Source organism: Mytilus edulis, chromosome 3 (genome assembly GCF_963676685.1).
Source record: "Mytilus edulis chromosome 3, xbMytEdul2.2, whole genome shotgun sequence".
NCBI lineage: Eukaryota > Metazoa > Mollusca > Bivalvia > Mytilida > Mytilidae > Mytilus > Mytilus edulis.
The window spans coordinates 30,899,644-30,971,732 of NC_092346.1; the positions used below are offsets into that span (position 1 = coordinate 30,899,644).

The 72,089-nt window shown below is 33.3% G+C and overlaps 4 protein-coding genes across 6 annotated transcripts in view; 3 read left to right on the forward strand and 1 right to left on the reverse strand.

Moving 5' to 3' along the window:
- Positions 1 to 264: 264 nt before the first annotated feature.
- On the forward strand, positions 265 to 20,321 carry LOC139516217 (small ribosomal subunit protein uS5m-like). Its single transcript, XM_071306177.1, has 11 exons — positions 265 to 387; positions 2,398 to 2,481; positions 3,601 to 3,720; positions 4,084 to 4,311; positions 5,063 to 5,097; positions 5,904 to 5,994; positions 6,586 to 6,632; positions 17,749 to 17,806; positions 18,262 to 18,324; positions 18,714 to 18,853; positions 19,946 to 20,321. Exons 1-11 carry the CDS (start codon positions 327 to 329, stop codon positions 20,279 to 20,281), a joined length of 1,263 nt encoding a protein of 420 aa, XP_071162278.1. The 5' UTR covers positions 265 to 326; the 3' UTR covers positions 20,282 to 20,321.
- A 4,660-nt stretch (positions 20,322 to 24,981) lies between these two features.
- LOC139516216 (fibroin heavy chain-like) lies at positions 24,982 to 37,722 on the reverse strand. 3 transcript variants are annotated; one of them, XM_071306175.1, is made up of 6 exons: positions 37,625 to 37,722; positions 35,216 to 35,278; positions 32,602 to 34,002; positions 31,651 to 32,532; positions 26,242 to 28,110; positions 24,982 to 25,093 (listed from the first exon to the last, which is right to left on the reverse strand). In XM_071306175.1, the coding sequence occupies exons 1-5, from the start codon at positions 37,671 to 37,673 to the stop codon at positions 26,264 to 26,266; spliced, it is 4,242 nt and encodes a 1,413-aa protein (XP_071162276.1). In that variant the 5' UTR covers positions 37,674 to 37,722; the 3' UTR covers positions 24,982 to 25,093; positions 26,242 to 26,263. The 3 variants fall into 3 exon arrangements, with proteins under 3 accessions (XP_071162276.1, XP_071162277.1, XP_071162275.1); XM_071306176.1 differs by having other exon boundaries at positions 26,242 to 26,519; positions 26,595 to 28,110; positions 31,651 to 34,002; XM_071306174.1 differs by having other exon boundaries at positions 31,651 to 34,002.
- A 21,052-nt stretch (positions 37,723 to 58,774) lies between these two features.
- On the forward strand, positions 58,775 to 64,318 carry LOC139516218 (probable serine/threonine-protein kinase clkA). The gene is made up of 3 exons (XM_071306178.1): positions 58,775 to 58,838; positions 59,954 to 62,442; positions 64,254 to 64,318. Exons 1-2 carry the CDS (start codon positions 58,790 to 58,792, stop codon positions 62,428 to 62,430), a joined length of 2,526 nt encoding a protein of 841 aa, XP_071162279.1. The 5' UTR covers positions 58,775 to 58,789; the 3' UTR covers positions 62,431 to 62,442; positions 64,254 to 64,318.
- Positions 64,319 to 71,724: 7,406 nt separating this feature from the next.
- The window catches only part of LOC139516219 (uncharacterized), a 5,077-nt gene continuing 4,712 nt past the window's right edge, over positions 71,725 to 72,089 (forward strand). The window contains exon 1 of the mRNA XM_071306179.1: positions 71,725 to 71,779. Within this exon, the coding sequence (XP_071162280.1) occupies positions 71,731 to 71,779 (49 nt within the window). The 5' untranslated portion in view covers positions 71,725 to 71,730. The remainder of the gene's footprint in view (positions 71,780 to 72,089) is intronic.

Here is a 72,089-nt window from a genome sequence, read left to right on the forward strand (position 1 = left end):
CCTCTGTATTCTTATTACATCGTTATGTATTTGGCCGTCTATCTGAGTTGTCCATGTTTGTTAAAAAAAAATCTTTTTTTTTCTTTTAAAGTAGAAAAATCATTGTCCAATTGTGTAATTCGTTAGTGGAAATATAAGAATTTACATTCCCACTCCAAATTATTTTCGAAATTAGAAGATTCATTGAAAAGTACCATCTATCTGATTTTGTTTATCTTCATTTAGGACAGCGGTACGGGTGAGGAGCTGTTGGACATATTTTAGACTGTTTCAAATTTTGCTCTTCGAAGTTCTTCGGTGTTTACTTTAAATTAGCCAGAAGGAGAATGTCTGTCGCACGATACACTGTTTCTTTAGCATTGCGGCAAATCAATGGTCATTCAAAAGGTACAAATAATGCAAAGACAAGCATACATGTCGTGAATTGAATACTGATCTTTTAAATGCATAGTAAAAATGATGAAATGAAAGATATACGTCAATTTGAGAGCAGGAACCCAACGACAAAATCACATAATTTTAGAGGGCACCTATAGCATTAGCATGCCACAGTCTTCTAATAATTTAAGGTGTATATGCAAAGTGTCAAGCTGTATATTTTATTAGGCTTACAGGAGGCAGGTGCTAGTCCAGACAAGATTAGCTCCAGAAATGATTATTTGTTCTGTTGTTTCTAACATGTCATTGGCATAAATTTGCAATTTCAGTCACAGAAAAGCTAGCTCATACTAGTGATCTGGCAAAAGTTTTAGCTGACTTCTTTAAAGATTAAAGCTTTATATTCCAGAAGGTGGTAGACATGGGTGCTTGATACTTTGAGTATAGATGCCTTATGTTATGAAGTTTCTGTCTGTAATATGTCCATTGCATGATTGTCCTTGACCTCATTTTCATGGTTCAGTGACTACTTAAATTTATTTTTTAGCTATTTATAAATGTTAATTTCTTCCTTATGAGTAAATATGATAACTATTTTTAGTATGTGAGTACCTTGCAAGGTCCTCATGCCCATCAGCCAGTAGTCCATGTAGTCAGTTTTAATCTGACCTTGGCCTCATTTCATGGATCAGTGAACCAGGAAGTCCATATAAATCAGATACTGTAAGCATTTATAGGTCTACTATATTTGATGTGTGGAATGATTGTAAGGAGTACATGTACAACTGGCAAGTGTCATCTTACCTTGACCTTTTATAGTTCAGTGGTCAAAGTTGAATTTTTGTGTTATGGTCTGTTTTTCTAATACTGTTTGTACAAATGTATTTGCAATAAGTCAACTCTGTTTGGTGTATGGAAATATTTTATGATGTACATGTCAGTCTCACAGGTTTTATTTGACCTCAGCCTCATTTTCACAGTTCATTGTTCAGTGAACAAATCAGTGTTAAGTTTTTGTGTTTACATGTAGGTCTTTTTTTGTAAGCTATAAGCAATAGTTCAACTATATTCTTTGTATGGAATGATAATTTTAATTACAGATTATTCCTTTGTTTAGGGTCTCTGTTTTTTCCATTAAACATTATATATATATTCCTATAGTTTTATATCCAATTATGTCTGCCAACTTGAATAGTCCATGGATGTGTAAAGCACCAGTCACCATGGCCAGTGTATATAAGTAGACAACCCCATTGTACTAAAACAAGCAGCAAGTATTCATCACAGAAAAGAAATTATATGGTGTATCAATTCATCATACAAAATCACTACACTCACACAAGGAAAAAATGTAAAAGAAGGACACTTTTATAGCTGTTCTTCATCTCAAAGTTACAAGTATATTATAGTGAGGTTCAAAGTCTTCAAACATGGAGCAAAACATTTCACCTCACTGCCAGTTTTAGAGCAGGATTGCCCCTAGCCATCTGTGTATTGAAAAAAACAGCTGTCTTCATGCTAGGCATGCACCCATTAGACAAGATGTCAATGAACCCTTTCCTCCATAATAACGCCTTTTGACGCCACCCCCTTTACTCCATAATGACGCCTGTGTAGTACCTCAGTTGAAATGCTTTGACTACAAACTGTCTGCATCAGACTTAAAAAAAATTGTATCCAATATGAAAAGGATATTCATGAGAATTATCTGACTTGAATTTCATTGATGAAATATTGGTTTTCACAATGCATTAACACTTTACAACTGATGATTTTTTTAACTGAAAAAAATCCTATGCGAATCAAGTATATTAAAAAAAAAAATCCATTGCGGAAAGGGTTAAGTCAACTTACACTACATGTAAGTCAATAATACATTTATATATTATATACATTTGTACTTGCATGTTGTACCTCAATCTCATATTCCCTTATCATTATGCACAAAAGTAAGACACAACCATATCATGTACATTGTATTTTTTTTTCATTGATAACAATCAAATTTGTTTTTTGTAGGTGCATCCCATTTATTGACATCATGTAGAGTGTTACCTACAGTTAGTATATATCCAGCCAGGAACAATAGTTTTTTCAGACATGGTAAATATTGAAGAAATTAATTAAATTTTAACAGGATAAAAGGAGTCGGTTGTTGGTTCATTTATTTGTATATTAGATTAGAAAATATTTGTAGGTAGATATCTGGTATAAGTTAATCAACCCTAATATTCTAAAATAATAAATACACATTAAATATATATGTACCATATTTTTTTAGTAATAACACTGATTCTATGGCTTCAAAGGTAGTCAGATGTAAATCAAATGTATTTTCTTAATTCACACAGAATTTCTTCCTGAATCTTTACATTTACCTGAGATCTATATAACAGATATATATATGTTGTTCTCATGCTTAGGATGCAGATAGACAGGGTTATTTTTTACTACAGACAACATCATGCGTCTCAGACTTTATTTGCTAAATATACACCAACAAGAAACCAACAATACAACACAAAAATACAAAAGACGTCTTTCTTTTCTTATAAATGTACATTATTTTTATGCCCACCTACGATAGTAGAGGGGCATTATGTTTTCTGGTCTGTGCGTCCGTCCATCTGTCTGTTCGTTTGTTCGTCCATCTGTCTGTCCCGCTTCAGGTTAAAGTTTTTGGTCGAGGTAGTTTTTGATGAAGTTGAAGTCCAATCAACTTGAAACTGAGTACACATGTTCCCTATGGTATGATCTTTCTAATTATAATGCCAAATTAGATTTTACCCAATTTAACGGTACATTGAACATAGAAAATGATAGTGCGAGTGGGGCATCCATGTACTTTGGACACATTCTTGTTTATTAATTTTTGAACATGAAGAATTTTTTATAGCTGCTACATACCTGCCAACTGTCACTATTTGTGGGGGGATTTCCCCCATGTAGGCTCCAAAATTGAAATTTTGAAAGAGCAATTTTGTCCACAATATAAAAAAAATTAAAAATTTTTTACAATGACTTATGGCTTATCAAAATATGAAGAGGCCAAAAACAACATTAAAATGTATTTGCAGGACCCTTGAAGGTTTTTAAGGACTATAACAGCCATCTTGCACGCAAAACCCCCATGGGCATTTTCAAAAGTTGGCAGGTATGCTGCTAATGATTGGAATCCCTGATTTGATTGGCTGCTAATATTAGAATGATAACTATTTTTAGAGGACAATGACAGACTCTGGGCCAGTGTGACTGGTGTAAGTAATACTGGAAAAAAGAAAGGAAGAGGAAAAAAACAAAGAAGCATTATCAACCTCCATAGAGGTCAAATAATAGGAGAAGGTAAATACATATATCATATTTATTTGTCATGTGTATAATTTTAATTTTTACGATATATTGATATTGAGAAAAATTCTGTAATAATAAAAACATCCCAATGATTTCTGAATTTACAATATTTTGCCCATATGTCATGTATGTGCCTTTCCTATAAAAAAAGAAAATAATTCCAATGATATAACAGTTATTAGTATAGATATCTGTTTGATTAACAGGGAGAGCTGGTATGGTCATCCCAATGATTTCTGAATTTACAATATTTTGCCAGTATGTCATGTATGTGTATGTGACTTTCCTATAAAAAAAAGAAAATAATTCCAATGATATAACAGTTATTAGTATAGATATCTGTTTGATTAACAGGAAGAGCTGGTATGGTATGGCCAGGTCTGACATCAGAAACAAAAAGAGGAGATGAAATAGTAAAAAGGAGTCAACATGGACCTAAACAGGAATACTTTGACAACATAATCAAACAGAGAGGTGCTAAACAGACATTCCGTTCTGTCAAACTAATGCCTCTACAGAGAGGATGGACAGGAACAACAAGGGCAGGAACCAGGTCATACCCACCTGATCCTGTTGGGGATTGTAAGTTATTAACTCAGAAACAAGCTCTTGTGATTCTTAGTTATATACCTCTATAGAAGCTTTTGGTGGTTGTAAGTTACCGTTATCAGAATCAAGCTTCTTTTGTTAGTAAGTTGTTAGATTGTTTGTTACTAAGAAACAAACATCTTGTCATTGTAGGTTGCACTTTGTAAATACAGCTGTTTCTCAAACCACGCCTCTTTTGGGTAGATTTAGAATATTCATAGAAAATTAATTTTGTTTACATACTGGTTCCCAGTTATGCTCTCTGTGTTCCATCTCATAGAGACATAACTTGGGAATGTTACCAGTAAATATACATGTGCATATTGTTTACATTGAAATCTGTAGTAACCCTTCATTCGAGGTAGGGTTAGTTATGAAAATTAGTGTTAGTTTAAACTCTGAAAAGTTCAGAGCATATAAATGTTGAAAATATGCTGCACAGCCCTTTATTTTGACCTTTGAAAAAAACTGTAGTGCATATGAACTTTCAATTCTAGGATAAGATTTTTTTTCAAAACTTCATAGTAAAAGTGGTACAGTTTTAGTCGTAAGAGGAGTTCCCATTGAAAATTGCATTGTCAATATTTCCATTACACTCATTACACAATACCAACTAACAACCACACTAATATAGGAGAAAAATTAGTCATATGATAAATCATGTTCAAAGTAAAATGTACATCTCATTGCAGGTTTATGAAACATACAAGTACAATATTATTGATGAATTTTTGTATTCTTTCAGATGATTTTGAAGGATTTGAAACCAGAATTTTACAGGTACAGTTTATAATACTTTAATTATTACATTGTTTAATTATTTGATTATCATTAATGATGCACTTACAATATAATAATAATACTTAGGCCAAATACAAATATATGTGTGGTTCCAGTGACCCTACCTTCCCTACTTTTTCGTCTTGAAATTAGCCTACCCTAAAGATTTTATTGTCATTTTTCATCAAGCACTGTTAAAGTCAGAACGATGCTCCCATAGACTCAATGTAAAAAAAAAAACATAAAATAAAAAAAAATCCCTACCTACCTACCCTAACTTTTTTTCAGATGTAACTGGAACCACACATACTATTTTATTTGGCCTTATATTATTGCATAATGACAGAAGGCTTTAATATACTTGACAACCCACACTGATAGTAATTTTTATGGCAGGTGTTTTTGTAATTTTTAAACATATAAATGCACAATTCAAATCAATGGGATGTAGTACACTGGAGATTGATAAGAGTATATATTTTCAAAACATACGATCTTCCAGTTAAAAAAACATAAGGAATAATAACATTTTTAAGAGTTCACTGGTGTGTATGATAGACCAATTCACTCATTAACTTTACATGCAGAATTAGTTCTGACTGATCTTTGGACTCGTTTTTTATGCAGTTGTATGATAAAAAGTTGCATTTATTTTTGCATTTTCTTGGAGTAACTCATTTCAGCAAAAGACAATTCTGGAACTTTTAAAACAATCATTCAATTTACTCCTGGAAGGTTTGACATTAGCAATGGTTTTCTTTGACTTGGCAAAAAGAAATGAAATATTTTCCCTTTGTTAATTTCAGTTGAAAAAAGTGACCAATACAAGTGGAACTGTAAAAGCTGTGTTTAGATTTTCAGCCATGGTTGTCGTTGGCAACAAAAATGGTATTGGAGGTAAGGGAATAGTATCCTTCTTTTCATTTAGGTTAGATTATATAAAAGTGAGAAGATGAGGTATGATTGCCAATGATACCGCTCAGGGACCAATGACATAGGAGTGAACTACTATAAATCATAGTAATGCCGTTAAGAATGAGTAAATTCCTTACCCAGATTATGTATATTTTTATATTTTGCTGCAGGTTGTGCAAAAAGTGAAAGAAAAAGATTGTCATAGGTTCATTTTAAGCATTCATGTCTTTTCAAAGGTTATAAGACAACACAACTGCACAGTGACAAGAAGATTTGAAAATCACATCAAATAGAAATCACATTTTCAAACTTATAGGACATTGTTTACAGTTATTCCAGAAATTGCATTTGTTTGATTTCACCTTTTTGTCTTATTTGTTTAACAATGAAATTATTAGTAATTTCTAGATTGATAATACAGTAATGCTGAATTTACCTGACTATTATATACGTCAGCTTCTCAATGTGTGCCACCTCCAAATTTCAAATGTAGGTTTAGTCTTAAAAAAAATTGAGCAGTTAAGAAAAACTTGTACTGTAATTGATTTCAAGAACTTATCTATTATTTTTTAGGTTATGCTGTAGCCAAAGCTAAAAAATGGGATGCTGCAGTAAGAAAGGTATGAAGAGTAGTGGTCTAACTTCTATATAAAATAAGGAGATGTGGTATGATTGCCAAAGAGACAACTATCCACCAAAGTTCGAATGAAGTAGATGTAAACAATTATAGGTCACTATTTAGTGTTATTGTTATCAGTCTGCACTGTTAGCCACTTGTCTGTTGCCCAAAACTAGTAAATATTGATTCGAACTAGAGAAAATGTTCAATTTATATATAGTCAAATAGGGACAAGTATTGATTTTTAGCTTTTGTTGTGTAGTTGTGAGGAAAAATAAAGAACTGAAGAAGGCCAATTGCTGAAACGTCTCAAAAAATTGGTTTATTGATACAATTATATTTAGCTTTTGGACAATTAGATGAACCAGTTTTAGCACAGATTGTTATTATAGGTTAAAGATGTTCATTCAAACAATGTGGCCAGGTTATTTTTGGCTTCAATCTTTTTAATTATTTTTTTTTAAATAAAAAAGCAAAAAATGTTTTTAATAGGTATATTTATCTATGTTCTGCAGAAACCATTTCCTTTTTGGTTAACACTGGTAGACCTATTTGGCAAATGACCGCGATTTTTGGCAAATCTCCGCGGAACGGATAATAAATAGAGGTTCATCGTAAATTTTCTGTTTTACAGAATATTTTGCGGTTCTCCGGAGATTTTCCGTGTCTCAGGGAATTATCCGTTTGTCCGATTAAACTGGTGTGTATTGAGTCAGTGATAGAACCAGTGATGCGTGAGCGACGGTTATTAATAGATCGTTGTATAATCCGTTATCTGTGAGCAACGGTTATTAATAGATCGTTGTGATTATATACAATGTTTACAGTCAGATAAAAATAACCGTCTTATTACCCTTTTCAGTCGAGAAACAAAAAGCGGTGGTTTTGATATTAAAGTTACTTGCAATTTAAATATCGAATTTAGTTCAATAAAGAATAATCTATTTAAATGTGATCAATGAACAGGAAAAGTGCACGTGGTAACTTTGCAATACTACAAATATGTTCACCTTACAAAATTCTTCTTTATTGTCATGTTAAGATAAATCAGTTCCTGTAAAAACAGTAAAAACAGAGTCTTAATTACTGCAGATGCCGTAATCCGACATAATGTCATACTGATTTGACACTTGTCTAGTGTGAGTAACACCTGCTGTGATATTTTTGCAATACAACATGGACAAGCGGAAGGTCGTAAATCAATCTGTTGATCCGAATTTAACTTTACCTGTACAGATATTTATTTATGGAGGATATCATAGATACATTTAATAAATTGTATTGTATTCAATGGAGATAATTTAAATACACAATATAATTTATTAAGACATATTTGCAGGTATACATTGAACATGTTTTCTCCAACCAAGAAGGTTTGATATTGAATGCTTTTTTTTTTTTTTTTTAACAAACTTCGATCTGATCAGTTTCGTAGATTATAAACGAGTAATTCGTTTATAGTTACACATTGTTACTCTTTTAACGTCTTTTTCTTTGTGCTATTAAAAAAAGCTCACAATTTTCCACATCAGATCGACATTTATATATATATGAATACTGGAAATCTTTTTTCCGTCCGACACCACGCTCCCCACAAGAGCCCCAAGATATAATCATACCTGTCAATCACTAGCCGCAAGTTGAACATTTTGGTCAGCCTTCCTCGTGCTTTCAATTATGACATCGTTGCGAATTTAATTTTTTTAAATTGACATGTGAAAAGAATAAAGTGATGGGAAGTTTATTTTACGACCTATCAGAACTTCTTGTGATTCTAATAAGATTTTTCTTAGGCCGCATTTCTTTCTAACAAGAATTTTGTAAACGTTGTGTCGCGTGTGTTACTGTTTTCTAAACGATACACGAGTAGAAACAAATACATCGTTTGATAAATCTTTAATGACCCTGTTTGAATTTTCAATAATGCATGCACATGTTGTTGGTAATCAAGACTTTTTTTACAAACGTAGAAACAAATACTTCGTTTAATCAGGTTGAAGTTAGAAACAAATGCAGCGTTTGTACTAACAAACGACAAACTGCAGACGCATTTTTAGCGTTTGCATAGTTTGTCAAAGTTTATGTAAACTTTGCAAACGTATGTGTTTGAAAGAAATGATCAAAACATGTGCGAGCTTAGCCGTTTGCATCGTTTGTGTTAGAAAGAAATGCATCTTTAATGAGTCTGAATCCGTAACCGTCAAAATAGCATGCTTTACAAAAAGATCAGCCAATTCAAACGTTTCTTTACACAAAGATGATTTTAAGTACGTCATACATTACATTGTAAATTAAACATTTATTTAAGTAATTTTTTTTCGTATCTATCTTTTTCGTATCTATCAATTTGGTTACAGGGTTTATGCAAGTAAGTTGTACCGTGTGGTGCGTTTTCAGATTCATTTCTCAACAACTTCCTGTGAACCGAAATATTTCGGCGGGGGTATCAACGGCGGCAAGCTTACAGTTTAACTTGCTTAAATTTTATTTAAGTCAGTTTATTGAAATAAAATTGAAAATGGAAATGGGGAATGTGTCAAAGAGATAGCAACCCGACCATAGAAAAACAGCAGCAGAAGGTCACCAACAGGTCTTCAATGTAGCGAGAAACTCCCGCACCCGAAGGCGTCCTTCAGCTGGCCCCTAAACAAATATATACTAGTTCAGTGATAATGAACGCCATACTAATTTTCCAAATTGTACACAAGAGACTAAAATCAAAATAATACAAGACTAACAAAGGCCAGAGGCTCCTGACTTGGGACAGGCGGGAAAATGCGGCGGGGTTAAACATGTTTATGAGATCTCAACCCTCCCCCTATACCTCTAGCCAATGTAGAAAAGTAAACGCAAAACAATACGCACATTTAAAATTCAGTTCTAAAGAAGTCCGAGTCTGATGTCAGAAGATTTAACCAGATAAAATAAACAAAATGACATTGTTTTTGCAGAAGATTAATCCAGACATTAACGTACTTTGGCTTCCCATTTGTTCCACTGTGTAGGATAACTTATTTACGCATTACATCATTAATAATTAGGCAGCAACCATTTGATTTTCTGGGGGGGGGGGGGGGGGCTATGGTTTTTTTTCTGTGCAAACTTTTTTTTTCGCCTGTGGCGAAAAAAACAATCTATTTTTTTCGCGACAAGTCGAAAACAATTTCTTTTCTTTCAATTTTAGCATTACATATAGTGGCAGCTGAGGGTGAAACAAACAAATTTTTTTTCTCAGAATCAAAAACAAATTATTTTTTTCTCCAAAAACTGGAAACAAACTTTTTTTTCCAAAAAAAACCATAGCCCCCCCCAGAAAATCAAATGGTTGCTGCCTTACCAATATTAAAATGCTGGAATGCAAGTTGTATACTTATTATTTTATTAATTTGCGTTTTGGTTCCGTTCAAATTTGCTGTTATAGCATGTATAGATTCCTTGATTTTCATAACTTATCTAGTTTCAGTTGTTAAATACTAGTCAGTAAAGAGCTAAATATTTTGCCTTCCAGCAGAGCCAACAATTAAGCATCAGACGTATACGTGATACATTAATCATATATATATGTAATATCAGTAATGGACTCCTAGACTTTTTCTCCTTTTATAGCCGACTATGCAGTATGGGCTGTGCTCATTGTTGAAGGCCTTACGGTGACCTACATGTATAGTTGTTAATTTCTGTGGCATATGGTCTCTTAACGAGAGTTTTCTCATTGGCAATCACACCACATCTTTTTTTTAAACGGACTCATTTAGCATTTGTTATATTCTCAACGGTTGAGAAAAACTCCATGGATGACAAGTCAACTGGGGTTTTGAGTTGAACATTTTGATTGTGTATGTTTATGTTTATAAGGGTTTGAATAGGATTTATATAGAAGAAGAGAGAATATGGACAAAAAGTGCACAACAAAGGGCCAAAAAAATAAATAAAATAGACACCAAGAAAACAAAGAATATAGAATAATGGGGGAAAATATGAAGACTACAGAAAAATTACTTGCAACTATAAGACAATATTCAAGACCCTCGTATGTGTTCAAATACAATCTGTATACACTATAGTATATATCTTGCTATAAAGTTCCGTTCTCAATGTTATTTGCTCGAGCATGACTGTCTGATTCTATTTAATTTTTAAATTGATGTCCAGTGGCAAACATTTCTAGAGTCGTGTCATTCAGGAAGTAAATACAAGAAAAAATGAATCTGTTCATGCGCGGGTTGGTTTAAAATAGAGCTCCCTACATATATCTTGTATAAAAAAATATTTATTTTACTCAGCTATCATCAAGTCACCATCTTCTTCTGTTACATGAAATTGTGATACTGTGAAATTGACTGATTAGATTTCATTTTAGATTGCCAAAGTTTGAAGTAGTAGAGACCATTTCCGTGACCTGTGTTTGTTGCACTCTGTGGGTAAAATCCAGTAGTTTTTTTTTAGCCTACTGAGATTTTCCATATCAAAATAATAAATTGAACACGGGTTTGACAGTCAGTAAACTGTCACACAAGAAATAGATTGAATGTTGCATGTACACTAGTCCAATTTGTAATGTTGTCTTTACGTCCTTCCACATTCTTTTTTTTTCAAAATCCGGGATCCGCTTTCGAATATATTATGGGAGTCTGTCAATGGAGCTAGAGATACATTTAACGACCTTGACTGGCTACACAACCCTTGCACGGCAGATAAATACATCATACACAGATACACTGGCTGGTTAAAGGGACAATAAACCAGAAGTGTAAATTGCCCCAGGTATTTTAAGTATATTGTGTGTAATGTGTCAACAGCCACGTGTTAGTGAATTCACAGTCGCTTGAATTTTAGTGATATATGTATGAAAAAAAAATTAAAAAAATACTGTTATATATATTATACATATAACACAGTATTTAAAAAAAAAATTCATACATATATCACTAAAATTCAAGCGACTGTGGTGAATTCAAAGATAATCAAAATGATCTAATTCACGTGGTAATCTACCATGCAGCTACGCATCATCGCAAACAACTAGCTTTGCATTGCAAGATGTTTAATTATACCCCCCCCCCCCCCCCCCCGCTTTGAAAAAAAGGGGGGTATACTGTTTTACCTCTGTCTGTCCTTCCGTCAGTCAATCAGTCCATCCGTCCGTCAGTCTGTCAGTCAGTCAGTCCGTCCGTCCCATGAATATTTTTCGTCACATTTTTTGTCAGGAACTACACTTCCAGGATTTCTGAAATTTGGTTTCAGGCTTGATATAAGTCAGCTATACTTGGAACTTGATGCGTTTTCAGATTCATCACTCAACAACTTCCTGTTAGTAAATTACCGAACACTTGTTTGATTTTACACATGATAGCCAAGTTGAAAATTTTTCGTCACATTTTTCTAAGGAACTACAATACAAGGATTTCTGAAATTTGGTTTCAGGGTTAATATAAGTCAGCTGATGCGTTTTCAGATTCATCATTCAACAACTTCCTGTTTACCGAACACTTGTTTGATTTTACACATGATAGCTAAGTTGAAAATTTTTCGTCACATTTTTCTCAGGAACTACAATACAAGGATTTCTGAAATTTGGCTTAAGAGTTAATATAAGTCAGCTATACCGTGGTAACCAAGGTATGTCGTTTTTAACTGTTTATATGGGAATTGGTGAAAAAGTCATAGTTCAAAGTCATAAATGAGCGTAAATAAGTGTTCCGTGAAAATTGTTTTCGAAAATCTAATTTGTTCATAATTCTTTTATGTAATAAACTTATTTAAATAAATGTGTACCTTCCCTTGTCTGATCACTAGCATGGCTAAAGGTATTACTCCCAAATGTATTGCGAGGTGACCCGTTCAGGTATTCAAGCGATTTCCTGTCGGACTTGCAAGTTCATGCATCGCTTCACTTCTAAGGGTATTGATCAGTGTATACGACCGATAACTTGAAACTTTCCATTTTGAACTATCAGGTGTATAGTATAAATCTCTGTCTTGCGTGTCCGATATACTAGTCATTACTAAACGCATAAGCTTGTTTATAAATTACATTTCTGTTGTAAAGAATATTATTTATAAAAATCTAAATAATTCCAAAAAAAAAAAGATTTGATAAAATAAAAATCTGTTTTCACATTTTTTCCAAGGGTAACTTGGGGAAATGTAAGTACTCGTTCTCAAAAGTGAAGGACAGTTTGAAACGTACAAGAAATATTGATTTAACAAAAATATACGCACTTATCGACCATTCGTTTATACGCCTGGATAGAAAGTTACGGAACTATAGATAGTTGCAATTCAAAATTGTATACATTTTTACATTGAACATAAGAATGAAACATACATTTTGTTTATTTGGGTTAAAAGTTTTGTAAATAAACTAGTCCTCGTATGACAACAGTATGTTATCATGGGATGTCGATGGACGAAGAAGAAGAAGAGAACTTATTTGAATTAAATACAGGTCGATATATAACATGCTTTGGGTTCATCGAAGTTATGGACATAGTAAAATCACAGATTTCTATTTCGACAAGATTGTTCTCGAACAAAGGAAGGAGTTGTCATCACAATTGTTGGCTATAATGTATAATGATGTGAACATGGTTCTGAAAGTACATTATGCAAAATTTCCTGTTCCGACATGCATGTTATATATGCCACTGGACAAACACTTATTATCCCCAAGGGATGTGAATATTTTGCTTGAAAACTATTGAGTATCAAAGTTTCAAATTAATTTCGGGATTTACTTTTCTTCTTGATATTCAATATTCAATAACAGAAAAAAGAATAAACTGCTTGTCCGCTAAATAGGGGTATTCTTGTTATAGTTATATTAAAAAATAGGGATATATGACATTAAATTGGTTCTGTCTTTTTTTTTAAACATCGTTAAAAAGATGTGTGTCTAAGGTGAACGACACAAGAACCCTGTAATACTAGTACGAGAGCATGTAAACATTCCTTCTCAATAATATGGTTGTATTGGAAATCTTTTCATACAGATTGACAACTCATGGTCCGATATGCATGTAATATTTGCCACATGACGCCCATAGTTCTTTCTACCATCATCATCTTATTCTTTGATATTGCTGTAAACATCGATGGTTCACACCCAAACAAAATGGGAGTAATGTACCTTCTGATAGCTTCTCCGTGTTATACACTTGTGAAACTTAATATATAGACGAAATTTCGGTATTGAAATGAATCTGCATCTCACAAACAGGATTTTTAAATAACGATTTTGAGCAATCGTTGTAGGTTCATGAATATTCATATGGTGCTTTTCTTTAGCGCCAATTGGAAAAAACGTATCTTTAAATAAAGTTTACATTATTAAACATATTCCTCAGAAATCAGTTATCATAAAACCATACGAGTCATGATAAACCTTGATAAAACACAGTTCTGTTATCATAAAACATAAAATAATGCACTATGTAAACTGGAGTAAAATTATGAGAGTTCTAAGCACTGTACATGTACTATAGTAAAGTTGTAAGCCTGTTCTGTCACAAAACTTGTAAGCGATGGTCCATGCAGTTATATTCATGTCTGGAAATGTCCTTGGCTGTTTATCCAAAAGATATAGTCTGGTTTTTTTCTGTTTCCCATCGGTTTTTGAGAAATGCATTTAATAGTGAATCGTTAACTGGGTAAAGACCAGTGGCAAATATCTCTCTGTTCGTTCTGTCGATTTGGGAAGATATTTTCTAATTCATTTGAAAATATCTATATGTGTTTGCAATGTTCAATGCTTGGACTTTGAAAAGGCGCTAATAAAGCTAACTAAATATTATTTTGATAAAAGAGGTAATACAACAAATTTAATTTTTCAAACAAATAATTCTGTAAACATCGCGTGTGAGGGTTTACACGGAGTTAAAAGAAAAGACAACAGGGCAAATCTGATGAAAAAAAAATCCCGAAACTTCGTAGTAACAGGAAATTAAACAGTAATTGAAACCCCCTCCTCAAACAAATGTACCTCATGACCTGTATTATGCTGAGGTACAATTTTTTTGGTGAAAAAAATATAGAATGCTGGAAGTGTTTCGATGTGCTATTGGAAAATCCTTTGAAAAAAATGGGTAGGGTTCACCAGGACACGGCTTAGGTAGCACTTCACAGAAAATATAGTTACAATTGAGCCACAGAATGTTGAATAACCTTCCAACCCTGGCCTTCTAATACGTTAGGCCAACTGTTAGTGTCATACATACAAAACTACAGACCTATCTACGGAGTGCTACCATACTCACATGCTCCCGATACTAGTATGTTGAAGAAGTAATGAAATTAATAGAACCAGAGCCGGATTTCAGTGGGGAATGGCGTTGATGGGAGTTTTTAATAGTCTTGATTTGATTGATTGATATACATGGAAGTTTTTAACGACACTGCCGACTCAATGACTGGCTATACAACACATAGAAGTTTTTGACGACATTGACTGCCTAAACAGCCCTTTGAGTTTCTCAGTCGGCTATAAAGGGGGAATGACACGGTGTCCGCCCCCTTTTGTTGAAAAATAAATATTGATTATATAGGGAATCACTTGAGAATGACTGGAGCTGGTCCTCTCATGACATTATCAGTTAGTCTCCCCTCTCCTTATATATAAAAAAAAATCTGGATCTGCCACTGAGAACAAGTTTAATAAATTAAAAAAAAGAATGTGTCACTAGTATACACGGATGCCCAATCCGCACTATCATTTTTACTTAGTATAGAAAGTCCCTGAGTGGACTGAGGAAATGAGGTAATTCTAATTTAGCATTAAATTTAGAAAGATCATATCATTGTGAACATGTGTACTAAGTTTAAAATTGATTGGATATCAACTTCATCAAACACTACCTCGACCAAAAACTTCAACCTGAAGCGGGACAGACGGACAAACGAACAAACGAACAGACAGACCAGAAACAATGCTGAGAATGGAACATCCAAAGTATATATTTTTAATCTTTATTGCAAAATGACACCCATAAGGGTCAAGCAATATAAACAAACATTGTAATATAAGGTAATCTTATACACTCCCACTCCTGAAACACAAACAAAATTAAAAGTCATCTGATTGCAATCTTATAACTGTTAATACTGATGAAGTCGCTTTATCATTGATTTATAAGATACAAGTTGTGACCTTCGAAATTGTTTTATATTATTTTATTTGTATATTTTCCTATAGACTTTTAAGGTACCTCCGTTGTCCTTAAAAAAAATCCCTTCCATAATATCCAAAACTTCATCGTTGATTTGAAAAAAAAAATGATTTTAGATTATCGATTATCAATTGAAATGAACCTACTAGAGCCTCAACATTAAAGCGCACAATCATTACACATCACTTTAACCCTGAGTTGACATTCCACAATCGGTCAGTAACATCACCTGTGTTTATAGTTACAGGGTATTTCCCGCCGTTGGACAATCCCGTGCAGTCGACACAATTGATTTTTAACATTCTCTATTATGAGCGAGGTCAAGTTTTAGATCAAGTTAATTACATATATTTTTAACGTTAATTATTTTAAAATTATTAAAAAAAAACGTATCATCATTTCTTTTCTCTTCTTTTTTTTTGATAGTATAGTAAATAAATCTCAATCCCGGGATGAAGATACACTTAACATTAGACCTGGAAGTGCCTTCTTATAAATGGAGAAACTGTCTTTCACATTAAAATTTAAAAGAATATTATCGCTCAGGCATATTTTAAATTTTGTAATAAGATGATTGATTGTTGGTTGTTTAACTTCCAGTGGCAAATATTCCATAAATGTCAGGACGAACTTAGTTTTAAGATCGAACTCTCAAAAAATAATTGAAAAACAGTAATGATGACAGAAGAACTTTGATACGTGTGAAATAACCATCCAATCTTTTAAATATAACTTATTTATATTTCAAAAAGTAACAGATTAGTTTACAAGACGTGCATTGACGTACTTTCATATCTTTAAAATGGAACTTCTTTGTCTAAAAGACAACCCACGAGTTGTCGAAATCCAGTTGCATGCATACTATATACATACATATGCATATTATGCATCGACGATCGTTGTATTACGTAACATACTGCTATACCAATTAACCCCTGATATCAACTAAGGTTAGAACTTCCTCCAGGCCGTTCATTATATTTTTGTTCCAATAAACGGTTCTTGAATCAATTATAATTTCTGAAGTATTTACGATGAAAGCATTATTCTCAAATCGTCTTACACAATGATAAAATTGTATTTATACCACAATTGAAAAGTAATTTAATAAAACAAATGACAGATGAACTGATTAATTATAAAGATGAATGTATGTCCATATGCTCATATATATACACATTCTGACTAAAATTCGCAACTTGTTATTATCTCATCGTAGCATATTGTTAATTTTGCTAATATATGCCTTCAACCCCAAGAGGTATAAATGTGCATTTCATTCTGAAAGATTAATGGATCAGCAGGTGATCAAGACCGTTTTAAAAATTCCTATTTGCCAATGAAGTTTAAATGATCTGCGGCCTCAGAAATACACATGTATTTTTCCATCATAAAAGTAAACCTTTCACCCCGAGAAATATATAATCTGTTTCTCTCTAAATTTACAGAAACATTATGTGATAAATTTTTGAAAATTCCTTATATCTCAATCGATTAATGATACTAGTAGTTCTGTAAACTTCTACATATATCACAATCTGTACCTCAATACAACCGTCCCTCACACTTAACGGATTATACAACGATCAATTAATGATTGAACGTCGCTCACGCATAACGGATTATACAACCGACCTTTTAATAACCGTCGCTCACGCATCACTGGTTCTATCAATGACTCAATACACACCCGTTTTATCGGACAAACGGATAATTCCCTGAGACACGGAAAATCTCCGGAGAACCGCAAAATATTCTGTAAAACGGAAAATTTACGATGAACCTCTATTTATTTTCCGTTCCGCGCAGATTGTCCAAAAAACACCGATTTTTTTACAAAAATCACGGTGATTTTCCAAATAGGTCTGCCAGTGTAAAGTGCAAATTATACTTTATGATTATTTGTAACATACTAGAATGAACTTGACATTTGCACATTTATATTATTTTTAGGCAACTAATCAAGCAGCTCAAAGATTACAGTATCTCCATAGATATGAAGGTCATACATGTAAGTCAAGGTTAAAAACTTCTAACTAGAAACCAAGAAAATTTATTGTAATGATTCCTCTAGCACATCAAAGTATAAGGGAACAGCTAAGCAATATTCATAAAAAATCAAATGAAAACCTATGAATTAAAGGATTTGTATGGTGTATATGAATTAGGAGACTAACTCATTTGCACAAAAAGACATCCAGAGAAACAAAAAGGTGTTTATACAAATGTGTCACACTGTAAGTTGACCTAAAAAATAAATTAAAAAAAAACAGTGTGATTAAGTTTAACAGACTATCATATAATTTGTTCATACATAAACAATAAAACAGAAAAATAAGCTGTAAGAGCTGTTTCAAATAAAGAAGCTAAGTTTTGTACTTATTTGTCAATTATTTCAGGACCATGTAATCATAAACTTGTTATCATAACAAATATCATGTAATTTTTACAATTTTTCTGTTGTAGTGAATCACAATTTTTTCTCCCAACAGACAGCAACAAAAGTGTATGCATTTAGGAAAGAAGAAGGTATGCTTAATAATTGATAACTGATCATAACAATTATTGTCTCTATCACTAATATAATTTACACGAGCTGTCCCAAATATTTTGTAAAACCAAATACAATAACACTATTTGAGCAAAGGTGATATGCACCAGTAGCATAGTTTTGGCAAGCAGTTGCCATGGCTTCTAGAAAATCTTTAATTTAATATGCTTTTTAACATCATGCAAGTTTAATACTATAGTAACACAAATAACTTTAAAATTTCCTTGAAAGATAATTGATATATTAATCCTGTATGGACATTTAATAGTCTAAAATATATGGACTTATAAAATTGCCAGAGAAAAGGCCTAATTTTTGGTCTGATTTGTTTGAGCTATCCTAAAATCTCTCACATATTTCATTCTAGGGTATGGTTTAGTGTGTCATCGATGTTTAAAGACAATCTGTGATACAATAGGAGTTCATAATATGTATGCCAAAGTTGAGGGGTCAACAAAAAATATTCAGAATTTGACAAAAGCTTTTTTCAATGGACTGAGAGAACAGGTATGTAAAGCTGTTTACATGTAACGGTTTCCTTGGTTACAATGTTTCTGTAGCATATGTGTTGGTCAGTATATATGGCATGTTAACTGTAGTGCATTTTCTTGAAAAGCAGAAATCCCAATAGTACCTGATACCTGTTGCGTAATCTGTACTTTCTGACTGCATGTCAGGTGCACCACCAAACGATTTTATTAGGATCCAAATCACACCTGAACTTTGTCATTATTCAGGGATTGACACTTTGACCCAAAATATATCTACAAGTTGTTTCCAGTTGTAGTAAGAAAAGCAGGATGGGTTTAAACAGAAAGATTTTAAAAATAAAGAAAACTGTGTGTCAATCAGCATGACTTTGTCAAATGAAAATATGAATACTAGATATCCAGAGTGAAAATAAGGTGAAGATCCTTAAATTTAGTCACAAACGTGTGTTCAAGTATTTTTAAAAAGCTAGGGTTAGAATTTCCAATCATCAAGCAAATGTAGAGCACTTTTAAAACTGAATAATTACATTGTTCATGTATAAATATACACTTGTATCAGAGATTGGCTATTTTTTTAAATTTAAAAACAATATGCAGATTGAATCAAATGGGGATTACATGTGCATTTTAATTATTTATGAGAATAATTCTAATATCAATATGAAAACAATGGTGATGGTATCCCTCAGAGCAAGCATGCTCTTTGATTTTATGTAACTTATGGACAGAGGGCATTTAGGGAGCTACCATTTGATTTTTATGGGGGGGCTAGGATGAAATTTGAAAAAAATAGGTAGGACAGGAGTTTTGAGTAAAAAAAAAGGCAGGATGAGACACTTGCAAAAAAAAAAGTCAGGACGACAATTTAGGTAAAAAAAATGCAGGATAAACTAAAAAAAAAGAAGGCAGGACCGAACAGGGTGAAAAATAAAAAGGCAGGACAGAGATTACAGCTAAAAAAAAATGCAGGACAAAATTTTTCATCCTAGCCCCCCCCATAAAATTCAAATGGTAGCTCCCTTACAGAACACTGTTCAATCAAATGAAGAACCACCATAATTTACATAATTTCTAACATAGAGATGACAGATTTGATATGTCTTTACAGGAAACCCATCAAGAACTATCGGATCGGTTAAAGCTTCACGTTGTGGAAATAAGAAAAGAACATGATTATCTTCCCGTTGTTGTAGCCTCCCCTAGTGATGGCGAAGTTACAAAAGAACCACCGCCAAAGGAAGAGCTTAATTTTGAAACATTGTACTTTGATGGCAAAATGTCATTGCAAAAAGGCAAAAAGAGACCATTTTATGCCGAAAATGAAGGTCATAAGCGTGCTGAAAGACACCGGAGAATGTTAAGAATTCAGCGTAAGGCACGTCACGAAAGAATGATATATGAACTTGAACCACCCATTATGCCCAAAGAAAGTGAAGATAGTTGAATGTGTTGTTGAAAAATAAAATAAAAATGTTTTAATTCCATATGTATTATAACTGTTATTGGTTACTTTGTGTTAGATGTTCGCCAGTATTCTTGAACTTAGATATTTTGAATTGAAAATAATTGTTATGGTTTTCTTGAATTGGCTCGTCCTGAATATACATGACATTTTGCCACATCACAAATACCAAGTCTAAAACTCGAACTAGGCAACTTATTAATATTTTATTACCCACTGATAACGGATAATATTTTTTTTCTAACTATGGCCTTTTCCCTGTTTGCCATACCAAACAAAGTATAATCATTGGTTGCCATCTTCTTCTTCTTCTTCTTAGTAATTCCCTCCTGTTTAGGAGCACTGGGATGAGACCGATAAATTATAACAGTAACTGTACATTTAAACACAATAAATCCTCTGTAAAATATGAATGAACAGTATCCTCAACCATAATATCCAGTGTATATACAACAAGTTGTGAGTTTATATATAAGCATTAATATAAGGACTTTAAAAGTAATGTTATGTTAAAATGGCAAAAGACAGAAATAACTTAAATGTTTGTTGGTCTTGGGAATCATAATTTTTAAAAGTAGGTGTTTTTAAATGCAATATTAAAATCAGAAGCCTGACTAACTTGATGTTTAGTGGTGTTATTTAAATAGGCTTAATGTTAGTTTAAAATGCCAAGAGATAGTTTAATTATCATGTTCATTTAGTGTGGGAATCATATTATCAAGGTAAATGTAATCTTGGTTGCTAGCCCAGAAAATAGCTAATTTGCCTTGAAAATGGAACTGGAGTTGATCTATCAGGCCACATATCATTTTACTTGTCCAAATGATGCCAAATCTATTGTTTATTGTTAAAAAGTAAAAGTACAAAGTATTTTGAGATTAAAAACAATATTTTAAGGCAAATGTTTAAACTGGAAAATTTATCTTGTATTTCTTTTTAAAAATAATATGTTCCAATTTATCTAAAGTAACCCTTTATTATTAAAACTTGCATGCCTATTTTCTGACAAACTGAAAAAAAAACTTAGAGTATGAGAGTACATGAACAAATGATATTATATTAAGCTTTAAAAATAATTTTATTATCATTTTAAAGCAAAGTTAAAAGTGGAATTAGCAACAATTTCGACCAAAATCTAAAAAACAAATTGTGTTTTCATTTTTTTTTTATAAAAAAAGAATTTTGAAATAATATTTCTTTATAAGCAGTTAGTTTTGCCCAAATATGTCAAAGTAAGTTCAAAATCTTCCTTTATGTATAATCCAACTGCAAGTAAATAATTTGCGCAATGTTGATACATATCTCAGATTTTCAATGTTCGGCTTTGAGTGTTCCTGATGAAGGTAAAGCCAGAAAAGCCCTTTGGACGCATTAAATTATTAAACGTGTTGTCATATAGCTCTTCAATGGTTTCTGTACTTATAGATTCTCGGATTTAACTGATGAAGGAAAATCCAGAAAAGTGCTTGGATGCATTAAATTTTTAAACGTGAGGGTTCTAATTTTTTTCTATCTATATTTTCCATTTTGTAATATGTGTTTAAAAGCATTGTTTAATTTTAAATATTTCAACGTGAAAAATAATATGTGTCACAATTCATTGAAGTTTAAAAGGATAACAGTCAAGACTAGGAAAAATGTGCATGAACATATTACAAGAACTGTCCTCCAGAATAGAAAAAATAAAGTGTTAGAAATTTGTATAACTGAACACCATGTTAGCCCTAAGCATAAATTTTGTCTCGATTGATGAAGAAGAAAAAAGCCAGACTGAGGTGCTCTGTTTCCAATGGAGTTTGCATCTGTGACATCAATAATGAATTAGTTTGTAAATAGGTCAGTTTATTAGGAATCCCTTGTTATAGAAAAGATCAATGATATTATGACTTGCATTAGCAAGGGTACATCTCATTTCCAAGGAGATTATTTCACACTTGTATTCAGTCATTTTGGTCATGAAGTGACAATGTTGTGTTTTAAATTGAACAAGGTTAATTGCATGTATTCAAACTCCTACTGTATGAATGCGATGATATTTTCAATTCTCAAGGCTAAATAACTATTTTAAGTCTATAATTCTATTCAAGATGGCAGCACAAAATGTAATTTGAATGGTATTGGTGACACAATGGTCTGTTAAAATCATCTGACTGGGTTTGTGTGTGAGGTATTGTAATCATTTTCACCAGTAAATTAGTTTTAGCCTTAAACGGTCATTTTGATCATCTTGAAAGTCTGAACAATGAATTATTCAGTTGTGTTCAGTCTTTCAGTTCATTTTCAAAATAAATTGCGACGGTAAATTCAGTACTGTTTAGACAATTCACTTGCAATCATTTTCCTAAATTGGGGTACCCAACAAGACGTTATTTTTGCCATATCTATTCAAATAAAGGTGACGAAGAATATGAATTTGTTAGTCATACTCACAGTTTTGGTAAATAAATATCCTTTTTGAAACAATGTTAAAAGGAGTAGGTCCGGTAAGGACCGATTTTGGCCTCAATTTCAGGTTCATCTGATTAAAGATTTTGACCACTTTTATAACACTTAAGTGTCTATTTCATTTGATTCAATTATTTAATGTGAAAGATTTTAACAAATTTAGTCATTAAAAACGATCCGATTCAAGCTCTAATATGAAAAATCTACCAAATATGCCGAAACATATCATTTTTCATATTGTTTTTGTCAAAAATGAAAGTGGCCGCATCCGTGTTCATCCTCAACCTTTATATATGTTATGTATTATCATGAAATACAACTTACATTTCAATATTAAGGATGAACACGAATGCGGTCACTTTCGTTTTACACTGAAACCGTCTAAAATTTAACCAAAATGCTACAATTGTGAAGATTTCAGTAATTTAGCATGACTTAATGGTGATAGTACCCGATATATGTGCATTGTATTATCAAAAACAGAACATATTTGTGTAGCAGAATAATTCTACTGTTCAATAAATAACTAAAAGTTTACATTTTAACAATTTTGTAAAACTGCTATATTTTTGGGCCAAAAAGTGGTCTTACTGGACGTACTCCTTTGTAAAATCTTTTAAAATCTATATTACCAAAGATGGACGATCTTTTTATAAAACCTTTTTTTTTAAAACAGCTATATCAGATGCTTTTTCTAGCGATTTTCCAATCAGAAAAGCTTAATATTTCTTGTTTATTCTCATATAATATTTGGGAGACAGAACAGTCCTTTCTTTACAATTTCATCGTACTTCTGACCAAATTTAATTGACATTTTTTTTACATTTTCACCTATTTTGTCGTGTTTGTTTAGTTCACACATGACATTAATTGAATTTTATGCGACTGTCATACAAGTGAGAGCTATGCAACCAAGTTTAATCCACGTTTTCTAGATGTTACACTATTGTTTCAGGTTACGGATGAAAGTTGACGTTTATTACGCACCTGTCTGAAGTCAGGAACCTAATGTTCAGTGGTTGTCGTTTGTTGATGTGATTCACAAGTGATTTTCGTTACACGTTTTATTTGTTATAAAGATAAGACCATTCAATGGTTTTCCATTTTGAATGGTTTAACATTAGTCATTTTGAGGGCACTTTATATCTAGCTGTTCGGTGTGATCCAAGTCTCCGTGTTGAAGGCCGTACTTTGACCTATAATGGTTTACTTTTACAAATTGTGACTTGGATGGAGAGTTGTCTCATTGGCACATATACCACGTGTTATATCTATATAAGAGCATGTCTGTATAAAGTCAGGAATAAGACAGTTATTATCCATTCGGTTGATGTGTTTGAGCTTTTCATTTTGCTCCTTTTGCTCAAGGACTTTTCGTTTAGAGTCGTCCCCCCCCCCCCCCCCCCAAGTTCAGTATTTTTTTTATTTTACTTTTTTGGTCTACTTTACATCGTTGTCCTTCATCAAAGAGCTAATTGATTACTTGTAAGGTAAACAGTTATCAAAGTTACCAGGATTATGATTACAATCCCCTTCCCTTTCATTAATGTGACCTACCGAATTAGACTATTTACCGGATTTGTTATAACATGAGCAACGGATCTGCTTACCCTTCCGGAGCACCTGAGATCACCCCTATTTTTTGGTGGGGTTCGTGATGCTTATTCTTCAGTTTTCTATGTTGTGTCATGTGTACTATTGTTTGTCTGTTGGTCTATTTCATTTTTTGAGTTGTCAGTTTATTTTCGATTTCTGAGTTTGACTGTCCCTCTGGTATCTTTCGTCCCTCTTTGAGTACGCCAGACGCGAGATTTTCCCCAATAGACCACCTTTAAATTACGAAAATCCATTTCAGAACCAACTAGGATTTTTTGTGCATCATCATCATATTTAAGTATAAAAATGTGTGTCCCCTTCTGCTCACATTAAACAGGGACTCTGTTTGCAATACAAGGACCAGTTCGCAAGATATTTTTTGAGATGTATTAAAACATTCATATTCTCTGGGAGGCTGTACAAATGGTTTTATTGTGAAACAGCAAGGTGTGCAACAAAATCAATTTGAGTGTATAAAGAATAATAATCTAAATCTTTTCAGACAAGTTTGAGTAGAACTGCACAAAAATCTAGATATGTAATAGAAAAGTAAACACTGTTCAGTGTCTTCCAACCAACAGATTTTCAAACCCTTGTTATGACAAAGAAGCTGATAATGGCTTAAATGACAAAGTCTCATAACATGTATTTATATTAATGCATTTTATTATTATATACCAATTATCGTTTAACGGATAATTAGGAGCGTCTGATAAAAATATTGTCTTTATCCTCTGTGCTATAAATATCCTTCTGAAAAAAAATCAACATTTTAATAATCTAATAAAATTTCTATCGAAGGCTCTATCTTACTATGCCTTTTATTAGTTTACAGTGTAGCTGTAATGACAATGAAATCAGTTTTGACAATTTTCAATGCAGATGTTCTTCAATTTACACTGCTGCAGGATTTTGTCTTTGTTCCTTTTCTAATAACATATTACACAGTTGGCATAACAGAACTTCCTGGGTATATATGAGCTCCCTTACTTTCTTTCTTGTCGCTCGACATTTACAAAATCTACTCTTCATTGATACAGTCTAAACAAATTAGTAAAACAAATGCAAATAGATTCCTTATAAAAGAAAAGCTACAACCCTGGTTATTTTCTGTTCTTGCTTGTGATTTCTTTTAAGTAATCACATGCTGAAAGCATGGGCGTACCTCGGTGCTTGATCGCCATTAAAAACTAATATGGCCTTTACATTTATATGTTATTGATCATATAACTTCATGGATAATTTCTCTGATATGGTTGTTTTCTTCGTCGTGACTGCTTAATGATAATTTTGTTTTATGAATATATTTGATGAGAAAATATCAGATATTTATTTATATTTTCCGGAAATAAACTTTTTGTGCTGACATGAATTATCATTGATATGGTGATATTTATAAATTATATGTTTACAAAATTTAGAATTTTTGAAATACTAAGGATTTTCTACCCCAGGCATAGATTACTTTAGCTGGATTTGGCAAAACTTTTTTGGAATTTTGGTCCTCAGTGCTCTTTAACTTCGTACTTTATTTGGTCTTTTTAACTTTTTTGGATTCGAGCGTCACTGATGAGTCTTTTGTAGACGAAACGCGCGTCTGGTGTATATACAAAATTTAGTCCTGGTATCTATGATGAGTTTATTTATACATCATGTCTCACATTTGTGGAGTGCTTTAATCTTTATTAATAGAACATAGTACCCATACTGTATAAATAAACAGACAGAAAATACCAGGGAACAATTAAAAACGGAAGAAATACTGACAAAAGCATTGAGGGTCGGAATGTTTCGGTTCTTAGACGTTTATTAGCAATAGTAGCTATTTTAGTTTCATTTGATGTTTCCTTAAAACAGGATTTCAGTCAACTACATAATTTTCAACGAAACAGTAAAATTACCGTGGCCATATTCGTCAACGGATCAATACCCCAAACCAGATCCATGGACACTTTTGATGACAACTTTCTTAGTACCACTGCCGTGTCCGTAACCATATCCTGACCCTGATCCTGATCCATGGAGAGATGTAACTACAACTTTCTTGTTACCGCTGCCGTGTCCGTAACCATAACCTGACCCTGATCCTGATCCATGTACAGATGTAACGACAACTTTCTTGTTACCACTGCCATATCCGATACTATGTCCTAACCCTGATCCATGGACAGATGTAACTACAACTTTCTTATTGCCACCGCCATATCCGATACCGTGTCCAAACCCTGATCCTGATCCATGTACAGATGTAACAACAACTTTCTTGTTACCACTGCCGTGTCCGTAACCATATCCTGACCCTGATCCTGATCCATGTACAGATGTAACTACAACTTTCTTGTTACCACTGCCGTGTCCGTAACCATAACCTGACCCTGATCCTGATCCATGGACAGATGTTACTACAACTTTCTTATTGCCACCGCCATATCCGATACCGTGTCCAAACCCTGATCCTGATCCATGGACAGATGTAACTACAACTTTTTTGTTACCACTGCCGTATCCAGTACTATAACCTGACCCTGATCCTGATCCATGTACAGATGTAACAACAACTTTCTTGTTACCACTGCCATATCCGATACCATGTCCTGATCCTGATCCTGATCCATGGACAGATGTAACTACAACTTTTTTGTTACCACTGCCGTATCCAGTACTATAACCTGACCCTGATCCTGATCCATGGACAGATGTAACAACAACTTTCTTATGACCACTGCCATATCCGATACCATGTCCTGATCCTGATCCATGGACAGATGTAACTACAACTTTCTTGTTACCACTGCCGTATCCGTCACCATAACCTGACCCTGATCCTGATCCATGGACCGATGTAACAACAACTTTCTTATGACCACTGCCATATCCGATACCATGTCCTGATCCTGATCCATGGACAGATGTAACTACAACTTTCTTGTTACTACTGCCGTGTCCGTAACCATATCCTGACCCTGATCCTGATCCATGGACAGATGTAACTACAACTTTCTTATTACCACTGCCGTATCCAGTACTATAACCTGACCCTGATCCTGATCCATGGACAGATGTAACAACAACTTTCTTATGACCACTGCCATATCCGATACCATGTCCTGATCCTGATCCATGGACAGATGTAACTACAACTTTCTTGTTACCACTGCCGTATCCGTCACCATAACCTGACCCTGATCCTGATCCATGGACCGATGTAACAACAACTTTCTTATGACCACTGCCATATCCGATACCATGTCCTGATCCTGATCCATGGACAGATGTAACTACAACTTTCTTGTTACCACTGCCGTGTCCGTAACCATAACCTGACCCTGATCCTGATCCATGGACAGATGTAACAACAACTTTCTTATTACCACTGCCATATCCGATACCATGTCCTGATCCTGATCCATGGACAGATGTAACTACAACTTTCTTTTTACCACTGCCGTATCCGTCACCATAACCTGACCCTGATCCTGATCCATGGACCGATGTAACAACAACTTTCTTATGACCACTGCCATATCCGATACCATGTCCTGGTACTGATCCTGATCCATGGACAGAGGTTACTACAACTTTCTTATTACCACTGCCGTATCCGTCACCATAACCTGATCCTGATCCATGTACAGATGTAACCACAACTTTCTTATGACCACTGCCATATCCGATACCATGTCCTGATCCTGATCCTGATCCATGGACAGGTGTAACTACAACTTTCTTATCACCACTACCATAACTGTTATAGTCACCAGGACCATATCCTAAAATAGAATACACAAAATCATATATCATGTGGAATATGGGGTGCAATACAAAAGAACACACAGGTTATTAAAAAAATCAGGGTATCTTAGTTCAGTGACAGCATGTCATGCAACATTGTTTTCGGGAGCCTTTATATGAACGCTAAATTAAGTTCATTTGATATTGCTGGGTTGTTGTTTTTTCTCTTCAACTTTGTATTTGTTTGGCTTTATAACTTTTTTTTTTATCTGAGCGTCACTGATGACGTTTAATCAAATTCTGTTTTTCATTCATACAATTAATTACTTTAGTTCCGAAGGATTTTTCTATTTCAATTTACTAAATACTTTTCCACAAAATGTCATAATTCAAGCTACGCCGAGTGTTTACGTAATGTCAGAAAATTGAAAAGATATTAAGATAAGGACATCAAAGTTTATTGATACTGATACTACATGTCTTTCTTATTTGTCCATTTTTTTTATATAGCCTGAGCTATCAGACGAAGTAATATAGGACAAAAACAAGGGTAAACTAGCTCATATCCACTTTGAAGTCCGAATAAAAATGTTATCAGAATACAGAGGAAAATGAGAAATCAAAGATTCCAACGTTTCTGACTGATTAGTCGGAAACACACTGACAATGCCATGGGGAAAAGCTTAAAACGATTAAATGAAAATTAACAGTTAACAAAATATCATATGAAAAATATTAAGACTGAGTAACAAGAACCATTACAAAAGAATAAGGGGATTTCGGGTGCTCCGGGAAGGTAAACAGATCTAGGTGTACAATCCTGGTATCTATGACAAGTTTATCACATGTCGTGTTGTTTATGTAAATACAAACCCGGTATGGCTACCAATCTAATTCAATCATCGCCGGGATATTGCAATTCAGTATGATATATATTCATATGATTTAAATTGAATTTCTAATCATGGTGGTCAAAAAGAAAGATAGGAAATCCGTATCTCATAATGTTAAAGATTAACAAATCAATCATACGACCAACATAGGACATATACACCATGCATTAGTAACAGATCTGTAAGAGGACCTTATGTTACTATTAGTTTTACCTCCCTTTTTTAACAGAAATGTTTATATAGATTTAATTTCGAAGTAAGATTATTTAAGAACAAAATGTATTTCGAAATATGAAGGCCTCTTGTGGTCATTTCCTTTATGGCTTATAGGCAAGGTTGAACTAAATAGATTTTGGATTTTCTTTTAAATTCTTTTTTTTTTGTGTCCTACAGCTCCTAGGGTATTTAAAAAAACTTGGGGCATTAGTGGAAAGGGGGAATCTGAAGGATCCTGATCCCGAAATCCCGGGCTTCAAAACATAAAATCCTGAGGTCCCGAATTTAAAGAAATTTAAATCCCGACATCCCGAAATTAGAAACAAGAATTCCCAGATTCGAAAGGATCAATCCCGAAATCCCGAGCTGAAAAACACCCAATGCCGACGTCCCGAAAAAGGTCCTGCAACCCACCCCCTTCATTAGTGTTCATGATAAATATAAATTTAAAAAGCGCTCCAGAGGCACTAAAAGCGTAATTTCTTATTTTAATTTCTGCTCATGGTTTGTTTGGAAAATTAATACTGAGAATAAATTTTCGAAATGCACACAAAATGCATCAGATCAATTAGTTTTTATTGAATGTCTCTCCGATATCTTTCGCCCTTGTTTTGTATGATAAGGTTTTAATTTTATACCCCGGGTCGGTGCCATTTCTGGTGGACTATATATTGCTGGGGTGCTTATGGATTACATTTATATGTGAATGAAATAATTTTGAATTGATTCTGAAAACATTGACATCTTGTTTTTATAATAGTTGGCTTTTCTGGTGAAGGTTTATTAAGAAAAGTGCTTCAATATATCTTTTAATTTTTTCAACTAATGCAAAGTGTTATACGGATTTCGACGCTTTTTCAAATATTCTAAAATTGTTGGTTTATTTACCAATATTTACGAGACTCTTTGTGAGCAGTATTTTTCTCCATATGCGCAAATAATGCGACAAAATGCATTCAGTTTCATGTTATTTCGAATTGATACACCTGATTTATGAATAAAGGTTTGACCACAAATAATTTTTGCAAGGTCTAATCTGTAAAAAAATTATTACATCAATATCTAACTAATTGTTTAATCGAACGACAATCTTATTCATCGGGATGACTATAAAATTCTTTTTCACATTTTCTGACACCAAACACGCAAAACAATGGATGTGTTTTTTAATTTGATAGATGATCTTTGTGATTTTTTGTAAATGTTTGTTTGTTTTGAGATTGTAACACAGTGATGACTGCTGTTACCATATTTTAAAAGTTTCTGTTTTGAATATTCCTCGGTTTCAGTCAGGGTTGGCAAAAACCTGGGTTTTATGAGTATTGCCCAGCCCAGTGGGAAATACTGGGAAAACCCGGGTTTTACTGGGTTTTAGTGGGTAATACTGGGCAATACTGGGTAATATAAAATATTTGTCTGAATTTTAAAGAGGATTCAGTGATAAACACAAATGCAATACATTTAATAAGATATTTATACCCTATTTTGTTTGTTTAGCATTTGTCTAGATTGGCAAACTGTAAATAGAAAGCAAATAAATCATTTTTTTTTTCAAATGAATATAGCTCCTATTAAGAATTAACAATTACATGTATTAAAGAAACATCACATTTAGATAATGTATATGTACTGTCACTAATTAATAAGTAATTATTCAGATTAGAACATAGATTTGTTTATGTAACAATAATCAGTCCTTTCAATTTTATAAGTGTTAATGGCATCACCCTGTAGGGTGTTTATTTAGCAATATGAATGTATAACAATTAAAATTAACAATTCACTTAAACACTGCAATAAAATGCATTTTTTCAAAGTTTGGACTATTGAAACAATACTTGGTAATTAAAAGGTATCTTCAAATGTGCAAATCTTGTATTCTGCCTACATATAAAATTAATAGAAAAGAGAATGAAATTGAATTTTCTAGAAATGACTGTCAATGGTTATCTGTATAAAAAGTATATATTTAGCTGTTATACTATGAAACTATAACAAGTCTTTACTATTTTGTGTTAAAATAAGCTTAAAAAATCATATTGCCCAGTAATGCCCACTATTACCCATTTCTGGGAGTATTGCCCAGCCCGGGAAAACCCGGGTTTTCCCGCCCGGGAATTCCCGGGTGGGTAATACTTTGCCAACCCTGGTTTCAGTACTTTGTGATTATTCATATTTAATGTATAGGCCTTTGTCCACGGTTATATCAGTTCGTCAAAGTTTGTAAACATATTTGGATGACAACTATCATTTCGACTTTGAACATCACTAGAGAGACAATAATTATCGAAAAAAAACACATCATTGCAGTAAAATTGGTATCGTTTAATGTTTTCAAGAATAATTTCGGTGTCAAAATGTAAAGTTCTTACTTAAAATATATTGTCGAAGTGATGTATAGTTTTTCATGTATGATACCGCTTTAACATAATTGAAAACCGTTATTTTATCCCTCCTGGTTATACTTACCATTGTCATATGTGTTATATCCTTTTCCATTATATCCAAACGGCAAAATCTGTGCAATTGTGTTCCTTCCACCATTGTATCCACCATATCCTTTTTGTCTTTTATGTATGACAATATTCTGCTCGAAAGGAACACATCCATATCTACTGTTATATCCATTACTGCCATATCCAGTACCATATCCCGACCCTGATCTTGATCCATGGACAGATGTAACTACAACTTTCTTGTTACCACTGCCATATCCGATACCATGTCCTGACCCTGATCCATGGACAGATGTAACTACAACTTTCTTGTTACCACTGCCATATCCGATACCATGTCCTGACCCTGATCCATGGACAGATGTAACTACAACTTTCTTATTACCACTGCCATATCCGATACCATGTCCTGACCCTGATCCATGGACAGATGTAACTACAACTTTCTTATTACCACTGCCATATCCGATACCATGTCCTGACCCTGATCCATGGACAGATGTAACTACAACTTTCTTATTACCACTGCCATATCCGATACCATGTCCTGACCCTGATCCATGGACAGATGTAACTACAACTTTCTTGTTACCACTGCCATATCCGATACCATGTCCTGACCCTGATCCATGGACAGATGTAACTACAACTTTCTTAGTATTACTACCGTACCCGTTACCATAATCTGACCCTGATCCATGGATAGATGTAACTAAAACTTTCTTGTTGTTACCATTGCCATATCCGATACCATGTCCTGACCCTGATCCATGGACAGATGTTACTACAACTTTCTTATTACCACTCCCATATCCGATACCATGTCCTGACCCTGATCCATGGACAGATGTAACTACAACTTTCTTATTACCACTGCCATATCCGATACCATGTCCTGACCCTGATCTATGGACAGATGTAACTACAACTTTCTTATTACCACTGCCGTATCCGTCACCATAACCTGACCCTGATCCATGGACAGATGTAACTACAACTTTCTTATTACCACTCCCATATCCGATACCATGTCCTGACCCTGATCCATGGACAGATGTAACTACAACTTTCTTATTACCACTCCCATATCCGATACCATGTCCTGACCCTGATCTATGGACAGATGTAACTACAACTTTCTTATTACCACTGCCATATCCGATACCATGTCCTGACCCTGATCCATGCACAGATGTAACTACATCTTTCTTATTACCACTGCCGTATCCGTCAAAATATCCTGACCCTGATCCTGATCCATGGACAGATGTAACTACAACTTTCTTGTTACCACTGCCGTATCCGTCACCATAACCTGACCCTGATCCTGATCCATGGACAGATGTTACTACAACTTTCTTGTTACCACTGCCGTATCCGTCACCATAACCTGACCCTGATCCATGGACAGATGTAATTACAACTTTCTTGTTACCACTGCCGTGTCCGTAACCGTAACCTGACCCTGATCCTGATCCATGGACAGATGTAACTACAACTTTCTTTTTACCACTGCCGTATCCGTCACCATATCCTGACCCTGATCCTGATCCACGGACAGATGTAACTACAACTTTCTTGTTACCACTGCTGTGTCCGTAACCATAACCTGACCCTGATCCTGATCCGTGGACAGATGTTACTACAACTTTCTTGTTTCCACTGCCGTATCCGTCACCATAACCTGACCCTGATCCTGATCCATGGACAGATGTAACTACAACTTTCTTATTACCACTGCCATATCCAGTACCATACCCTGACCCTGATACTGATCCATGGACAGATGTAACTACAACTTTCTTGTTACCACTGCCGTGTCCGTAACCATAACCTGACCCTGATCCTGATCCATGGACAGATGTAACTACAACTTTCTTAGTACCACTGCCGTATCCAGTACCATATCCTGACCCTGATCCGGATCCATGGACAGATGTAACTACAACTTTCTTATTTCCACTGCCATATCTGTCACCATAACCTGACCCTGATCCTGTTCCATGGACAGATGAAACTACAACTTTCTTATTACCACTGCCATATCCAGTACCATATCCTGACCCTAATCCGGATCCATGTACAGATGTAACTACCACTTTCTTGTTTCCACTGCCATATCCAGTACCATATCCTGACCCTGACCCTGATCCATGTACAGATGTAACTACAACTTTCTTATGACCACTGCCGTATCCAGTACTATATCCCGACCCTGATCCAGATCCATGTACTGTTTTGATGACAACTTTCTTATGACCAATGCCGTATCCGGCACCATATCCTGACCCTGACCCAGACCCATGTACTGTTTTGATTACTATTTTCTTATTACCACTGCCGTATCCGTCACCAGAACCATATCCTAAAATTCATAAATGATATGACATATTTAGTGGACTTTGGGGTAAAAATTTTAAAAATTAACCTATGGTTGATTGACATAATGCAGCATGTCACGTGTGTATCATTGTGGGTTGCAATATGAACCCTTAATAAAAGTTTATAGTGCTATGTTTGATTCGTTTACCCAACATCTCTTCTTATGCATATAAACAGCTTGTTATTTTTTGTTGTGTTTTTACGAAATTATTAATTCTACGTCAAATGCTAACAGAATAATTTTACAAACTAATATTATACAGAAATTAATTACAACGATAGTGATTCAAAGTGATATTCGCCAATTTTCCATTTGATACAGACTCGCATTCTATCACAGTGTTATATATCCCGAGTCGTCAGGCGAAGGGATATAGGACACTTACGAGAAAATACAAGACAGTTATATCCTGTGAAGCCAGAATAGTAATTATATTTTACTGGAGACAATTGATTTCAACATTCATTCCCATATCAATTTTCGTCATTTGTTCACAGTAGTATATGTAAATATATAATATTTAGTAATAAAATATATGTCCATATTCCTATACATATATTGTCAAGGATACCAATCAAATTCTATTTTTAGCCGCGAGGTTGCAATCGAATACAATACATATGCATTTTTTAAAAACACATTTATCATTATCGGTGTTCGAAAAAAATATATAAGAATATGAATAGTGTTTCATAAGCATCTAAAGGCTAGTTGATATAGCATACTATTGCTGTTGTATTTAATTGTAGCTCTAGAGTTATATTATATTTTGCATTAGGATGCATGTTAATGTTGAATAAATCTAAAATCTAAAGTCAAAGTTGACCTTTGATGCATTTGGCTTTTTTTTAGATTTCTTTTGGTCATACAGATCATCAAGTTTTCTAGTATTTATATATTCTTGACTTTCATTAACAAAAGTTTAACAGCTCCCGATGAATGTTAATTCAGAATTGCTATGAACGCACCAAACTTATTAAAGCGTAATTCATTTAAAACTTTTGATACTTCCTAATTTTTAATGTTACGAGTAATAATATCATTGAGAATAAAATTTTGGAAATGCATACATAATGCATCAGATGAAGTTTGATTTTACTTTGAGGACATTTTTTTGGACCATGTTAATATGCGTCATCACTATCATATAATCATCCATGTTTGTGGATCGTAAGGGTTGTATTGATGCCCTTACCTACTCCATGGCCGTATCCTGTGCTGTCGCCGTGATATCCGATGCTGCCTCCGTCAATGTTGACTAAAAAGAAAATGTTTTAAACATTTTACAAAATAATGCGTGTAATCAGTATAAAAAGTAAGTTCAAGTTTAGATTGAGTTGATATCCTGTTCACAATATCTTGGGCTTTAACTGTATTATAAATATTTGTATTTTAACACCATTTTTAAAAAAAATATCTTTAACTGTGAAAATCGCAATTGTAAATTCAAGATATTGGCTGGTGTATAACCATTGTCATTTCAATTGATCGGACGGAGCTTAAGTAGCACTCCACAGTTAGGTGTGTAGTTTCGCATTTTTGCCCCTGTGGATTTTTTAAATATGAGAGCTAGTGTGCAATAAAATTCATTTTTGGATAGCTGAGTATTAAAATAGCCTTTGTATTGGGTTTATATGAACATCAAGATTATGTAATGTATGTAATATAGGCTGTTTTCTGTATGACAGTCCGTATTTGCATGTCCCTACCATACATTGGTCCGGCAATTATTGTAATGTTTTTTTCCAACTTTTATCGCACGAACTTTGTGATTGGATTTTACGAAAAAATGAGGCGAAAGACACCCATTTTTTATTTGATCAATAGGAAGATTTATGAAAACAGTTTCTAAAAAGGTATCACTCAAAGGCATTGAAATTCTAGTTTGATCCAAATTTTGGGGGGCTATGTGACATGTCCACCCCCCTTTTTGCAATATGTTATGGTAAATAAATGCAGAATGTTGCCATGGATACACATAAAAGAAATTAATTTTTACTCTTTTAACTTTAGAAAATCAAATCTATGGAATATACTGATTACATACATATGCACATGTACAACACAAACAGTTAGGTTAATGAATTAGAATTCCAGGACTAGGAGATGATAAAACAGTTTGTGGCTCATTTTTAATTTTATTTTCTAACTGTGGAGTGCTACCTTAGGTTTAAATTTGCATAAGGACAGTCTATTTGAAGATGTGTGTGATAAAGATGATGGCCGTTATAATTATAGTTGATTTCTAATCACCTATCAGTGTCAACAAACAGATATACAAATGAACTGAGTGTATGATATAGGACGAATAACTTGACATTCCATTGATAGGTTTATCCCGACACACCTGTCTATAGATGGACTGGTCTTAAATAAGCCAACCAGTTAAGCCCCGCCCAGTCAAGTGAAATAAATTAAGTAAAATATCTACAGACAACGTGACTGTTGGGCCTTCGTTTGTTTCTGTCTTCTTTCTTATTTACAAAGGGGAAAGTATAATATTGCCACTCCTTTTACTTCTAAATTCTAAATTTTAATCATTTTATAAATCTATCAAATCAGTATTTCACAAAACATAAGTCTGTTTATTGAAATCAGTATTAATATTTTCACAAATATTGTTTAAAGTATTTGCTTAAAGGCTACAAAATCCTTGTACGTCCAATTTAGGATGCTACTTAGTTACATATATATACGGATATATTTAGCCAACTGCTTGGAAACCTCATCAATCAGGGTGTATGTTACTTTAACTTATGCATGCGTCGGTGAATTATAGTGTCTATATCCGAGATCCTTTCTCGCTTTCTAATTGATGAACAGCAATCTAATTTCGAATGGCGAAATTGTGACATTATCATTTTAAAATATGATCTTTGTGTAACCATTTGCCAAAACCAAAAAAATGTTTTTTATAGGTATAAGCAACCAGCAGCTAATCGGGTTTTTTTTTATCACCTTTTTGAATTAACAAAACTCCATTTTGAAATATTCTTGTATTTTATGAAAGGGCACCAAAAGTAATCACCATAGAATCGGATTTTTATATCATCTTAGTAGTAAAAATAATCGGGTCAACAGTATATTATTTTTGGAGAAAATTGTATGGATACAAAGACCATTAAAGTTCTTATAAATCACTCCTTAAAATGTTATGATTTTGTACCGAATTCGACAAGAAATGTCACAATTGACTTCTGTGAAACCCAAAGAGAAGAAGATCCGTAAAATGTACAAAACTCATCGTTAATCTGTTCGTGTATTCGGTCTCCTTATCTAAGATGATGGAGAATGAATGTCCCTTGAAAATGCGAAAAATACCACACTGAATTATTTGTTCTATCTTCAGCAAGCTTAAATATGGCTTTGTAAATTGTATGAAAACTTCAAGTGTTGTAAAACCAAGGGTCGATCAGTAATTATTCAAAAATTTGAAAGGTTATAGTTAAAAATCAGTTTAAAATTGTAAAAGTCAGAAAGATCTGTTCTATGAAAGCTGCATTCACATGAAAGGATTTGGTGCTCTAACGGTCAAATTGGCCACATGTCCAAAGAAAATGATTTATCTCTCTACCCTAGAAGTAGTTGAAAAACAATTACTTACCGAAAGCAACGCAAAGTATCACTAAACAGTGGCCTATAGTCCAAATCATTTTGATTTGACTGTGAAAATACAATGCTAAATCTTACGTTTTATAGTTTAAAAATCACATTAGCAGCCACGGAAAATTAAACCCTGCTTACACCCTATTTAATGAACACATAGAAACACGTAATTCTTGAAAGTTTTATGAAATAAACAATTTCACGGCTGCAATAAATCGTAGGTAATAAGTTGCGGTCAAATAGTTATGCATATGAATAATTAAGTAAAATGAAAAGATTCAATTTGTATTGATAATTTGTATAGGATAAATTAAAATAGACGTAAACTATAAGTAACATGTTGGTTGTAAATTGACACAATAAACAAAAATCAGAATGAGTTATATGTCATAGATTTTGAAGAGTTGCTTTAAATCGTGAATTTTTAAAATGTACAATAGGTTAGAAAGGTTCTGCTCTTTTTTTAATTCTTAACTTACGGGACTGATTTCGTGTTTTTTTTTTAAAAAAGATATTGAAACTTGAGAAAAACAATCCAAACCCATGATGTATTCGTATATTGAAGAACCAATTGCCCTTTAACAAAACAAATATTGAATCGAATGTCGAAGGCCGTATGGTGACCTATATTTGTTAATTTCTGTTAATTTTGGTCTCTTGTTGCTAGTTGTCTAATTTGTAATCATACCACATATCTTCTTATTTTCATATTGTCAGACATTCTTGCATAATTTTCGGATTTTAAGTTAAGAACAGTTAGTGCCCTATTTGGCTCTGAATTTTAATTTCACTGTTGCAGGATAACAAAAAAATGTTAATGTTGATGGAAAGCTTTCTTTTTTGAACTAACGTAAAGAATTCCAACTACAATTAGGAATGGATGCAACATGTGGAGCAGGATCTGCTTACCCTTCCGGATAACTTGTGATCACCCCTAGTTTTTAGTAGGGTTTGTGTTGTTCAGTCTTTAGTGTTCTATGTTGTTTTTTGTGTAATATTGTTTGTCTGTTAGTCTTATTTTCCTTTTTAGCCATGGCGTTGTCAGTTTAGTTTAAATGTCCCTTTGGTATCTTTTGCTTCTCATTTAGGAAATTTAGAACGCATGGTCCAAACTAAATTAATATTGAAGTCAGATAGGTGACTTATTCTTTTTTGCCGAAGTGTGTCCTTGGTGTCGCTTATCAAAAAGACTGTAACTTCGTAATGCGAGGAAAGTACTCATCCTTCCCCGGAAGAAGATTTGATAAAGTCCAATTTAAATTTGTTAATCTTAGATAATTTGCACGCCCACAAGTAAAACTTTCGTTCTAAAAATGATTCATTCCTCTTTGATAATTTAGCGAAATGTTAAATTATATTTATTTATCACAGACTTTCAACTTTTTTCGCAACAAATCATTTGATAAATAATTTTCTGACCTTTGTTATTTTATTTTGTCAAGTTGTTTATTGCACTTAATATTTTATTGAATAGTCTATGCGTGTTTCTCTATTTAGTAAGCCTTTTCTATTTCGTCTGTTACCTGGTCAATTTATTACTGTTGTCAAAATAAAAAGAATAGATTGACATATAAAAAGATTTAATTACAAACATACTATATTTTTATAGTATTTGCTATCTTTTTCCGGTACTTATTTCATTTAATAATAATGCCTTCTTTCTTTGTAAAAGTAACATTAGTTAGTTAAAAGAAGTATCGACAATCATTTTGCGTTTATTAAGAATGCAAAAAAAGTCTCTTGTATTTATCTGTTTGAGCTTTTATTTGTCCAGACCATAAAAAAATATAATATTTATCAAAAGTACCAGGCTTTCGTCTACATAAGACCCATCAGAGACGCTCAGATAAAAAAAAAGTTAAAAAGCCAATCAAATATAAAGTTGAAGAGCATCGACGACCTATAATTTCAAAAAGCTGTGCCAAATACGGCTTAGATCATCCTCGTGGACGCAACGTTCACCAGCAGTGTCATCGACCATGTGGTGTAAATAGTTATCAAAGATACCAGGCTATAAACCATCAAACTGTATTTCGGTGCATGATGGTTCTTTTACCAATACATGTTACTTTCTGGGATTTTGTTATGGCGAGTGAAAAATTCCGTAGTAGTTGTCATGTAAGACTTGCAGTATGAATGAAATATTACGATCAGTTAACGAGATCTAGCAACACAATCCATTCAAATTTCTAGGGTACTCAAACCTGTCCCTTAACACTTTTTATTCATGTGTGAATCGTTAAAAATGCGCTTCAAGTGTGAATTAAATCGTTAAATATGAGTAAAATATTCGTTCATTTTTTTAAAGGGTTCATAACTTTAAGATGTGTCATGAATTTAGTGCTTTGCACGACGTACAAAAAAGTATTCGTTTATTTGTTCAAATAGGAATCATAAGATTTTCATAACACTGATGTTTCTAGAAATTAGTGAAATGTCAAAATCATTTTGTGTATCACGGACTTTCAACTCCTTTTTTTCCCACAAACAATAAAAAAAATTGATGTCTGTCCTTTTCAATTATGTTCTTTTGTTAAGTTGTTTCCTGTACTTAACATTTTATAGTATGGTCTATGCGTGTTTCTCTGTTTATCCACCTTATTTTTTCATTTCGTCTGTTACCTTATCAATTTGCTGAAGATGTTATAATAAAAAATAAAAGATCGACCTATAAAAAGATTTTAATACTGACATACTATTCATGTACAGTATTACTATCATTGTATCCCTATTTTGACAATTTTACTTATTATGTCTGTTTTGTTCACGCGTCGTTATAAATGAAATAGAACTTGATGCGACTGTCATACAATTGAGAGGTTTAGTGCTATTAAACTAGGTTTAATCCACCATTTTCTACAATTGAGAATGCCTGTACCAAGTCAGGAATATGACAGTTCGTTTGATGTGTTTTATCATTTGATTTTGCCATTTGATTAGGGACTTTCCGTTTTGAATTTTTCCTCAGAGTTAAGTATTTTTGTTATTTTACTTTTTCGTGGTGCATATAACATAAACCAAATTCTGATAATGCTTTGGAGAATTTACCTTGTAACTTTGTGAGCTACATAAATCATTTGATTAAAAAACAAAAGAACAAAATTACGAAAGAAATTTCAAATCGAAAAGTCCGTTATCAATTGGCAAAATAAAAAGCACAAACACATCAAACTTATGGAAAACAAAAGACCAAATTATTACACTTTTACATAATGAATTAGTAAATGAAATTCATATAATTAGATTATCTTTAACTCAAATGCACTAAAAATATTTTAGACATTATCCCAAATTTCGTTTTTGTCCATTCTTAAAACATTCAACATGTCACTGCATTTTTATATGCATAATGTTTATTCGTAATGCAAGTGGAAATAAGAAAACCCATTACTTATTTCTATTTTAAATATTCTGAACTGAAATTAATTACCTATAATAATTTTATGTATTGTATACTACTAGAAACATATTTTCTTATATATTCATTAAATAAGGTGAAATCATTGCTTAATTTTCCGTTCATTCTAATGAGCTTCTTGTTCTATAAAGCAAACTTTTATACGGTTTCCTTGCTATTACTTTGCAATGCTTTGGTTTACATAACATTTTTTTGTATTGCATAAGGTAAGAGAATGTTTCTTTGTCACGTTTATCAAATTATATCTGTTTGATTTGCTCACATATATTTTGTAAATTCAACAACATACAACTGTCATGAGAGTGGAAAGTTTTACTAATAAACTCATCATAGATACCAGGATAAAATTTTGTATTTACGCCAGACGCGCGTTTCGTCTACAAAAGACTCATTAGCGACGCTCGAATCCAAAAAAGTTAAAAGACCAGATAAAGTACGAAGTCAAAGACCATTGAGGACCAAAATTCCTAAAAAATATGCCAAATACAGCTAAGGTAATCTATTCCTGAGGAAGAAAAGCCTTAGTATTTCAAAAATTCAAAAGTTTTGTATACATTTAATTTATATATGTGACCATATCAATGATAATTCATGTCAGCACAGAAGTGTGACTACTGGGCTAGTAAGAACGAAGTTGAAGAGAATTGAGGACCAAAATTCATAAAAGTTTTGCCAATAAAACCAGTTAAACTCACCATATTCTTCAAAACAATACATGTACCAAGTTCGGAATATGACATTTGTTTTCTAGTCATGCTATAAGTTAGATGACAACGAGCATTTGTATTTTATCAGGTTTTTTTTTTAAGTTTCCTATTTAATTAATATTGAAGTTCAGTAATTTAACTATTTCATTTTTCATTACTTCTACTACTATTTATTTGATTCTGTCAAGGAGTTCATATATTATGTTTTGACTGTTTGTTTTATCATAGAGAACCAGTTTATAATTTCAATACTGGCAAAGTTTTTTCTTGTAATAGTCTTCATCCGGTTCGTTATTGACTAAATAAAGTAGTATACCGCTGTTCAAAGTCATAAATCGATTGAGAGAAAACAAATCCGGGTTACAAATTAAAACTGAAGGAACACATCAACTATAAGAGGAAAAAAATTATAACAACAGAATCACTGAAGTGCAACAAAAACATACGATAATGCAACAAAAACATACGATAATGCAACATATTTAGAAACGAACTATTAGAAAACAACTGCAATATTTCTGACTTGGCACAGAACATTTTAAGAAAAAAAAACTGGGCTGAACCTGGTTTTGTGACTAGCTAAACCTCGCGCTTCATGGCGATGTGATATATACCGCTAAAATGACAAATTAAAGGAGAAGTATGTACCGGCTCTCTGGTACTCTGCTATCTAGTGTGATGTATATTGCTAATGAAATAGTTCAAAATCTTTTCTCGACGAGGATCCGGAGCCCCACACTCTGATATGAGCATTAAAGGAAACTGAACTTCAATCTTGACAAATCACGAAATGCTACAGTGAAAGCTGAAGAAATAGCCACACATGATACTAAAATCATATCACAACATAAAATATGATTCACTTCTTCTTCTTCTTCTTTTTCTTCTTCTTCTTCTTCTTCTTCTTCTTTTTCTTCTTCTTCTTCTCGTCTTCTTCTTCTTCTTCTTCTTCTTCTTCTTCTTCTTCTTCTTCTTCTTCTTCTTCTTCTTCTTCTTCTTCTTCTTCTTCTTCTTCTTCTTCTTCTTCTTCTTCTTCTTCTTCTTCTTCTTCTTCTTCTTCTTCTTCTTGGTACGGGAAACACTACGAATATTCAAATGTAAATGTTTAAAGTCATATGAAACCTCAAATTAAAAAAAAAGTGATGCATTTGTTTTTATAACTAAATGGATAGTTTTCATTATAAAACTTATGTGCATATACTTTTTTCTGGAGAAAATTCTTCAATTTGTTCACATTTAGAAGAAGTATGCTTTTTTAATTGATTGCTTCCAGGAAGCAATTCGCCGATATATTTTCCGTTTGAAAGTGACCTTAGCGTGACCTTTCTCGTAAAAATCCGGTGATTGCAATACGCATGGATCTGTCATTGAAATAAACTATTATCTTATTGTACATATAATACATGTGCTCAATAGCCATGTTTCTTTGTTGATTGATTACTTCCAGGTGACACTCGGTAAACAACGGCTTCAAAATATGACAACTGATAAGTTGCCATATTTTCACATCATAACTGACAGAGGGGGGAAATGACGACTATACGATAGGCTTGCGTAAAAAATGATAAAATCGTACACAGAAGACTAAGTTTATGGTACTTTTGATAACTATTTATGGTATATACATGCTTGATTCAAGAATTGGATAAAAATCATTTTTTACCAATCACTCACTTCGTATGACTTTAAGATACACTAACCTCCGTCGCGAAAAAAATAGTAAAGAATGTTCTCTTTAATAATATTAATAAATCTCTAGTATAAAGTCCAACTTATTAACGAATACTATAAACTAATTATTCAAATATCCGTATTCCCATATATATATAGCAGTGGCCCATCAAGTCAAAATTGCCTCGGGATAAAAACTCATTATAAGTTATATGATTTGCAACTGACCTGATATGGATCAATAGAGGGTTAGTAAAATCCATAGGACCGAAACCCAAATCTATGAATTTTACTAATCCTCTACGGATCCGTAGGGGGTCAGCTGCGTGCCGTTTAACGACTTCATTGCACACGGGGCATTTCCTACTAAGTTTGTATATAAAAAAAATCACGTTACTAATTTACCGGAGGTGCAATAAAAGTGTATACGAGAAAATATGAACAAAGAATATACATGGAAGAACCGCATCAATGATTCTACATGTGTGTGCTGTCTACTGCAGGGCGATACACACGGGAAAGAAAGATTCAAAAGCTGTGACAACGATTCTATTATTGTAAAAAATCATCGAAGACAACACATTTATTTTAGTCCTTCAAACTATCGTTTCTTATACATTAAATTCGATTGATCGGCAACGTTTGTTCTCTTCTTATATTTGATGCGTTCCCTTCAGTTTTGGTTTGTAACCCGGATTTGTTTTTTTTTTCTATCGATTTATGAGTTTCGAACAGCGGTATACTACTGTTGTCTTTATTTATTGCACCAAATCAATTTTTAAGTATTAAATTTAAGAGCGCTTATGACGTAGTTGCAGTAGATATCTTTTGGATATTATTTGATAGTATATCTATATTTGATTTCAGTATCAATTATTGAAAGTTCATACCTTCATACAAAATGAACTGTTACTAGGATGTGTTGTACGTATAATCACCCTAAGCATGGACATTGCGTAATAGCACAACATAAGAACAAACTGTAACAATCCCTTTGAAATATGTTGACTAATCAAATAAGCACGAAACCAATTTTTTTTTACTATAAATACAAAGAAACAAATACACGATCTCGAACTATCAATAAATCATACTCTCGCAGGGAGGAATTCACATGCACTCGTCGACAGGGTAGGCATCCGAAGCTTTGCTTGCATTCCCTGTCATGCACTCAGTCAAACTATCAAAATCGGACGAATGTACTGGAATCTTAAGATCAATGCAAGGCAGATGCAAAGTTAACGTCACTGATGAGTCTTATGTAGATGAAACGCGCGTCTGTCGTATTAAATTATAATCCGGGTACCTTTGATAACTATTTACTATTAACAAAAACATGTTATTTTTGCAGATTACGCCTGTCGTTCATTGTCGTCCAATTTTTGTTAAAAAAAGATCTTCTCTGAAACTGATGGGCCAATTGAAACCAAACATGGGTACAATCAACCCTAGGATATATAGTTTATCAAGTATGTCCAACAATCCCATCCGCCAAGTAAAATGTAGGTCATGGCTCAAAATATATCAAGCAGGATTCCATACAAGTATACGTGTTATTAAATGAATAGTTTCTTGAACAAGGTTATTGAAGGAAAAACCAGTCTTACTTTGGCAAAATCCACACAATGTTGATATCTGACTACCACCCGCAATGAATGAAGTTGTCAGACGATTCTTTATGGGAGTTATGCCTATAAACGATGTTTGTTTTTCTTTATTCAATAGTTTTGTCAATGATTTTGAAAATTAAGAACGACAGTAACAACATGCAACAAATTGATCAGCAATGTCGGATCTAAAATAGACTATATAGATATAGGAAGATGTGGTATGAGTGCCATTGAGACAATTTTCCATCCAAGTCACATATTTATAAAAGTAAACCATTATAGATTAAGGTACGGTTTTAAATACGAAGCCTTGGCTCACACCTAACAGCTAGCTATTAAGGGTACCAAAAGAAATACTAGTGTAAAACCATTCAAACGGGAAAACCAACGGTCTAATCTATATAAAAAAACGAGAAACGAGAAACATTTATGAATAACATCAACAAACAACAACTACTGAACATCAGATTCCTGACTTATGACAGGTGCAAATAATTGAATCGGGATTAAACGTTTTAATGGTATCAAACCTTCTCCCTTATCTGGGACAATAGTGTAACATCACAGCATAGAAAGACACCCTATAAAATATCAATTGGTATTGCTTAACTCAATAGAAAAACGTAGTAACACAAGGAGCATTTTATAGCTGACTTTACAGATGTCCTTACCTTTTTTTAATATTGAACGAAACGAACCTTCAATAGAGTTAAATCAAATACTGGAAGCACAGAGAAATGTGAAAAGTATTTGACATATGCATTTTGAGAAATCTTGTTAAAGCGAAAACCAATCGAGTGACAATTTTTTTCTAAAAATGTCATTTACCAAGTCAGGAAAATGGCTATTGTTCTCTTATAGTTCGTTTCTGTGTGTGTTACATTTTAGTGTTTCTGTTGTGTCATTGTTCTCCTCTTATATTTGGTGTGTTTTCCTGAGTTTTAATTTGTTACCCGGATTTGTTTTTGTCTCAATCGATTTATGAATTTCGAACAGCGGTATACTGCTGTAGCCATTTTTTATCGAATGGAGACATCTTCCGGTAATGAACTGTTTTGAAAAATGTAAGATTGTTCTGATATTAATAATACTATCATTACTTTCAGTAGAAATTATAAAGTTGTCAAAGTGAGCTCGCAATGGTCATGTGGTCGCACTTTACGTCAATACAAATTTCTGAGCCACAATGTTTTTAACGTGACTGTAATACTATTAGTCAATTCATTTCTTTTAAGAGTTATAGCTCAAGGATGATTTTTTTTACCAATATTATTGTTTTATCAAATATTCTAAAGGCTTTAATGGAAAGACAGATGAATAGTTAACCAACGCCTTGTATAATGTATTGCCTTTGAAATGACGATTTTCCTCAGTTTTAAATGCTTTTATAACAACGTTTTGTGTTTGTCAGATTAATATGTATGTTTGTTTTCATGTTTTAGTAATTTGTGTTGTACATCAGTGGTGTCTGTTTACAAAGTTTTTGGTATTGGATCTCTACTATAGTCTATGTATGTTTGTCAATAAAACGGAACTATAAACAATTTTTACACAAGTGGCAGGTTTAGCTAGGTATATAAACAGGTTTAAACCACTATAATTTTCAGAAAATGTATGTATTGATTAATGTAGTAAGTTTTTTTATGGACTTACAAGACTAACTATAACAAGAGATTCCTGACTTGAGACAGACGCAAAAATGCGACGGGTTGAACATGTTTTGTGAAATCTCAACCCTCTCTCTATAATTCTAGCCAATGTAGAATAAACAAACACAGCAAAGGGCACAGTAAAACTCAAAAAGAAGTCCGAGTCCGATGTTAGAATAGGTAAGAGAATAACTAAGCAAAATGAAAATGATACAGAAATTAACAAAGGACTATTAGCAGTTACTGACATGTTTGTAAGAGACCTGATCAAAAGGATTTTCATGATTTGACATACATGTTCAGCAGACTTCACAGTCTCCATCTTCAAATAAAAAAAATAGTCCCCAATACAAGAATCTGTTTTTTCATTACAAATGGATGCAAAGCCCAACTCGGCCATTGCTTTTATTTTTAAAATAATTTCATTATGAAGATTTATTGAACTCAAATTGACCTTTATTAGTATGTGGTTATGTCATTTATGTGGAACCACTAGTGGTAGGTCAGTGATACTTTTATGCAGTTGTATAATCATTGGCACAACTCCTATCCGTGTAGATTATTTTGCCCCGCCCCGTCGGTTATGGGCAATTGACTCCGATATATTTTCTTAGTTTGCATGCATTAATTTGTGAAAAGATAAGGAAACACTCGTGGTGGTCAATTATGTTTGGTAAACAGTTGTATTTTCACATGACCAACAAGACGACTTATAATTTATTAAGGTAAACATGTTTTTAAATTTGTAAATTTTGAGAAAATATTAATATAAAAGCTACATCAAACTGATTGTTGATTTATATTTTTTACAGTATCCACTCCCAACACTAACCTATAATCGAAGCTTTAGTGTAAAATTGAGGAAAAAGAAGGATTGTCTCCCAAATGTACCCTTCATTTTTGAAGGACTTACGATAGAAAACCAAAGGGAGAACTAAAAAGACAAAATGAAATCATTTTATGATGACAACAAAGGGCATTTAAATCATTCTGTGATGCTTAGAAGCATGTTTGAAATTCGAAGGAAGACCTATCAGGGAAGATAATATATGGACTACAACAACCAATTATACCAAAGGAATATGAAGAAACTTTATTTTTTTTATTGAAAAAATAAATAGATATGTTGTAATTGCCGGTTTTTCCAAAACTTGTTATATGTTCCTTTTTTGAAAAGTGGAGACACAATGAGTCAACCTTTGACATTTCCCTATGATATTTGGTATGAATGTATATTAACATAAAAGAGCATATCGCATCGTATCCCATGTGCCATTCGCCCTTGACCTCAAGGGTCATTATTAAAGGTTTTTTTAAGGAGAAAATGCTTTTCGGTACAAACGTGTTTTTATTTTGTTAAAGTAGGCTTGTGTTTTTTTCACATGTGTGTAATACCTCCAATAAACTGTGTCCGTATTAGTGCAAATGACCTCAGAACATTGACATTTGATCTCAAATAATGTAAACTTATGACTATACTAGTGAGATTTGTATAAGTGATTCTTGTTTTCTTTTCAATTGTTTAAATATAAAGAAAAAACGTGTTGATTTACGTGCACAGCTAAACAAAAAGAATAATGAGGTAAGTTATAAGGGAGACAATTTCAACTATCAATTGCATTGACAACAACTGGAGGCTCCTAGCTGTATTAGATAGTGTTACATTAATACAACGCCTCTGAAACTATACAGCTTTGAAAAAACTAAAGTCACAAAAATATCGAATACCGAGTTAAATCTTAAACGGAAAATCCCTTAACAAGCTGCAAAATCAAAAGCTCAAACGTATCAAATGAATGGATAACAACTGTCATATTCCTGGATTGGAACAGGCATTTTCTTATGTAGAAAATGATGGATTAAACCCTGGTTTATATCCAGCTAAATCTCATTCTTGTATGACTGTGGCATAAAATTCCTTTATATTGACAACAAAAAGTTAGTAATTTTTAGATAATGATTAACATGTTTAAATATTTCATTGTTTTTCCCGCTGTTGACAATCACCATTTCATTGTATTCGGAAATCTAGCTTTATATAAAAGAGGGTAGTTTTGGGGTTGTTTTAATAAACGATTGGAATATGCTTAAAGCATTGAAAACGAAAAAACAGGATTGAAGACCGAATGTTTGTTAAGCCTATGATAACAAGTGAAACTGTGAGCTACTGCTCACTGATGATACCCCCGCTGCAAGTGGATAATTTTAATAGTGTAAAAATATGCAAGTGTTCGGTTAACAGGAAGTTGTTGAGTGATGAATCTGAAAACGCATCACACGGTATAGCTGACTTGTATAAATCCTGAAACCAAATTTCAGAAATCCTTGTATTGTAGTTCCTGAGAAAAATGTGACGGAAATTTTTAACTTGGTTATCATGTAAAATAGTACAAGTGTTCGGTAAACAGGAAGTTGTTGAGTGATGAATCTGAAAACGCATCACACGGTATAGCATACTTATATAAACCTTGAAACAAAATTTCAGAAATCCTTGTATTGTAGTTCCTGAGAAAAATGTGACGAAAATTTTCAACTTGGTTATCATGTGTAAAATAATACAAGTGTTCGGTAAACAGGAAGTTGTCGAGTGATGAATCTGAAAAGGCATCAAACGGTGTAGCAGACTTATATAAACCCTGAAACCAAATTTCAGAAGTCCTTATATTGTAGTTCCTGAGAAAAATGCGACGAAAATTATTCATGGGACGGACGGACTGACAGACTGATGGACTGACGGAAGGACAGACAGAGGTAAAACAGTATGCCTCCCTTTTTTCAAAGCGGGGGTATAATTATTATAATATCAAAATCAAAAAGCACAAAATACACCGCAACAACCAATGTCATTGGCTAAGCAGTTCATGTTCAATTAGTGGGGCCCGTCGTTTATGTTTTTGGGATATGAGGTCAAACTTGTGATCATGACATGTAGTACAAATCAATATGTAAAAGTATGTGACATAGATATTTCATGATCGTTAAATGTTCAGAACGGAGGACTTTATAATTTCTCACTTTTGTTTATCGGAGTAATAATTTCCTTGTAAGCAACAAATGTCCAGGAAGGAAATCAAGGTAACAAGCACAAGATCTGGATATGGTACCAACTGAGAGTTTCATTAATGTGACCTACCGAATTAGACTATTTATCGGATTTGTTATCACATAAGCAACACGACGGTTGCCGCATGTGGAGCAGGATCTGCTTACCCTTCCGGAGCACCTGAGATCACCCCTAGTTTTTTAGTGGGGTTTATGTTGTTTATTCTTTAGTTTTCTATTTGTGTCGTGTGTGCTGTTGTTTGTTTGTCTTTTTCATTTTTAGCCATGGCGTTGTCAGTTTGTTTTAGATTTATGAGTTTGACTGTCCCTTTGGTATCTTTCGTCCCTCTTTTATATACTCCATATGTAAAACTGTAAATGTTATGTACTTCCAGTGATAAAACAAAGTGTTGTTTTGTATTTATTTACTACACAATGTCTTCTTATTTGAATATACTTTGGAAACGAATCATTGTAACGGTTAACAAGTTTTGTCAAATTATCGTGATTGATTTCAGTGGGATGGGATAATTTCCTATCACTATGGCCAAATTTAGGTTTTAAAAATTTGTTCTAGAAAATGTTTTTGCCAAACATAAAATATGGTAAGTTACCTGTCACATTTGTGGTGATGAACTAGTAAGACTTAAACGTTTCTATTTTAAAGCATCTATTGTTCACCCAACTTTTTGTAAATGTAACAGAATTATAAACAACTGTCACACACGTGATAAATTCAGCTAGAAAGCAAACCAGTTTTAACGCACTATTTCCTTAGGAAAGAGGGGCGAAAGATACTTGCGGGACAGTTAAACGAATGGATCAAAAATAAACTGACAACGCCATGACTGAAAAAAAGAAGAAGACAAACCGACAAATAATAGTACACAACACACAACATAGAAAACTAAAAGACTAAGCAACAACGAACCCTGCTTTTACAGAAAAAGGAATACGTAAATTTTTTATTCGTTCAGTTTATTGATATAGTCGAGCTTTTGAATTTGTCATGTTATATGAACTTCCCCCTTTTTTTAATAACATGGATTTCGGTAGTTTTGCTAATACTTCTTTGCAAGATTATGCAGGTGTTGCTTTAAACTTTTTGGGCGTTTGAGGAGTTGGTCTCGATATCTTTTTAAAAAAATACTGAGAGAAAAGTTTTAACCAACACAGGCAGTAACCAAGTCAGGAATATGATAGTTGTTTTCCATTTGTTTGATGTGATTGAGGTTTTGATTTTGACATTTGCCTAGGTATTTTCCATTTAGAGGTTTCCTCAGAGTTCGGTGTTTGTGTTATTTTACTTTAATAAATCTTAAAAAACAAAAATCGGTTTATGTCATAGTCATTATTGGATTATAGTTTATTTGAACAAAAATGTTTCTATAGAAAGCATTTTAAAAGTTTCTGAAATTTTCTGTATTAAACAAGGGTATTTTAAATGACTTTGATATATTAGGCATATGGAAGTGAATTCGGTTTATAATTATGTGAAGTAGTAAAAATGCATGCATGTTAACACCACATCTTCCTATATCTATGTTAAACATGATTCGCTTATGTTGTTTTTCTTGGAAGATTACGATATACGGTAAAAATTGTGCCAGTTATCTTTAAGGAGTTATATACCTCAGTTTTGTGAGAAGGGGGTTTTATGTGCCGTTGAGTTGAACAGTTGACCTTTTGTTAAACGGTTCATTTATGTATTGGATGAAATCATATTTCAAAGCCGATATCGACTTATTGTCTTTCGTAAAAAAAAAATCAATAGCGACCATGGATAAATGTGTTTTGAATGATTTGAAATTGTTAATAAAATTTAACTTTATTTTATCAAACTTGTAACAATGATAACCATTTGAATCAATAAGTTACATTTTCATTTAAAAAGTTGTTAATTTATGACACCTTGACGTGTTATACCAAATGTAACGTTCGTCGTATTGATACCCGATACGCGTATGGTCAAACAATAGAAGGATATACGTACTTGTTCATAATCAAACGCGTATGACCTAAAATAAAGACAATAGTATTATACCGCTGTTCTATAGTCATGAATCGATTAAGCAAAACCCAACCCGGTTCACAAACCAAATACCGAGGGGAACACATCAATCATCCATACTATTATATGATAAGACCTCACTTTGTGTGTCGCTTCTCTTCCTTCCACAAAAAATAATCATCACGCCTCTGTGGCCTATAGGTAATATGCATCAATGCATTTGTCATCCATGTGTATGATTATTCAGTTTGGGGTATTTTGGAAGAAAAAAGAAAATAGAGGCGTCCAGATATTATTTCCGTCGTCGGGCAGACTTTTAAGTCATAGACAAGACCTTTGTTTGGATTGTTTTTATATTACACATAATTTTCCTAAGTACTCGGGGACAGAACAATTATTTTTCGTTTTTTTCTGTATACTATAAGCATACATATACTACAAATAAATTGTATTTGCTATTTACTATTAATTCCAAGTAGACTACCACGCCCTGCGGTCACCAGTATATCACTAGTATATAGAGAATATATCAGTGACCGCCTGGGAACTTGGAATTGATGGTGAATTAACTAAAATAGCAAATACACTTTAGTTTTAGTACATATTATGTGTATGTTCATATTAAAGAAAAACACGAAAATATATGAAATAAACGGGGGGAGAAAACAGACGTCGGACAAAGGGTGGAGGGCTAAAAATTGTCTTGTCCGAAAGTACCTTGGACTCTTTATTTCTTTCCTGAAATTCTCCAGTCATAAAGTTTTTTTACAAAAATGCATCCTTCAACAGTTTACATACCTTCAACCACGGTCTAAATGTCTGCTATTTCGCGGATGTGTTCTAGTAAGACTTGAACACTGGAATATGTGCAGCGGGACTAAATTGTACATTGTTCTTGAATTTATTTATAGATATTATTATCATTACCATAATACCATATATGTATGAAATAATTACTTACCCAAAAAGACTAATTTATAAAAAAAAACTTCCGAACTTGTTTCCGAATTACATATTTGAATTCCATGTAACATTGTGATACTTCAATGTTGTATTTTTTTTATTATTAATAAATATTGATTTAACTATCAGTGGGATTGCGAAAAGTCATTTTTTTAAAGAACATTTATTGCAACAGAGTCATAAAAAGCAATGGAAAATTTAACATTGCTTACACCTTATTAAAAAAACACATAGAAAAAGGTGTTTGTAGTTGATTTTGTGTAATAAACAATTTCAAGGAGGCAATTATTCCAAGCTTATTAGTCGCCGTCAAAACAGATCTGTATGTGGAAAATAAGTTAAATCAAAAAGGTGCAATAGGTATTGAGAATTTGTGTCGCCAAATTAATAAAAGATATAAACAACAAGTAACATGTTGGATATATATTGACAAAGTCACACAAACAAAAGTAGGAATAACAAAAAAACATCGTAAGTCAAAATTATTTATTAACTAAGATTGCAATTTTGTCATGCAACGACAGGTTCGTCGTGAAAATATGGCCATTCACGCGTGTGAGTACTTATAAGTTATCGGTGTTAAGCATTGCTAATGATTAAAACTTTTTAAAATAAGCATAAAACGCATAAAGGGCTGTTTTTTCAGGAAAACAGACGATAGAATAAAAAAGCCGGACAACTGTCAACAAATTGCTACTAGGTATGAGAGCAACATGAACCTTGCAAATCCTGGAAAATAACTTTTTGCGCATTCGCATTGCGACAAGCAAAATCCCAGTTATAAGTAACATTCGGTGATGTCAGTAAGTAAAGCCCCAGTCCCACTAGACCACGATCGCACCACGCTCACAGCGATCCAAAATAAATTCAGATCGTGGTGAGGTCGCGATATGAACGGCTTTAAATGTGAAATTTCGTTGCTTTCACGATGCTACTACGTCCTCATTACGCTTCTACAACGATCCCGCTACGATTATACCACGTTCTCTTCGCGCTTATGCTGCGACCTAACTACGCTTTTCAAGATCTTTCTACGCTCATCACGTTCTCACTACGACCATACCACGAGTTATCCGATTGCAACACGATCTTACCACGCTTCTACTGCGATTATATCACGTTCTTACCACGATTATACTACGTTCATACCGTGATCTTACTACGTTCTAAGCAATAACGCCAACATCGTGTTCCATATCAATTTCTGATTAATACCCCAGTCCCACTAGGCCACGATCGCACTACGATCTGTGAAAAAAATGCAAATTTTGATGATCGTGGTACGATCGTGTAGGTCGCAGTTAGGTCGTATCACGGTCGTGGTGAGGTCTTCAAGATCGTGAAGAGCGTGGCCAACTTTGAACATGTTCAAAACAATCGTGGTGCGGTCGTGGCGAAATTAGGTCGTAGTAGAAGCATAGTGAGAGCGCACTAAGATCTTAGTAAGATCGAAAAGGTCGCTGTACAATCGTAGCGAGAGCGTAGCGAAAGCGTGATTCTATTCGGAGAGATTGCGCTACGATCTCAAAGCGACGTTATCACGACCTTACTACGACCATCACGTTCTCACCGCGACCAAACTACGTTTCCACTACGACTTTACCACGCTGTTCACGACCATAGTACGATTCTAGCACGCCCTTGCCGTCCTCATCACGCTCTTCTCACGACCTTACTACGTTCATACTATGACCATCGTTTTCATTGTCATTTTCGCATAAAATATATAAAAAAAACTCCCTAGATTTTGTTTGTCTGAATGTATTTATCCATTTGCTCTAACGGCTCAACCATGCTTCTCGTTTTTATATAGATAAGATCCGTTGGTTTTTCCCGTTTAAATAGTTTAACATTAGTATTTTTTGGGGCCCTTTATAGCGTGCTGTTCGGTGTGAGCCAAGGCTCCGTATTGAAGGCCGTACCTTGGCCTATAATGGTTTACTTTTATAGATTTTTACGTTGATGGAGAGTTGTCTCATTGGCACTCATACCACATCTTCCTATATATATTGATATATCTGTGTCATCTCTGCTATCGTTCACTAAAATATCGTCATTTGAGCTTTATGGACCAGCAACAGGTTGCAATTTAGGTTTGATTGGTCGTTCGACATCTCTTGATGACAAGTATTATACTACTTATGTGTATAGTATCAGTTTAATTGAAGTCTGGAGCTGGCATGTCAGTTAAATGCTAGTAGTCTGATGTTATTTATGCATTATTGTCATTTTGTTTATTTTCTTTAGTCACATATCTTCTGACATCAGACTCGGACTTCTCTTGAACTGAATTTTAATGTGCGTATTGTTATGCGTTTACTTTTCTTCATTGGCTAGAGGTATAGGGGGAGGGTTAAGATTTCACAAACATGTTTAACCCCACTATTTTTGCGCCTGTCCCAAGTCAGGAGCCTCTGGCCTTTGTTAGTCTTGTACTATTTTTAATTTTAGTTTCTTGTGTACTATTTGGAGTTTAGTATGGCGTTCATACTTTGCTCCCTCTGCCTCTACATCAACCCCTACCACCACACCCACGTGTTCTAGTAGATTTTGGTGGCGTGACTGTATTGTTTCCGAGAAATCTCCGTTTTAATCAGAAATAGAAGGAATGGAACTATATTGATATGAAACACGATATTGACGGTATTGCTGAGAACGTAGTAAGATCGCGGTATGAACGTAGTATAATCGTGATAAGAATGTGCTATAATCGGAGTACGATCGTGTTGCAATCGGATAACTCGTGGTATGGTCGTTGTGAGAATGTGAAGAGCGTAGAAAGATCTTTATAAGCGCAGTGAGGTCGCAGAATAAGCGCGGTGAGAACGTGGTTTAATCGTAGTGGGATCGTTGTAGAAGCGTAATTAGGACGTAGAAGCATCGTGAAAGCAACGAAAATTAACATTTTCATGCCGCTCATACCGCGACCTCACCACGATCTAAAAAATACAGTCATTCCACAAAAATCTTCTAGAACATGTGGAAGGTGTGGTAGGGGCTAATGTAGAGGCAGAGGGAGCTATGATAGTAACGAATCCTGATCAAGCAGAGATGTTGGACCGACCAATCCAACCTAAATTACAACCTATTGCTGGTCCATAAAGCTCAAATGACGATATTTCAGTGAACGATAGCAGAGATGACACAGATGAGTCAATAGATGTGGTATGAGTGCCAATTAGACAACTTTTGTTTTGAACATGTTCAAATTTGGCCACGCTCATCACGATCTTGAAGACCTCACCACGACCGTGATACGACCTTACTGCGATCTACCCGATCATACTACGCTCATCTAATTCCGCATTTTTTTCACAGATCGTAGTGCGATCGTGGCCTAGTGGGACTGTGGTATTAGGAAGATGCTACAAGTAACTTATTTTCTTATTCGTGGCCTCAAACGCAAACATTATTTATGAATAAAAACTTCTAACATATATCAATGTTAAGCAGGTCGCCTAGACGAGTGCAGCAAAGTTTTACATTTTTAAGAAATACATTTGTTCTCAATCTCTTTGCCAGCACACGAAAACCGCTGCAGTATACATGTCTTACAAACACATCTACAAAGAAAAATAATAAAACAGAATTCGTTCATATCATAAAACAATATTTGCATAATGGGTTTTTTCAAGATCTATAGTTGGAAATTAATTATGATACAACAGTTTCCACAGAGGGGAGGGGAGGAGACAACTTTTTTGCTCTAAGATTGAGCGTCGAATGGTCAAACTATGAAAAAGTATATTCAATGTAAACTTTTACCGCGAATGACTAGTCCTTGCTATTATATAAAGAAACTTCAAACTCTAAATGTAGTTTCAACCGATTTCATTGAGTGTGTAGCTAAAGGTAATATTTTAGTTAACTTGCTTGCTAGTTGAACCGTGAATTCATTAATAGGTTAGGTAAAATACCCTCCTTTAGAAATAAACTAGTCCGACAGATAACTAATCTATCTGTCTGTAGGCAAAGGCTACTTCGAAAGAAGAGTAGTATACCTCACCTTATGATGACTTCACGGTTATTTTTATTATGCTAAAGTTATTCATATATTTATATTGTAAGCCAAGCCCATGTGCTACTGACAGTTAATAAATACATATTTAACAGAAAAACATATTAGAGTCGATTTAATTCAACAACTATCTACGTGTTACATTTGACCTATAATCATATTTGTATAGATAGAGGAAGATGTGGTATGAGTGCCAATGAGACAACTCTCCATCAAGTAACAACTTAGTAAACCATTATAGGTCCAGGTTGGCCTTCAACACAGAGCCTTGGCTCACATCGAACAACAAGCTATAAAGAGCCCCAAAATTACTAGTTTTTAACCATTCAAACGGGAAAACCAACGATCTAATCTATATAAAAAAACGAGAAACACGTATGAACTACATAAACAGACGACAACCACTGTACATCAGAATCTTGACTAACGATAGGTGCAAACCTTTGCAGCGGATTTAAACGTTTTAAGGGTACCAAACCATTAAATGTATGGAATATATGAAAATAATTGCGACCGAATCAAATCCGTTAACTAAAAACATAGTTAGCAATAAATTTATGAGAAAGTATTCATAAACGCAATACAATCAATGAGATATATATTATGCATAAAATATGTCGTCTACGGCTATAGACAATTATGAATCATTATGACATTAATATCAAACTGTAAAAATTTTAATTCTGGTAAATTGACGTATGGTTCCTCTAAGTTGTGAGTGACTTTGTTCCCAACCAATTACCGAAGATCTGACATAAAATGATAAACTCCTAAAAGACTTGCCCCTGCTTAATAGTGAAATGCTGTCATTATTTTTCTTCCAAAAATATAATTCATTTATCATTTATCTTTATGATGCAAACACTATCCTTAACTAATGATTACAAACTTTTTATTTCCTTTTTTCTTTTTCTTTATCTAATAAAGAAACTTTATATGCATTCAAACGGCACGTATCAATGAATGTCATATGAAATGTATGTATATGAAAAATAACAATGAAATTATGAAATCAATTTTTTAGTCACAGACCTTTCTTTTTTCCAGCAAACAAACCTTTTTCCCGTTACCAACCGAAATAATATCTTGACATTTGCAATGGTGTTGGCATGTTCCGTTTAGTTGTTTATTATATCATTTATTTCATAGTCTTGTTCCTGCTTGTGTCTGTGTCTACATTAAATGAAATTTCATTTGATGAGACAATGAGACAACTATCCACGAGAACGGAAGAAAAACATATGAAAGACATCGACAAAACGATGACCACTGAATTACAGGTTTTTACTTAGGACAGCCACGTAAAGAATGTGTCAGTGTTAACCATTTAAAGCGTCCAACCATCCACCCAATCTACAGTTTAATGACATTGGTGAACAAAACAACATAGGAACAAACTTTAAAAAGCGGATTTAAAAGTTTGACTCAGTTTATCGACACAAAGAGAAAACAAAAAAACCTACAAAAAGGCAACAGACATAAAGTAGAGATCTATGTGCACCCCATCTTGTTACACCTCGAAATGTAGTCATGTTTTGTTTGCAGTTGTATTGTTGGCAGCTATCATGTATTTAAAGAACTAATTGTCCAAATATTTTTCAATAATGATTTTCAATTGTCCACCTATTTAATATGCCACTGAAAATAACAAGCTGTAAATAAGTTATGTCGGCAATTTACATAAACATAAAGAAATCATCAAATCTATAATTGTTTTCCTCACCAGACTAATATAAACAGGAAAACATACTTAAGATTTTTTATTTTTGTTTTTGTTTTTATTTTCCTCGTGTGTTCTTTGTAAACATTCAGCGTGGGCCTTTAATTTTAATGCACAAAGCAACAACAAGTAACGCAAGTAATCAAAGTTCCTCATTTTCTATTTTTTTAATCTATTTCACTGAAATTGATTACATAATACATTTTACAAGTAATATTTATACTACGCAAAACATGTTTCCTTCTGTGTTTATTAAATCAGATGTGAGCATTGTTTAATTATCCGATTCTTCTAATGAGCATCTCAAACTATATAAGTTAATTTTCATATTTCTTTCTTTACTCTTAGTCAACAATGCTTCAGTTTAAACAACATTGTTTGGTCTTGCTTCTTATTGCATTGGGTAAGTTTTCCTTTTGGTTTATGTGCATTATTGAGGGGGGATAGGACCTTTATCGGGATTCCGGGATCGGGTGTTTTTAAGCTCGGGATTTTGGGATTTACCCCTTCGGCATCCAGGAATTCTTTTTTTCGAGTTTCGGGATCCGGGATTTTTATTTATTTAAATTCGGGACCTCGGGATTTCGTGTTTTTAAGCCCGGGATTTCGGGATCATGACCCCTCCTATCCCCCCTCATTATTAAGGCAGTTAAAGGAATATATCGTAGGGAAAATATATAGAGAATATCATATGGCTTTTTCAATATCGCATCCGTATCAACCCGAGACATCAATATAATCCCAAGAGCTCTGCTCTGATACGGTGTGTGATATTGAAAAAGCCATATCATATACACTTTATTATATACATATATCTCAAGTAGATGTTTTTTATTTGACATGACGTCATACTGATAAAGAGGATTGAAATGACGTCATACAGATTATAGGTTTGACATGACGTCATACAGATTAGGGTTTTGATACAGCCTTTGCAACAGTGACTGTAATCGATGACGTGACGTCATACAGATGTGATAAAGCTTTTGCAACCGTGCTGATATCGATATCATCACGGGTGGCTGATACAGCTCGCTTGCCATTGATTGTATTACACATACAATTTATATGTATTTACTACTAAGTATATAATAAATGCTGATATGCTTGGTCTATATGTCATGTTGTGCTTCTTTGGTACATACATGTTTGGTTTATAGTTATTAAGATTATAACACAATGTTGACTGGTGTATCCGTATTTTTGACAATTTTATACATTATGTCTGTTTGTTTTGTTCACGATATCGTTGTCCACATAATGGAATTCGATGTGACTGTTGTACAAGTTAAAGGTTAAGCTAGCTATAAAACTTGGTTTAATCCTCCATTTTGCACATACAAAAATGCCTGTGACAATTTAGAAACATGTCACTTGTTATGTGTTTGAGCTTTTGATTTTTCCATTTGATTAGGGACTTTCTTTTTAAATTGTTTATCTGAGTTCGTTTTTTTGTGATTTTACTTTTTCATTACTTAAATAACTTATAAGAGTAAGAAACTGATACTTTTCTTTAAGCAAATGGAAGTAGTTATGGAAAAAGCAAAACAACAAACATTGAAATAAATAAAGGACGTGGATATAGCTACGATCACGATGGTTATGGAAACGATAAAACAACTAATATTGTGGTAAATAAAGGCAATGGATATGGTTACGACCACGATGGTTATGGAAAAGACAAAACAACAAAAATTGTAGTAAATAAAGGACATGGATATGGTTACGATCACGACGGTTATGGAAATGGTAAATCAACAAAAATCATAGTAAATAAAGGACATGGATATGGTTACGCTCACGACGGTTATGGAAATGGTAAAACAACGAAAATCATAGTAAATAAAGGAAATGGATATGGTTACGATTATGACGGTAATGAAAATGATAAAACAAAAATCATAGTGAATAAGGGATATGGGTATGGTTACGATCACGACGGTTATGGAAATGGTAAATTAACGAAAATCATAGTAAATAAAGGAAATGGATATGGTCACGATCACGACGGTTATGGAAATGGTAAATCAACGAAAATCATAGTAAATAAAGGACATGGATATGGTTACGATCACGACGGTTATGGAAATGGTAAGTCAACGAAAATCATAGTAAATAAAGGAAATGGATATGGTTACGATCACGACGGTTATGGAAATGGTAAATCAACGAAAATCATAGTAAACAAAGGAAATGGATATGGTTACGATCATGACGGTTATGGAAATGGTAAATCAACGAAAATCATAGTAAATAAAGGTAATGGATATGGTTACAATAACAATGGTTTTGGAAATGGTAAAACTCACATCATAGTAAATAAAGGAAATGGATATGGTTACAATAACAATGGTTATGGAAATGATAAAACTCACATCATAGTAAATAAGGGAAATACATATGGCTACAGAAACAACGGTTATGGAAATGGTAAAACTCACATCATAGTGAATAAAGGAAATGGATATGGTTACAATAACAACGGTTATGGTAATGGTAAATTAACGAACATTATAGTAAATAAAGGAAATGGATATGGTTATGATTACGACGACGGTTGTGGAAATGATAAAACAACGAAAATTGTAGTAAACAAAGGTGATGGTTATGGTAACGACCACACCGGTTATGGAAATGGTAAAACTCACATCATAGTAAATAAAGGAAATGGATATGGTAACAGAAACAACGGTTATCGATACGGTTACCTAAACACTGGTTATGGAAATGGTAAAACTCACATCATAGTAAACAAGGGAAACGGATATGGTTACAGAAACAACGGTTATGGAAATGATAAAACTCACATCATAGTAAATAAAGGAAATGGATATGGTTACAGAAACAACGGTTATGGATACGGTTACCGAAACAATGGTTATGGAAATGGTAAAACTCACATCATAGTAAAGAAGGGAAACGGATATGGTTACAGAAACAACGGTTATGGAAATGATAAAACTCACATCATAGTAAATAAAGGAAATGAATATGGTTACAGAAACAACGGTTATGGATATGGTTACCGAAACAATGGTTATGGAAATGGTAAAACTCACATTATAGTAAATAAAGGAAATGGTTATGGCTACAGAAACAACGGTTATGGATATGGTTACAGAAACAATGGTTATGGAAATGGTAAAACTCACATCATAGTAAATAAGGGAAATGGATATGGTTACAGAAACAACGGTTATGGAAATGACAAAACTCACATCATAGTAAATAAAGGAAATGGATATGGTTACAGAAACAACGGTTATGGATATGGTTACCGAAACAATGGTTATGGAAATGGTAAAACTCACATCATAGTAAATAAAGGAAATGGATATGGTTACAGAAACAACGGTTATGTAAATGACAAAACTCACATCATAGTAAATAAAGGAAATGGATATGGTTACAGAAACAACGGTTATGGATATGGTTACCGAAACAATGGTTATGGAAATGGCAAAACTCACATCATATTAAATAAAGGAAATGGATATGGTTACAATAACAATGGTTATGGAAATGATAAAACTCACATCATAGTAAATAAAGGAAATGGTTCTGGCTACAGAAACAACGGTTATGGAAATGGTAAAACTCACATCATAGTAAATAAAGGAAATGGATATGGTTACAGAAACAACGGTTATGTATATGGTTACCGAAACAATAGTTATGGAAATGATAAAACTCACATCATAGTAAATAAAGGGAATGGATATGGTTACAGAAACAACGGTTATGGATATGGTTACAGAAACAACGGTTATGGAAATGGTTACAGAAACAACGGTTATGGAAATGATAAAACAACGAAAATAATAGTAAATAAAGGACATAGATATAGTCACGATTACGGCAGTTATGGTAATGGTAACGGTTTAGTCAGACATATTCACGAAGGAAATAGAGGATATAATGGTATAAATAGAAATAGTGGAAGGAGATCTACCATAAACAGTATTACCTTCACTAATAGAGGATATGGTGTATAGTATAAGATCAAGGTAAGATCAAAGGTTACAACTCCTCATGCAAAGTTTTTTTTTCTAGATAATCCTTTATTTATCTATTTCTTCATCTCATGCGATATGCAATATTTTTTAATTTTTTCATCTCATGCGCTATTTTTTTTTTTTTCGTCTCATGCGATAAGCATATGCATTTTTTGGTTTCTTTTAAAGAAGGATGCAATACGTGTGTTATTATTATGACTCGTCAGTGTCAGCGCTTTATACAAACAAAAACAACCAGAATAACATATACTTATAATTATATATGATTAATTTGATAGATTAAATTTGTATTGACGCAGCATATACAAATATAGATGTGTGTAAAAAAAATAGATTTAATCTATATTTGTATAGTTAATAACAACACAACAACAACAACATTCGTCACTTTACTTCAATTAAAAACTTAAAATCATATCAATTATTATATCCACTCCAATTCAACATAGCATATTAACACATGTTAAAGTCTTAACATACATATATATCCATGGGATGTACACTAACCACTGTCCATTTGTGGTGTACCTCCAGTTGTTCTACACATTTATTTTACAGTTTGTATGAATTATCTTTCATTATCATAAAATAATTTGTTTAATTGGTTCTCGATTTTTTATATCTATATTTTTTCCTATTGCAGGAGAATGGTGCAAGGTGAAAGATTTTTTTTTGTAATGTAATATTTTTTAAACTTCAAGTACAATTTAATACAAGGTAACAGTGAACACAATCTATAAGAATAAAGATGGTATTTTATGAAAAAAAGAAAAAAAAACAATATATAATCCCGAGAGGATGTTTTGTTTTGATTTCAGAATCTTAGAATTGAAATATTATTGTACAATATGAATAAGATGAAGCCAAAAACTTTTGACAATTTAACATTCCCAAAAATGTCATTTTCTATCTTTGGTTTGATTTCAAAAACTGCATAGATATGTTTCTTTCAGTTGATGACACTTTATATTCAGCTGATTTAAAATCAGAAAAATTATGAGAAAAAAAGTTATCAAACGTACCAGGATTAAAATTTGTATAACCAGAAGCTCGTTTCGTCTACATAAGACATATCAGTGACGATCAGATCAAAATAGTTAGAAATCCAAACAAGAACAAAGTTGAAGAGCATTGAGGATCCAAAATTTAAAAACGTTATGCCAAATACGGCTAAGGTAGACTTGAAGGGGTGCATACAGTGAAGATCCATTTTTTTCATTTATTTTGTGATTTATCGTGTTTTCATGATAGACAACCAAAAATGCCTTGATTTCTGATTTGTTTTCAATTACTCTAACTTATCGAAAGTAATATTGTTTTCTTTTCACAGTTTTTGATATGGTGTTTATCACTATGATATAAGTAATGCAAGGTTAACGTAAAAAGGATTTGAAGGTTTCTGTTTCGACTCGTTCGAATTCAAAGCTCCTAGTCATATTTTTTCGAGCATGTAATATTTCAAAAACAGTCATGAACACTGAAATCTGTATCGATTCATTTAAAGAAATTTCTCTTCTTATATAGACTTCTTCGTGTGTATCTTTGTCGTAATCATTTTTCAGTTGTCGCTGTGGATTATTTGTTACTTGCCTTTGTCTTTGAATTGATCGTAGCAGTTGATAATATTTAATCATCATAATTCATGTTGTCGTATTTCAAACTCTGCGATTTATCACGTTTATAGGATAGGAAAGGACATGACCTGCCTCCATTTATAATATGTTTTACTTATATCTAAAAAACATTCATACAACGAATATAATAAAATAAATATGTAAAGACTTCTGATCTTTCTTTTACAGGTGGAACTAGAATGTACTGGTTATAAAGACAATTGTTGCTGCTTCGAATAAAATGTATCTTCAAATCATCTTATTCTTTACTTGAAAAATATGTGTGTGTGTAAAATGGGGTATTTAAAAATAAATGCAGTTGTTTTCTAAAGATCAGAAAAAAATTTGAAAAAGATACAACTTGAAATTCATTTTATAAAATTGGTTCTTGTTTTTTATTTTTAATTTTATGGCCGTACCGCTTCCATCAACTCTCCATATCATTGAGTATCAGGTCTTTGTTACGTCAAATATACATGACCCAATCCTGATAACTTCACAAACAACGACAGTAATATGTTTAATTTGTACCTACGTTCTTGAGTTTGGCACGAACTTATTAAGTTATTGTCCAGTTTGCTTGTAAAACAAATACAAGCATTGTATTTTCTCCTGAAAAAGACACATTTACAATCGGACACATCTATTATCTATTTGTTATCATATTCAAATTGTGAAAAAAATACATTTATACGAAGTCTTGTTTAGCTCGTTTGATGTGCTCAGTCGACAAAAAACTTCATATTGACACTAGTAGCTGATCTCTTACAGTTTAAGAACAACAACCCTTTATAATTAACCAGACACAACTTGTTTCCTTTTTCCTTTTTCCTTTTCCGATATTCAAATTTTGTCTAAACTGGGTTTTTTCCCACAAAATATTTCTTTCCTCAAAATTATTGTTCACAAAATATTTTTTTCATCAAAATTATTTTTTTTCAAAAATTGTTTTTCCTCAATATCGGAAAAGGAAAAAGGAAACAACTTGTGTATGGTTTATAATTATCTAATATATATAATATTAACAATACGTTAAAATATTCTATGCGTCCGAAGCGCTTTTCTGGATTTACCTTCATCAGGAACGCTCAAAGCCAAATGTTTGAAAGCTTTAAAAATACATAAAAAAGCATATATGTTTATGGATATACAGATCAACAGATAGGTTTTATCCTGATTTCAAGAATAAGCTGTATCATGTCACGTCGAAGCTGTGGAACAGTAGCTCTTAGGTCCTTATGTTATTTTTTAACTATTTGCGGACCATAGAGCTACGGATTTTTCCTATTTCAAAACGTTCGGAATTGCGACCCAGGTTCAGGTCGCACTTATTTCGCAAAAAAATATTGTTTATAATCCATGCAAAACTTTCTCGTGACGTCACTACGAGATTCAATATGGCCGAATAAAATAGGCTGAGAATGTATACAAATGAAAATAATTAGATAATAGTGTCAAGGAAATGAATATTCAAACATAAATAGGTACGTCATATCCTAGAAAAATATGTAACGAACGAACTATATTTATTGACAAGTTTTGCATGGATTATAAACAATATTTTTTTGCGAAATAACAACAACGACAATACTTTATTTTAAGAGGGTTAATAAGTCAGCTGTATAACTAATCTTTCCCGAGGCCCTAATAATAAAAAAGCATAAACATAAATGCAAACATATACATGGCATTCATTAGTATAAAAGTCAAGTATGATGATAATGTTCAATACAACTTGATAACGAGTGTTATGTTTTTTTTATTATACTTCACGTTAAAATTCCATATTTTGATTTGCTAATACGAGGGTGTTAATTTACTCTATCACATGGCTGAGCGGGTGACAAATATTTTGAATGGTACCCCTTGAAAAAGCATTGCCAACCTTTACTTCGCCGCGGTTGAAAATGTTTTCTTATGTAACAATCTGCTCTTTCACCCTCTCAGCTATGTTTTATTTTTATTATGGAATAATAAAAAGGTAAAACATGCTACGCAGAGGAACAAGTTTGAGTTTCTTATTGACAACATATTTGTTGAATATGGAGGTAGATTGTTTTATTGTTTGCATTTCTATGGGAACGAAATGTGCGCCTCTCCGTGCCTACCTGTCCTTATTTCCAAATGAGTCTGATTGAATCACATTCAGATATAAGTGTATTGATGATGTCCTATTCATTGACAATCCAAACTTTCTGATTAAGTTCCATCAATATACACTCCAGAACTAGAAATAAAAGAAACTGACATGGCTTCCTCTATCTTATCTTTAAACTTTACCGCAATTTTGACATAAGCTGTCATCTCAGAACTAAAATCTATTAAAAACGATTTTAATTTCCCTTACCCTAGAAGTAATATAATAACTTCACCTGTATATTGGATATACTTTTCCCCTACTCTTTCGGTTTTTAAAAGCTTGCAGTTGATACGCAGACTTCATAAAACGTCCAAAGTGTCTAAGCAGAAAGTTTACGAAGCATGGTTATGTAATAGAACGTCTCGTCCTTTATCTAAAAATGTTCATCGAAAGATACAAATGCCTTGAAGTTGTTGATAAATATTCACCTTCACAAATAAGCATTAATAATGTTCTTATAGAATAGCTACAAGGTACTGACCTTTTTTATCGTCTTAATAACGTGTACTATCGGGTTTTTTTATTTGTCGTTGTAAATTATTACCTTAACTATTCTGTCTTTTTGGGGGGAAATATCTTCTAGGAGAGGCTCGGTACTTAACATTCCGCCTTTTTGTTATTGTGCTATGGTCATTTTTGTTATTTTGTCTTTCGTTTGTTCTTATGTATGGTGTGTATACATGCAATTCTGGTTTTCTCTGTTAACATATTGTGTCAGATTGTTTGGTTTACACATTTTGCAGACCGAATCCTTATATCGTTGAAATGTCAAGTCAATAAACTATTCTTTATACTGGAAAATAGAAGAAAAAAAACATTCTCAATTGTTGTTTGTAGTATTTTTGAATTGATTTACACATTTGGAAAATTTCCCCCTTTAAAAAGGCCTCATATCTGGCGGAGTAATATTATAACACAATAAAATGGGATCTGTTGAAACGAATCCGATGGTGAACGAATTCATTTGAGTATGGAATTAAAAATTAACAATACGCATAAAAAAATTTCAACAATTGCTAAAGAAATAAGGTTGAGTCGTTCAACGCTTCGTTGTTTACATTGGAAACAAAGACAGGACAAAGAGATCGTCATGAATAATTAAATAAAGTTCCAGCAACTAATATTTTATTATTCATGAGGAAAAGTGATATCGGGTCAGTGATAGACTTGCTACATGTCCCTTCCTAATTATTATTATTTTTTCAATTTTGCCCCTTTAATAATTTTACTGCTATAACTAGGAGATTACAATAATACTGACATCTGCAGGAGGAAGCCTTTCTCCAAGTGCAATCAGTAGGCTGACACTTATCAGTAAACATATAAATTAGTAAGAGAGAAATATTAGAAAGGGAATTGTAGCCCTTTCTCCAAGGGCAATCAGTAGGCTGGCACTTATCAGTAAACATATAAATTAGTAAGAGAGAAATATTAGAAAGGGAATTGTAGCAAGTCTAGGTCAGTGACTGTATATGACATAGACATATACAGAACACGTATTTGCGCATCTTGTGTGCAGAAAAAAATTGTACCGTTTATGTTATTGACTGTTCAAATAGAACAAGTGCAAAATAAAATGAAATTATATGCAACTGTCGAACAAGTGAGAAGTTTAGATAGCTATAAAACCTGGTTTAATCCACATTTTTTACATGAGAAAATGTTTGCACCAAGTCAGAGTTAAGACATCTGTTTTCCTTTCGTATGATGTGTTTAAATTTTTGAATTTGCTATTTGATAGGGGAATAGACATTTAACATGGGTCATTTTTCTGTTATAACAATTAATTATATATAAACCAGTGTTTATGAAAGGTTATCTATATGTTTTAAACACCTCGAATTACCCATATCTAGGACCACTGGTGTATGAATGTTATTTAGGTATTATATGCATGTACCTCAAGCAACTCAGCAGCAGTGCTTCGTGAACATTTTCTATAGATTATATTCCTCAGAACCAGTTTTGTTTGAACGTTATGTAGTAATCATAAGACTTGAACAACTCAGTAACTCTGTTGTATGAACGCTATCTAATGGTCAAACAACTCGAACATCTCAGTTCCAGTAGATATCGTATAGCGGGTGTAAAATTTCGCAATTATCATTGAATAAGGTATACGGAATATTTTGGCGGATTCAATTTTTTATTAATACCTTTGCCTGTGCACTTTTAAACTGGTAGAATTGATTTTGACGATTTTTTTCTATCCTCAAAAATAAGAGAAAATTTATACCCTGCGAAAATAACCCGCTATAGGATAATTTACCTCGAACATCTTAAAATTTCGAATATCTCAGTAACATTATTATTTAGTTGTGTTGCCATTTATATATAAATGCCTAAATATGTGCACAACAGTACTAATAATAGAAAACAACACGTTTAATAATTTCTTGCGTCCGAGGCGCTTTTCTGGATTTACCTTCATCAGGAACGCTCAAAGCCAAACATTTGAATTCCGAAGATGTATAATTACCGAAACCGTTGAAGAGCTATATGTCAAAAATGCCTAAAATAAATAGCAAAATTCATCTAAAGCCAACTTTGCCTGAGGGAGTTGAAACCTTAGTTTCTAAATAATTTCTAAGTTTCTAAACGGACAATTTTAGTAAAGTTTGTTAATCATGTCAGTACCGAAATACTGACTACTGAGCTGATGATACCCTCGGGGACTGACAGTCCACCAGCAGAGGTATCGACCCAGTGATGTAAATAATAGAAAACAACACCTTTATTTTTTTCTTACGTCCGAAGCGCTTTTCTGGATTTACCTTCATCAGGAACGCTCAAAGCCAAACATTTGAAATCCGAAGATGTAAAAGTACCGAAACCGTTGAAGAGCTATATGTCAAAAATACATAAAATAGATAGCCAAGATATAAAATAAATATAAAATATAAAATAATATAAGATGAAAATATACGAAGATGATTATATTAGTACAAATCTGTAAACTTTAATAATTGTTTCTTATCATTGTTATCTGCGCAGTATCGACTATTATAGACATTCCAGTACCTATTAAATTTGCTGGTTGGTCCTTTAAATAAACTATTATATATATCGTGTTCATACACCTCGAACTACTCAGTACAAGTGTTGTAGGAACGGTACCTTTTGGTCATTTACCTCCAATAACCAGTAGCAGTGTAAACGCTCTAAACACGCAGTCGTCCACCTCGTCTAACTCATTACCGGTGTTGTAGGAATGTTTTCTGGAATGATATACTGCTAACAACCCAGAGTTGTAATTTAGAAGTCATACACCTCGCACACCTCGCACACCTCAGTTATGGTGCTATAGGAACATATTCTCGGGATCATATTCCTATAGTAACTCATTACCAGTGAATAAATGTTATTTAGGGTGTTATACCTAGAACAATTCGGAAGCTGTTGTAAACGACCGTTTTCGGGTCGGCATAGACCTCGAACTACTTATTTATTAAAGTTATATTGCGTCACACACATCGAACATCTCAGCACCAGTGTCACACGATCGTTATCTAGGGGTAAAAAAAACCTGGATCAACCCAATAGCAACGTCATAAAAACCTGTTTTTAATAGGACTACTCTTGGGATATTTTAGTATCAGTAGTATATATAATACTTTTTAACATTGTCTTATAAGCGGAAGGTTTGTCTAGCCTTTTCAACAGGTTCAGCCCACAAGTTTGTTTTTTTTAAATATCCTGTTCCAAGTCAGGAATATGGACGTTCTTATCAAATAGTTTGTCTTTATGTGTGTTGGAGTTTGTTTTTGTTGCATTTCGGTGTTCATATTGTTCCTTAGTTTTCCTATTATTGTTGATGTGTTTCACTCGGTTATAGTTTGTAACCCGGGTTCGTTTTCTCTCAATCGGTTTCTGACTTTCGAAAACCAGTATACTTCTGTTGCCTTTATTCATATATGCACGTTTTTTAATAGTCATACGCCCTGGTTAAGCTTTATGAATTTCAAGGGTGGTACCAGTGTTGTCTTGAATAAATCACCCGAACAACTTATTTACAATTTTGTGTGAATGTTATCTTTGGGTTATATACATCCAATGATTTTTAGAAACGTTATATAAAAATTATCTATGTGTTATAGTGGCATCGGTGGCCGAGTGGTATAAGTAGTTATCTACTGTAATCGCTTGCCAGTCAACACTGAGGTTTGTGAGTTCGAACCCCGCTCGTTTAGGTGAACTCGACTCCAAGGAAATCTTAATTGACAAGGGTTGTCAGTTTTTCTATCGAAGGTCGGTGGTTTTCTCCGTCTTCCTCCACTTTTAAAACTGGTCGCCACGAAGTAGCCAAAAAGTGGTGCTTAAAAGTGGCGTTAAAACACTTACAATCAATCTATGGGTTATACATAGTATACAACTCAGTAACTGTATTATAAGGACCTTTTTCAATTGGGATCAAATTAACTGTTGAGTTACCCCGCAAAATGTAACATCTGATAGTTTTTATATACCCCAATAATTATACATATTCATTAATATGCAAAATATCTGTATGTTGTTTTTGAGGTGTTCTGATGTGAAATTTGTTTCCCATCAATTGAGTCATAAGAACATAACTAGTTAAATTGGGCTACGGTACAAGAGGAATTTTTGTCAATGAATGCTGGTTTTCCAGGCGGAGATAAATGTTTAAACGATGGACTAACGTTCTTATCGTACGATAAAATCGAAGTTTCTTCACTCTCTCTGTTTTATTTTCGTTTTGTTAAATGTTGTTTTGTTAGCAGCTATCAAATAAAATATGTTTTAAGAAAACAATGTTCCTGTATTTTTCATTATTTGTTTTCTCATATCCACCTTTTCGAGATGCCACTGTACATTACAAAAAAAGTCATATCACAAAAATACTGAATTTAGAGGAAGATCAATTGGGAAAGTCCATAATCACATGGCAAAATCAAATAACAAAACGCATCAAAAACGAATGGACAAAAACTGTCATATTCCTGACTTGGTACAGGCATTTTCAAATGTAGAAAATGGTGGATTAAACCTGGTTCTATAGCGCTTACCCTCTCACTTTAATGACAGTCTCATCAATTTCCGATATTTTTACATTGATGCGTTAAATAAACAGACACAATAAATATAATAGTCAAAATATGGGTACATCAGTCATCAAACTGTAGATAAGTCATGTGAACGATCTACGAAAATATAATGAATCATTTTATCAACCTTTTTTGACTTACCAATCTGATACAAAAAGGTAAATTTACCTTATTTCTTTTTTGTTTTTCTTCTATTGTAAAAATATAACGTGGGCTTTTAATTTGAATTCCAGGAAATCATATAACATTTTAATGTTGCAATTTTTAATTTTTCGAATTTGTTTGTCCGAAGTCGATTACATCATATATTGCATTCGTATAATGTATACTACGCAAAACATGTGTCCTTATGTGTTTAATAAATAAGGTGTGAGCATTGCTTAATTTCCCGATTTTTCTAATGAGCCTTTAAAACTATATAAACGAATTTTCATATTTCATTCTTTACTGTTATTCCACAATGCTCCAATCAACACAACATTGTTTGGTCTTGCTTCTTTTTGCATTGGGTAAGTTCTTCTCTTGTTCATTACTTAAATAACGCAATGATTTTTTAATTCAGGACTTTATCAAGGTGATCATGCCTTTCAGTCGTTACACTGAAAAGCTTAACTCATATTGTTGATTGATATATTAATAGATGCCATTGTTACTGTCGTTCTAAAGAACATTGTTTGGTCTTGCTTCTTTTTGCATTGGGTAAGTTCTTCTCTTGTTCATTACTTAAATAACGCTAGGATGTTTTTAATTCAGGACTATATCAAGGTGATCATGTCTTGCAGTCCAGTCTTTACACTGAAAAGCTTAAGTCATATTGTT

Coding starts and splice junctions, on each gene's coding strand:
- LOC139516217 (XM_071306177.1), top strand. CDS start 327: ATGTCTGTCGCACGATACACTGTTTCTTTAGCATTGCGGCAAATCAAT. Junction 2,482..3,600: donor CAATAGTTTTTTCAGACATG/GTAAATATTGAA, acceptor AACTATTTTTAG/AGGACAATGACAGACTCTGG. Junction 17,807..18,261: donor TAGATATGAAGGTCATACAT/GTAAGTCAAGGT, acceptor TTTCTGTTGTAG/TGAATCACAATTTTTTCTCC.
- LOC139516218 (XM_071306178.1), top strand. CDS start 58,790: ATGCTTCAGTTTAAACAACATTGTTTGGTCTTGCTTCTTATTGCATTG. Junction 58,839..59,953: donor CTTGCTTCTTATTGCATTGG/GTAAGTTTTCCT, acceptor CTTTTCTTTAAG/CAAATGGAAGTAGTTATGGA.
- LOC139516216 (XM_071306174.1), bottom strand. CDS start 37,673: ATGATTTGGACTATAGGCCACTGTTTAGTGATACTTTGCGTTGCTTTC. Junction 35,279..37,624: donor GATACTTTGCGTTGCTTTCG/GTAAGTAATTGT, acceptor TTTTCTTTTTAG/TCAACATTGACGGAGGCAGC. Junction 28,111..31,650: donor ATATAACACATATGACAATG/GTAAGTATAACC, acceptor ATTCTATTTTAG/GATATGGTCCTGGTGACTAT.